This window comes from Pristis pectinata, chromosome 23 (assembly GCF_009764475.1).
Source record: "Pristis pectinata isolate sPriPec2 chromosome 23, sPriPec2.1.pri, whole genome shotgun sequence".
Classification (NCBI taxonomy): domain Eukaryota; kingdom Metazoa; phylum Chordata; class Chondrichthyes; order Rhinopristiformes; family Pristidae; genus Pristis; species Pristis pectinata.
In genome coordinates this window covers 1-63,364 of record NC_067427.1, presented here as the reverse complement: position 1 = coordinate 63,364, position 63,364 = coordinate 1, and the positions used below count along the sequence as shown (strand labels likewise).

The 63,364-nt window shown below is 43.4% G+C and overlaps 1 protein-coding gene across 1 annotated transcript; it reads left to right on the top strand.

Annotated features, from left to right (window-relative positions):
- Positions 1-13,505: 13,505 nt before the first annotated feature.
- On the top strand, positions 13,506-60,155 carry nelfb (negative elongation factor complex member B; the record flags this gene model as incomplete). Its single annotated transcript, XM_052037438.1, has 10 exons — positions 13,506-13,944; positions 14,178-14,341; positions 19,318-19,417; positions 25,760-25,990; positions 35,649-35,834; positions 40,557-40,669; positions 41,277-41,379; positions 50,337-50,432; positions 53,665-53,807; positions 60,049-60,155. Coding segments are annotated over exons 1-10 (1,462 nt in total), but the record flags the coding sequence as incomplete, so codon positions are not given.
- Between the last annotated feature and the right edge of the window lie 3,209 nt (positions 60,156-63,364).

Genomic DNA, 63,364 nt, shown 5'->3' with positions numbered 1-63,364 from the left:
GGGATCGTGAGATCCAAGTCCATAGCTCCCTGAAATTAGATAGGGTGGCAAAGGAGGAGTATGGCACTCTTGCATTCATTGTTCAGGGAAGTTATGTTGCAGCTAAATAAAACTTCAGTTAGGCTGCACTTGGAGTATCATATGCAGTTCTGGTCGCCCCATTGCAGGAAGGATGTGAAAGCTTTGGAGAGGGTGTAGAAGAGGTTTACCAGGATGCTGCCTGGATTAGACAAACTTGGGCTGTTTTACTTGGAGCGTTGGAGGTAAGGGGAGACCTGATAAAAGATTATGAAAGGCGTAGATAGGGCAGACAGAATCTTTCTCCCAGGGTAGAAATGTCAGTGCATTTAAGGTGAGAGGGGGAAAGTTTAAAGAAGATACGCAGGGCAATTTTGTTTTTAATAGAGTAGTAGGTGCCTGCACCGGGCTGCTGGGGGGAGTAGTGGAAACAGATACAATAGTGGTGTTTAAGAGGCTATTAGATAGACACATGAATATGGAGGGATATGGATCATGTGCAGGCAGAAGAGAATTAGTTGATTTTGGCATTGTTTGGCACAGACATTGTGGGCTGAAGAACCTGTTCCTGTCCTGTACCATTCTGAAAAAAAGGATTGTCATGATACCCTCCCTCCTTTAATTGCTACTTCAGACCCTAATCACTGAAACGTGAATATATACCTTCATTGTGTCCTGACTCGATTATTCAAACAGCTTTACCTTTTGTATACCTCAGAACATTAGGAATGCCGAACCTCCAAAAAACCTTAGCCACTGTATTCTCATCTTCTCTCAGTTTCTCTGTCTCTGCCACATCTGTTCTTAAAATGAGGCTTTCCACTCTGGGGCTTCTGAAATATCATCCTTCAGGAAACGTGGCTTCCCTTCTGCCGTAGTTGATGCACGCATTTCCTGTCTGCTTTCACCTCACCTCTCCCCAGATAGGAGAGAGAGAGTTCCCCTGGTCCTTCCCTTAAACCTCACTATCCTCCAGATCTAGCCTTTCAACCGTCACCACTTCTGCCAGCTCCAATGGGATCCCACTACCAGCTATATCTGCCCATCATATCCCCCCTCCTTCTCACTTCTAGTACCCTGCTTCTGGCTTCTGCTGTCTTCCTTTCCAGTCCTGATGAAGGGTTTCAACCCGAAACATTGACTGTTCATTTCGCTCCATAAGATGCTGCCTGTGTTATGTTTGTTCTTCATCACGAGACAAAGTTGGCGTGGGTTTAACATCTGAACATTTATTAAAACAACAACAGGCTGGTTGCTTTTACCGCTCTTTCCAGCCACTTCCTATTTCCCCCATGTGACCCCTTGCATTGCCTGCTGGGAAATGTAGTTCTTTATTATAACTACATAATAATGCATCTTCCCCCTTTAAAGAAAAAAACAAATACAATACTTTGTCCTTATAAACCTGCCAAGAACCCTTGTCCACTCAGCAGCTTTCAATCAGTCTCTGAGGTGGTTTAATGGTCCTTTTTGGTCTGGGACTTGTTTCTGCAGGTGTGTTGCTTTCATTTGCTGCGTTGGTGTTTTCCTGGGAGCTCTGGTCCACATGTTCACTTTCTCCATATGCTGGCTCCTTTGGTGTACTGACAGGGGACGGGTCACAGCCATGGGTTGGAGCTTGTGGTTGTTGATCCACTCAGTTCCTCCTCAGAGGTGTCCCTCGCTCTGTCTGGATCTGGTATGAATGTGGATTTACTTCCTCTTGCACAACTCCTCGCATGGACCATGTGCCAGAATCATGATCTCGGATCCGCATTTGATCCCCAGGCTTCAGGACTGGTCGGCTTCTCGCTGTCTTGTGATTCCGTTTCTGTTTTTCTTTCCCTTCCTCTTTAGCCTGTTTGACCTTGTGTGCTCCTTCAGGTGTCAACAGGTTTTCATGTATTGGAAGGTTAGTGCGTATGCGTCGACCCATCAGCATTTGAGCTGGTGAAAGGCCATTCTGCAGTGGCGCACTTCTGTAAATCATTAGACTTCTGTGGAAATCCTCTCGTCCATCTTGCACTTTCTTCATGAGACCCTTCACCACCTTAACTGAACTCTCTGCTAGGCCATTAGATTTTGGGTGAAGTGGGCTTGAGGTTATATGTCGAAACCCCCCAAACATTGGCAAAGGATTCAAATTCACAGCTCAAATTGTGGACCACTGTCTGATACTACTTCACATGGAACCCCATGCCTCGCGAACACAGCTTTCAGGAACGTGATAACTGCTTTGCTGGACGTTGATTGCAGTGTCACAACCTCTGGGTAATTGGAAAAGTAGTCTGTTACAACAATATGGCTCTTCCCATTACAGTCAAATAAATCCACTCCAACTTTGAAATACAGCCTGTCTGCTACAGGGTGTAGTGTAAGTGGTTCTGCTTGCTGCTTTGGTCTGTAGGTAAGGCATATTTCGCATGAAGCAGTAGTCCGGCTGATGTCTTGGTTCATTCTTGGCCAGTACATCACTTCACGTGCTCTACATTTACATTTTTCCTCCCCAAGATGCCCTTTGTGTATCTTCTGGAGCATCTCCTGGCGTAGTGACACTGGAATCACAAACCTGTTCCCTTTGAAGATCATATCTTTCACTACTGACAGTTCAGCTCTGCATGCCCAGTAATCCAGAATACACATTGGACGGTCATCCTTTGCTGCTGGCCATCCTTTCCATATTGTATTCTTGAGTACTTTCATTGTTTCATCTGCCTCTGCTGCTTTCCTAATCTGCTCTGTTCTATCCGGAGATACTGGAAGAGAGGTGACTATCGTGTCAATGTAGGCCTGTATATCTGCATTAACCTGTTGGTCAGTTTTTTCTGTCTTGTCGACTGCTCGAGACCAGACCATCAGCAGCAAACATGTATTTTCCCGGTGTGTAGATCATCTTTACATCATATTTCTGCAACCTTATTAACATGAACTGTATCCTCATGGGACAGTCATTCAGTGGTTTGGACATAATTGAGACCAATGGTTTATGGTCTGTCTCCACTTCAATAGCTTGCCTATAGATGTACTGATGGAACCTTTCACATGCATATGTAGTGGCGAGAAGCTCTCTCTCTATCTGTGCATAGTTGGCTTCCGCACTTGCCAAGGCCCTTGATGCATAGGCCACAGGTTGCCATTTGCCATCATGCTGCTGCAGTAGTACTGATCCAAGGCCATGCTGGGACGCATCAGCTGATATCCTGATACACCTTTCTGGATCATAAAACTTCAGCACGGGCTCTTCGGTTAGGACCCTTTTCGATGTCTGGAAACACTCTTCTTACTCATGAGACCAAATCCATTCATTTCGTTGCTCAAGGAGTGACCTAAGTGGTGCTGACACTGTTGACAGTCGAGGGATGAACTTAGCCAGGTAAGTCAAAGTCACCATCCCTAATAAACATCTCATCTCCTCTTTGTTTTGGGGCCTCTCCATGTTTTCAATGGCTGACGTCTTCACTTCCTCTTCAGATATGACATCTCCTAAGAAGGTCAGTGTCTTCACACCAAACTCACATTTCTCTTTAATTTCAAATTGACATTCCTTGTCACGTCAAGCACTTGTCTCAGTCAAGTATCGTGTTCCTCCTTGGTGGACCCCCAGACAATGATGTCATCCATCATGGTCTCGACACCAGGTATGCCCTCAAAAATCATGTGGATGGTTTTATGGTAGACTTCTGGTGCGGACAGGATCCCATATGGCAGCCGAAGATAGCAATATCTTCCATGTGGTGTGTTAAAAGTGCACAGTCTTGAACTTGCCTCATCAAGCTTCATCTGCCAAAATCCAGACGATACGTCGAGCTTGCTAAACCATTTGGCACCTGAAAACCGGGACATGATCTCCTCCCGTGTTGGCAATTTAAAATGCTCTCTCTTGCTTTATTGAGATCTCTTGGGTCCAGACGTATCCGCAATGCTCCATTTTTCTTTTGCACAATGACCAGTGAACTCACGCAATCTGCTGGTTCTTCAATTTTCTGTATGACGTTCATTCGTTCCATGCGTGCTAGTTGTTTAAGTTTATCTCTAAGTTGAAACGGAACTTTCCTGCATGCATGGACAACAGGAGCCACTGTCTCATCTATGTGAATTTTGTGTACACCAGATAAGCATCCGAGCCCCTCAAAGACATCCGCATACTCTTCCATGAGTGTTGTTGTGGTCATCTTTGGTATGTGAAGCTACTATGAAAACTCTTTTCACTAGGTTGAGCTTTTCACATGCACTCAGACCTAATATTGGCTGTACTCTCTTTTCTACAATCAGTAGCTGTGATTTTAAGTGCTGCCCCTTGTGCTTAAAGGTTACCATACAGCCCCCTTTTACTGGAACTTTCTCTCCAGTGTAGCCTGTCACTTTTAACTTCACAGGGTAAATCTTACTCCTTACTATAAGAGTCTTAGAATCATCCATAGATAACAGATTCACCTGAGCTCTGGTGTCAAGCTTGAATGGAATTACTGTCTCATTCATAGTTACTGGAACAATCCATTCTGTTTTACCAGCAGCCACAGTCTGTACAGAATCCACAAAGAATTCCTCCATTTCCTCATCAACTGTGTGCACCTTTCTCTTGTTAGCCGCAGCTTTGCAGCACCTTGCAAAGTGATTCTTCTTCCCACAGCTATTGCAGGACTTCCCATAAGCAGGACACATCTTTGGAATGTGTTTTCCTCCACGTCTGCTGCATTTGTTGTTTGAGTCTTCCTCTTTGATTTGCTGTTGCTTTCGGAAACGCCTTGGGAGCTGCTTCTCCGTTTTCACAGAATGTACTGTTGTGTCTGCTCTGTACAAGCTCCTTAGCTTGTGCTCGTGTGGTTTCTGCTGACCTACACATATTCACCACCTTTTCCAGGGTCAAATCTTTTTCACGCAACAGTCTTTCTCTGAGTCCATTATCTAGAATTCCACAAACTATTCTGTCTTTAACTAGTGAATTTCTCAAATCTCCAAATTCACAAGATTTACTCAGTGTGCGAAGCTCAGCTAAGTATTGGTCGAAGCTAACACCTTGTTTCTGGTCACAGGAAAATAATTTATGTCTCTCAAATGTGATGTTTTTACTTGGGATAAAATACTCCTCAAATTTTTCCATCAAGGTGCCCAGCTCAAAAGCTGTCTCATCAATTTAAAAGCTGTTAATAGATGTCCAAAGCATCTTCGCCAATCACGTGCAGAAAAATAGACGCTTTCAATTTTTCATCATTCCTTCCTGCTCCGCTAGCATCTAAATATATGTTGAATCGCTGTTTGAAGCGTTTCCAGTTATCGGCTACATTGCCAGTAAACTGCATAGGCTTGGGAGGACTTGGCTTATCCATAACGGGAACTCTCGGCCTCTCACCTGAATCTCTCTTGGTAAATCTAGTGACTGATGAATTTCAGGAACAACGTGCTCCCTCGCCACGCCGGCCAGCTTTTTCTCTGTCTTTTTACAGCTTTTTTTTGTACTCAGAGTCTCTTTCTCAATTGCACACAGTATTCATTTACTTTCCTTGTTCAGACCTCACACCAACTTCTGACACCATGTTATGTTTGTTCTTCATCTCGAGACAAACTTGGCGTGGGCTTAACATCTGAACACTTATTAAAACAACAAAACAACAGGCTGCAACAGACAGGCTGGCTGCTTTTTCCTGCTCTTTCCAGCTACTTCCTGCTTCCCTCGTGACCCCTTGCTTTGCCTGCTGGGAGCTGTAGTTCTTTATTATAACTGCATAATAACACAATAACACAGCCCGACCCGCTGAGTTCCTCCAGCGCTTTTTGTGTGTGGTGTTCCAGATTCAAGCACCTGCAGAATCTCTTGTGTCTCACTTCTATATACTGGCTATCCTCCCTCTGCACCCCCAAGTCCTGATGTTAACCTGAAATATCAACCATTCCTTTGCCACCACAGATGATGCCTGACCTGAGTTCTTCCAGCAGTTAGTTTGTGCGCTCCAGGTTCCAGCATCTCCTGTCCCTGTGTCTATATTTTTCCCATTATGCACCACCAGAGGGAGCAATGTTGTCCATCGTTTGGAAATTGCATCTTCTTTGAAAGAGTTTGTTTACACAGAGCAGTTTGAACAATATTGCATTCACAACTTAATCTTGCTTTTTTAGCTCGTTTTTCCACACTGCATGAGACCTTTGAGATCTTTTAAATATGGGAAAGGGTGCATGTAACCCCATGTTGTTGAAAAAGAAGTTGCATGTCACTAAGTCATACAGCATGGAAGCAGGCCCTTCAGCCCAATTCATCTATGCCCAGCAAGCTAGTCCCATTTGCCCATGTTTGGCCCATATCCCTCTAAACCCCTCCAATCACGTACTTATTCAAATGTTTTTTGAATGTTGTTATTGTACCTGCCTCAATCACTTTCCCTGGCAGATCAGGGGTGGTCAGCGCAGCTTTGTTCGTGGGGAATCATGTCTTATCAAAAACTCAACCAAGTTTATGAGGTGACCAAGAAAGTCGATGAGGGCAGGGTGGTGGAAGTGGTTTATATGCTCTTCAGTAAGACCTTTGATAAGGTTACACATGTTAGGCTGCTCTGGAAGGTTAGATCGCATGGAATCCAAGGAGGTCTGGCTAATTGGATACACAACTGGCTTGATGGTAGAAAGCAGAGGGTGATGGGAAAAGGTTCTTTCTGGGAATGGAGGTCAGTGACTAGTGGTGTACCTCAGGTGGGCCCATTGTTGTTTGTCATCTGTATCAATGATTTGGAAAAGCATGTCTTTCCCTCTCGCTGTCTTGGTGAAGCATAATCAAAAAAAGACCCCACCCACCCGGGACATTCTCTCTTCTCTCCTCTTCCATCGGGTAGAAGATACAGGAGCCTGAAGGCACGTACCACCAGACTTAAGGACAGCTTCTACCCCACTGTGATAAGACTATTGAACGGTTCCCTTACACAATGAGATGGACTATGACCTCACGATCTACCTTGTTGTGACCTCGCACCTTATTGCACTGCACTTTCTCTGTAGCTGTGACACTTTACTCTGTACTGTTACTGTTTTTACCTGTACTACATCAATGCACTCTGTACTGACTCAATGTAACTGCACTGTGTAATGAATTGACCTGTACGATCGGTTTGCAAGACAAGCTTTTCATTGTACCTCAGTACAAGTGACAATAATAAACCAATACCAATACAAGGCATGGTTAGTAATTTTGCAGATGACACTAAAATAGGTGGTATAGTGGACAGTGAAGAAGGTTATCAAAAATTATAAGGGGATCTTGATCAGCCGGGCAAGTGGGCTGAGGAATGGCAAATGGAATTTAATTTGGATGAGTACGAGGTGCTGCATTTTGGAAAATCAAATCCGGATAGGACATTAATAGTGAACAGCAGGGCCCTGGGGAGTGTTGTAGAACAGAGGGGCCTTGGAGTACAAGTACATGGTTCCCTGAAAGTGGAGTCACGGGTAGACAGGGTGATGAAGAAGGCTTTTGGCATGCTAGCCTTCATAAGCCAGGGTATTGTGGATAAAAGTTGACAGGTTGTACAGCGGTTGTACGGGACACTGCTGAGGCCACATTTCCAGTATTGTTTTCAGTTTTGGTCACCCTGCTCTTGGAAAGATGTTACCAAACTGGAAAGAGTGCATAAAAGATTTACAAGGATGTTGCCAGCACTTGAGTTATAGGGAGAGGTTGGACAGCATTAGGGTTATGGTTAGGAACTTGAGGGGCAATTTTTTTTTCACACAATGGGTGGTATCTCTATGGAATGAGCTGCCAGAGGACGTGGTTGAGGCAGGTACAGCAACAACTTTTAAGAGACTGTTAGACAGGTACACGGAAAAATTCACAAGGTTATGGGCCAAACCCTAGCAAATGGGACGAGATTGCATGGGGCATCTTGGTCAGAATGGACCAGTTGGGCTGAAGGGCCTGTTTCCATGCTGTATAACTCTATGACTAATTCCATATATGCACCACCACTGCATGAAGAAGTTGCCCCTCAGATCCCTTTTAAACCTTTCACCTCTCATCTGTAACCTATACCCTCTAGTTTTTAGTTCCCCTTCCCTGGGAAGAAGAGTATCTACATTTCCCTATCACTGAGCAGACGCCAGTGCGCGGGCGCGGGAAGCAGCGGCGGCAGGAAGAGAGCAGAGAGTCACCTGACCCGGTGAGTTTTTTTTCTCTGTCTCCTTGTTTTGGGGTCTTTAACCATAAAAGAGAGGAGGGTCTAGCAGAGCGGCTATCATTGGAGCGGGCTGGAGTCAGAGTGGGAAATTAGCAGCTTTGACTCAAGAGGCTTCAATGAGAAGAGGCCGAGGCAAAAGAACTGGTAAGAAGGGTAGGTTTGTCCTTTTATTATTGCTGCTTTGGTCTTAGATTCCCTTAGTGCAGTGTAGCTAGGATGGCAGATACGGCAGTGGGATGCTCCTCCTGTGGGATGTGGAATTCAAGGAACTTGATGGTCTCCCTGAAGACTGCACCTACGGGAAGTGCAGCCAACCTCAGCTCCTGAAAAACCAGATTAAGGAGCTGGAGCTGGAGTTGGATGAACTAAGGATCATCTGGGAGGCTGAGTGAATCATAGACAGGACTTTTCAGCAGGTGGTTACACCCAGAGGGCAGGATTCAGGTAGTGGATGGGTGAGCACCGAAAGAGGTAGAGGGAAAAAGAAGTCAGTGCAGGGTCCCCATGTGGCCATTCCTCTCAGCAACAAGTATACCCCTTTGGATACTGCTGAGGGGGATGACCTATCTGGGAAAGGCAGCAGGCAGCAGCAGTCAGGCCAGTAGCACTGTGGTTGGCTCTGAGGCTCAGAAGGGAAGGGTGAAGTCAGGCAGAGCGATAATCATAGGGGACTCGATAGTTAGGGGGACAGACAGGAGATACTGCAGCCACCGAAGAGACACCAGGATGGTGTGTTGCCTCCCGGGTGCTAGGGTCCTGGATGTCTCTGAGATGTTGCAGAATATCCTCAGAGGTCATGGTGCATATTGGTACCAATGACATAGGTAGGAGAGGGGTAGAGGTCCTGCACAATGAGTATAGGGAGTTATGAAGGAGGCTGAAGAGCAGGACCACCAAGATAGTAATCTCTGGATCACTCCCGGTGCCACGAGCTGGTGAAGAAAAGAACAGGATGATAGCACAGACAAATGAGTGGCTGGAGAGATGGGGCAGGGTTTCAAGTTCTTGGATCATTGGAACCTTTCCTGGGGAAGGGGTGACCTGTACAAGAGGGACGGGTTGCACCTGAACTGGAGGGGAACCAATATCCTGGCAGGGAGGTTTGCTAATGCTACTGGGGAAGGTTTAAACTAGCTTTGCAGGAGGATGGGAACCAGAACAATGGGTCAGAAAGTGAGGCAACAGGCAGGGGGGCTCATGTCAGGGAATGTAATATTAGGCAGATTCCTAATAACAGATGTGATCGGACGAATGGTTTGGTGTTTGTACTTTAATGCTTGGAGTATTATGGGCAAGAGTGATGAACTTAGAGCATAGATCAGTACATGGAACTATGATATTGTAGCCATTATAGAGACTTGGTAGAGAGAAGGACAGGAATGGGTGATCGATGTACCAGGGTTTCGAAGTTTTAGGAAGAATAGAGAGGGGGGTAAAAGAGGTGGAGGAGTTGCGATACTAAGTAGAGATAATATATCAGCTGCACTCCAGGGAGACATAACAGAGGCTCGGATACAGAGTCTACATGGGTAGAACTTAGGAATAGGAAGGGTGCAATCACTCTCTTGGGGGTGCACTATAGACCTCCCAATAGTCACCGGGACATTGAGGAACGGATATGCAAACAGATTAGGGAAATGTGTAAAAATTACAGAGTTGTGGTCATGGGAGACTTCAACTTCCATAATATAAATTGGGACCTTTTTAGTGCAAGAGGGTTAGATGGGGCAGAATTTGTCAGGTGTATCCAGAAAGGGTTCTTAAATCAATATGTTGACAGTCCAACAAGGGGAGAGGCTATTCTGGACCTGGTGTTGGGGAATGACCCTGGCCAGGTGACTCACCTATCAGTGGGTGAGCAATTGGGGAACAGTGACCACAGCTCAATAACTTTCAGGACAGCTGTAGATAAGGACAGGTATGGGGCTAGCGGGAGGGTTTTAAATTGGAGCTGGGCTAATTATGAAGGCATAAGGCAGGAACTAGGCAGAGTAAACTGGGAACACCTTTTTGCTGGCAAGTCCCGAACATGTGGAAAATTTTTAAGGATCAAATACATGGGGTACAGGATAAATATGTCCCGATTAGAAGGAAGGACATGAATGGAAAAATAAAGGAACCTGGAACCTTGGATGTCCAGAAAAGTGATGAACTTAGTCAAGAAGAAAAAGGACAAGTATATAAAGTCTCGGAAGTTAGGATCAGATAGAGCACGTGAGGGCTATAAAGAAGCTAGAAATGAACTCCAGAAAAGAATTAGGAAAGCCAGGAAGGGACCATGAAATGTCCTTAGCAAGTAGGATTAACGAGAATCCAAAGGCATTCTCTACTCACGTAAGGAAGGGATAACAAGGGTAAAGAAGGGAATCTATGTTTGGATGTGGGTGAGGTTCTGAATGAGTATTTCTCTTCAGTATTTACCCAGGAAAGGGACATGCAAGACGCAGAAATTGGAACTGAGGGCTTAAACATGTTAGGGCATTTCGAGGTCAAGGAGGAGGTAGTGTTAGGTCTCCTAAACGATATTAAGGTGGATAAGTCCCCAGGGCATGATGAGATATATCTCAGGTTACTGAGGGAGGCGAGAGAGGAAATTGCTGGGGCCTTAACCAGAATCTTTGTGTCCTCTTTGACCACGGGTGAGGTCCCAGAGGACTGGTGAGTGGCTAATGTTGTTCCTCTATTTAAGAAAGAAACAAGGGAAAATCCAGGGAACTATTGACCAGTAAGTCTCATGTCAGTTGTAGGGAAATTGCTGGAGAAAATTCTTAGAGATAGGATAATACAAGCATCTGAAATCCAATGGCCATAAGGGAAACCGAGCATGGCTTTGTGTGGGGCAAAGTCGTGTTTTATTAACCTGGGTGAGTTTTTTGACAAGGTGACAAGAGAGATTGATGAAGGTAGAGCTGTCAATGCCATCTGTATGGACTTCAGTAAGGCATTTGACAAGGTCCCACATAATAGGTTAATCAAGAATGTTCGGATGCATGGGGTCAGTGGAGAATTGGCTGTGTGGATCCAGAACTGGCTTGCCCATAGAAGACAGAGGGTGGTGGTTGAAGGGACTTATTTGGGCTGGAGGCCTATGAGTAGCGGTGTTCCGTAGGGATCTGTGCTGGGACCTTTGCTGTTTGTGATGTACATAGATGACCTGCATGAGTATGTTGATGGATGTTAGTGAGTTTGCAGACGATACCAAGATTGGTGGAGTTGTGAATAGTGTAGAAGACTGGCGACGGATACAGCGTGATATAGATCAGCTGCAGATGTGGGCAGAGAAATGGCAGATGGAGTTTAACCAGGATAATGTGAGGTGTTGCACCTTGGTGGGACTAATGTCAAGAGGCAGTACACTCTCTTAAGGGAAGGACCCTTAACAGTGTTAAAGAGCAGAGAGGCCTCGGGGTGCAAGTCCATGACTCGTTGAAAGTGGCAACGCAGGTAGACAGGGTGGTTAAGAAGGCTTATAGAATGCTTGCATTTAGTAATTGGGGTATTGAGTATAGGAGTGAAGAAGTTATGATGCATCTCTATAGAGCTCTGGTTAGGCCGCATTTAGAGTACCGCGTGCAATTCTGGTCACCTCACTATAGACAAGATTATTTATTAGTCACATGTACACTGAAACACACAGTGAAATGCATCTTTTGCGTAGAGAGTTCTCGGGGCAGCATGCAAGTGTCGCCAGTCTTCCAGCGCCAGCATAGCATGCCCACAGCTCCTAACCTGTACATCTCTGGAATGTGGGAGGAAACTGGAGCACCCGGAGGAAACCCACGCAGACATGGGGAGAACGTACAAACTCCTTACAGATAGCAGCAGGAATTGAACCTGGGTCGCTAGTGCTGTAATAGCATTACGCTAACCGCTACACTACCGTGCTGCCCTAAAGAAAAATCTGTGTGCAATATTGGACGTGGTTTCTCCCTGTCAGCTCTCAGCGGCTTGGGATTTCACAGTCCGAATGGAGTTCTCCGGGAATTTCCCCTCACTGTTCAAAATTCACTGTCATCAACGTAGAGATGCCGGAGATTGAACCCAGGACCTCATACATGCGAAGCATGCGCTTTCTCACTGAGCTACATCCCCGATGTGGGATGTCGAGGCTTTAGAGAAGGTACAGAGGAGGTTTACTAGTATGCTGTCTGGATTAGAGGACATATGCCATCAGGAGAGGCTGGACAAACTTGGGCTTTTCTCTGGAGCGGCGGATACTGAGGGGTGATCTGCTGGAGGTGTATAAAATTATGACGGGCAAAGATAGGGTGGACAAGCAATGTCTTTTTCCCATTATTGAGCTATCCAATACCAGAGGCCATGCATTTAAGGTGAGAAGGGTAGGTTCAGAACAGACATGAGGGTTAAGTTTTTTATGTAGAGAGTGGTGGATGCCTGGAACGCGTTGCCTGATAGGGTGGTGGAGGCAAATTGGGGGCTTTTAAGAGAGGATTGGATGACCACGAATGAGAGGGAAATAGAGGGATATGGGCATTCTGTAGATAGGAGGGATTAGCGATGTCGGCACAACACTGTGGGCTGAAGGGCCTGTTCTGTATTGTGCTGTTCTACGTTCTATACCCCTCATGATTTTAAATACCTCTACAAGGTCACCCCTCAATCTCCTACACTCCGAGGAATAAAGTCCAAGTCTGCCCAACCTCCTCCTTGGGTCCTGGCAACATTCTCGTAAATCTTCTCTGCATTCAGTTTAATGATGTCTTTCCTATAACAGGGCAATCAAAATTGTACACAAAACTCCCAAGTGCAGTCTCACCAGTGTCTTGTACAACTGCAACGTAACATCCCAGATCCTGTGCTTAATAACTCACTGCTGAAGACCAGCGTGTCAAATGCCTTCTTCACCACCCCGTCCACCTGTGATGCTGCTGACAGTAAACCATTGAATTGTACCTTGAGGTCCCTCTGTTCTGTAACTCCCCCATTCACTGTATAAATCTTTCCCTGGTTTGCAACACTTGAAATTATCTAAACGTTGACTATCCCTTTGCCTCCACAGATGCTGCTCAATCACTGAATTTATTTTTTGCAGTCTCAAATGTTATGACAACTGGATTTTGCTCTTTTCTTGAAGTTGGCACAAGTCCAACCCCGGTCACTGGCATGTCCTCCAATTCCTAGATGTGGGAAATTCGACAATGAAATCTCTCTGTGCCAAGAAAAACCTGTTCCTCCAGGTTTCAGCAGTCACTTGCCTCTCGATCCCTCTCTGAGAGGCAGAGATAGGGCAAATATGTAATACTAGAGGGAATCTCTTTAAGGTGAGGGGGAAAGTTTAAAGGAGATGTGGGTGCCTGGAATGTGCCGCCAGGGCTGGTGGCGGAGACGGATATGATCGAGGCGTTAGAGAGGCTCTGAGACAAGCGCTTGGCTGTGCCGAGCAATGGACGGCTGTGGACTGCAGCTGCAAAACACCATGATGCTGGAGCAACTCAGCAGGATCAGTGTAATTCTGAATCACGCTGTTCTACGTGAACTTTTAAGCAGAGACAGAATGAAAGCGTGAGGATGAAGTAAACAACAACACAGATTTAAGGGTGAAAAGCCGATGGTCGCGCCGACCTGCCGGCGGAGTGGAGAGTGGGCGGACCCGGACCCGGAATCAGGGGCGCAGTTCGCAGGCGGAGCGGTGCGCGCCGGACCCGCGGCCCCACTTCCGGGCACCATGTTCTCGGGGCTGCAGGAACTCGGGATCGCGAGCGGCGACGATCTGAAGGAAACTTTAACCAACTGCACGGAGCCGCTGAAGGCCATCGACCAGTTCCAGGTGGGCGCGGCGCGGCGCAGGGTCCCGTTGTTCCGTGAAGCGAAACTCTGATCCTCCCCCTTCCCTCCCCCTCCCTCCCCCCTCCCCCTCCCTCCCCCCTCCCCCTCCCTCCCCTCCCCCTCCCCTCCCCCTCCCCTCCCCCTCCCCTCCTCCTCCCACCTCCCCTCCTCCCTTCCCTTCCCTCCCGCTCTCCGTTTTTGAATATTACTATCCCTTCTTTTTAAAACATTCAGATTGAAAATGGAATCTTACTGCCATCTCTGCAGTCTGCTTTACCTTTCTTGGACCTGCACAGCATTCCCAGGCTGGAATTTCATCAGTCTGTATTTGATGAGCTACGAGAAAAACTGCTGGATAAAGTTGCCACCATAGCATCAGAAGGAAAAGATGGAGACAGGTAGAGTCACATCAATGCTATGATATTTCCCAAAATAATTGTTCTGTGTAGGCTTTATAATTAACGGGCATCACCTTCGATCATAAGGTACAATGTTCACGGGAATTGAATATGTTCTATATGTTAAGCAGAACATCATGTTATGCATTGCCAGAGTGTGTTGCTAGCAAGGCCAGAATTTATTGTCAGTCCTAATTGCCCTTGCCAGATGATGACGATCTGCCAGCTTGAACCACAGCAAGGTGACACAAGAACAACAGTGGAATTGTGAGGTAGGGAGTTCCAGGGTTTTGATCCAACTATGTTCAGACCCAGATTAGTTTAATATCATTTCTATAGTAGGGTGTAATGAAATTCTTTGCTCGTGTGAAGAACAATGGTATATTGTCAAGTAAGGATGGTGTGTCTGACTTAGGGAGAAGCGTTAGGTGTCTGCTGCTTTTGTCCTAGCTGGGAGAATGTTTGTGAACTTGGTAGAAGGTATTGAAGAAGCCTTAATGAACTGCTGGATTGGATTTTGCAGATGGTATTTGTTGTAGCCAAGGTACCCCAGCATTGGAGGGAATGAATGTTTTGGCTTGCAGTTATCCAAGGTGCTTTATTTTGGATGGTGTCAAGATTCCTGAACTTTTCTGTAGCTGTGCCAAATCATGGTATTGGAACTGCACAGGAGACTTTCAGAGAAGAGTATCAGCAGGTAGCTTAGTGGCACCATGAGTGGCTCTGTTGTGGAGCATGGAAAGGAAAATTTTAGACAAGCAGCAATATCATTATGGAAACAGGCCATTCAGCCCACTCCCACGTTAACCAATGGGAACCCATTGGTATTAATATGATCTTCTGTCACTTGGCCCATACCTTTCGGTGCTCATCGAGACACCTCACATGCTGTCAGCAACACTGCTTCCACCAATCTCACTGGCTGTGTGTTCCAGATAATTGACATTCTCTGGGTAAAAAAAGGTCCCCCTCAATTCTATAAATCTCTTACTCCTTCGTCTAAATCAATGTCCTCTAGTTTTATTCACCTCCGTTAAAGGGAAAAATGATTCTACCCTTTCTACATGCCTTATAATTTTATATGCCTCATAGGATGCAAAACTGGGCTGACAAGTGGCAGATGGAGTTCAATCCAGATAAGTGTGAAGTGGTTCATTTTGGAAGGTCAAATATGATGGCAGAATATAGTATTGATGGTAAGTCTCTTGGCAGTCTATAGGATCAGAGGGATCTCGGGGTCCGAGTCCATAGGATGCTCAAAGCAGCTGTACAGTTGACTCTGTGGTTAAGAAGGCATACGGTGTATTGTCCTTCATCTATCGTGGAATTGAATTTAGGAGCCAAGAGGTAATGTTGCAGCTATAAAGGACCCTGGTCAGACCCCATTTGGAGTACTGTGCTCAGTTCTGGTCACCTCACTACAGGAAGGATGTGGAAGGCATAGAAAGAGTGCAGAAGAGATTGACAAGAATGTTGCCTGGATTGGGGAACATGCCTTATGAAAACAGGTTGAGTGAACTCGGCCTTTTCTCCTTGGGGCAACAGAGGATGAGAGGTGACCTGATAGAGGTGTATAAGTTGATGAGAGGCATTGATCGTGTGGATAGTCAGAGGCTTTTTCCCAGGGCTGAAATGATTGCCACAAGAGGACACAGGTTTAAGGTGCTGGGGAGTAGGTACAGAGGAGATGTCAGGGGTAAGGTTTTTACTCAGAGTGGTGAGTGCATGGAATGGGCTACTGGCAACGGTGGTGGAGGCAGATACAATAGGGTCTTCTAAGAGACTGTCGGATAGGTACTTGGACCTTAGAAAAATAGAGGACTATAGGTAAGCCTAATAATTTCTAAGATAGGGACATGTTCGGCACAACTTTGTGGGCCGAAGGGCCTGTATTGTGCTGTAGGTTTTCTATGTTTTAATCATTTTCCTCATTAATCCTCTGCTCCAGAGAACACAGACCTAGCCTCTTGAGTATAGAAGTTAGCATGCAATGTTGCAATTGTACAAGACATTGGTGAGGCCGTATTTGGAATATTATGTTTAGTTTTGGTCACTGTGCTATAGGAAAGATGCCATTAACCTGGAAAGAGTGCAGAGGAGATTTACAAGCATGTCACTAGAACTCTGGGGACTGAGGAATGGGGAGAGAGGTTGAGTGGGTTGGGACTTTTTTCATTGGAGCGTAGGAGACTGGGGTGATCTTACAAAGGTGTATAAAATCATGAGAGGCATAGATATGATGAATGCACACAGTCTTTTTCCCCAGGGTTGGGGAATCAAGAACGTAAGTTCAGGGGGTGAGGGCATAGCTTTAGGGTGCAGGAAGAGATTTAATAAGCAACCTGAGGGGCAACAATTTCACCCAGAGGCAATGGCAAATAGGACTAGCTTAGGTGGGAATCTCGGTTGGCATGGGCCAGTTGGGCTGGACTGTGTAATTCCTGTCCTCAGCTCAAACGGTCCATCCCAGGCAACATCCTGGTTAATCTCCTCTGCACCCTCTCCAGCACTATCACATCATACTAGTACAGACGAGTGAGTCTTACTTCAGTAGTGGGCAAATTACTGGAGAAGATTCTTAGAGACAGGATTTATGGGCATTTAGAGAAGCATAGGCTGATTAGGGACAGTCAGCATGGCTTTGTGAGGAGCAGATCGTGCCTCACGAGCCTGATTGAATTCTTTGAGGATGTAACAAAGCACATTGATGAAGGTAGAGCAGTGGATGTGGTGTACCTAGATTTTAGTAAGGTGTTTGATAAGGTTCTTAATGGAAGGCTTATTCAGAAATCAGGAGGCATGGGATCCAGGGAAACTTGGCTGAGTGGATTCAGAATTGGCTTGCCCATAGAAGACAGAGGGTGATGGTAGATGGAGCATATTCTGCCTGGAGGTCAGTGACCAGTGGTGTTGCGCAGGGATTTGTTCTGGGACCTCTGCTGCTTGTGATTTTTATAAATGACTTGGATGAAGATGTGGAAGGGTGGGTTAGTAAGTTTGCTGATGATACAAAGGTTGGTGGTGTTGTTAGCGTGGAAGGTTGCTGTAGATTACAACAGGATATTGATAGAATGCAGAGCTGGGCTGAGAAGTGGCAGATGGAGTTCAACCCGGATAAGTGCGAAGTGATACACTTCGGGCGATTGAACTTGAAGGCAGAATATAATGTTAATGGCAGGACTCTTAACAGTGTGGAGGAACAGAGGGATCTTGGGGTCCTCATCCATAGATCCCTCAAGGTTGCCGCACAGATCAATAGGGTTGTTAAGGCGGCGTATGGAGTGTTGGCTTTCATTAGTCGGGGTAGTGAGTTCAAGAACCGTGAGGTGATGTTGCAGCTCCATAGAACTCTGGTTAGACCACACTTGGAGTATTGTGTTCACTTCTGGTCACCTCATTATAGGAAGGATGTGGAAGCTTTGGAGAGGGTGCAGAGGAGATCTACCAGAATGTTGCCTGGATTGGAGAGCATGTCTTATGAGGATAGGCTGAGTGAGCTAGGGCTTTTCTCTTTGGAGAGAAGGAGGATGAGAAGTGACTTGGTAGAGGTGTACAAGATGATAAGAGGCATATATTCGAGTGGACAGTCAGACACTTTTTCCCAGGGTGACAATGGCTAACACGAGGGGACGTAATTTTAAGGTGATTGGAGGAAGGTATGAGGGGGATGTCAGGGGTACGTTTTTTTTAGACAGAGTGGTGGGTGCATGGAACGCACTGCCTGCAGAGGTTGTGAGGGCAGATACATTAGGGATATTTAAAAGACTCTTAGATAGACACGTGAATGATAGAGAAGTAGGGGGCTTTGTGGAAGGGAAGGGTTAGATAGATCTTAGAGCAGGATAAAATGTCGGCACAACATTCTGGGCTGAAGGGCCTGTACTGTGCTGTAGTGTTCTATGTTCTATCTTTCCGATAGGGTCGTGACCAGAAGTGCGCACAGTACTCCAGGTGAGATCTGACCAATGTTTTATCAAGTTGGAGCATAACCTCCCTACCTTTGTATTCAGTGCCCTGACTAATGAAGGCTGGCATCCCATCTGTCTCCTTCACCACATTATCTACCACATTGCCAGCTTCACGGATCTTTGGACTTGCGTGCCTAGGTCCCTTTGTTCCTGGATACTTCCTAGGACCTTGTCATTTATTTTGTATGTCCCAGCCTCGTTAGTACTTCCAAAATGCATCACCTCACATTTATCTAAATTCTGAATGTCTGATATTTATTGTGGGCGTGGAGTTCTAATGGTGAACAATATAAAACATTTTTGAGGTAGGCCTTCAGTGGTTTTTAATTGGTTAAAATTGAAGACTTCACACCTAATTAAATAATTACTTATGAATGTGTAAAAGTTGGTTCTTAATCAAAGACCCCTCCCACCCGGGACATCCTCTCTTCTCTCCTCTTCCATCGGGTAGAAGATAAAGGAGCCTGAGGGCATGTACCACCAGACTTAAGGACAGCTTCTACCCCACTGTGATAAGACTATTGAACGGTTCCCTCATATGATGAGATGGACTCTGACCTCACGATCTACCGTGTTGTGACCTCGCGCCTTATTGCACTGCACTTTCTCTGTAGCTGTGACACTTTACTCTGTACTGTTATTGTTTTTACCTGTACTACATCAATGCACTCTGTACTGACTCAGTGTAACTGCACTCTGTAATGAATTGACCTGTACGATCGGTTTGCAAGACAAGTTTTTCACTGTACCTCGGTACAAGTGACAATAATAAACCAATACCAATCCAGGGAGTAGCTCATCAAGCTTTTTCCATTTATTATATTAGTTATATTACCTACATTCTGTGCTGAGATTCTTTCGGAATTATTTAACTATAAATCTATAATGACACTTAATTCTGCTGATGATAAATGCAGCTCAGTTGAGTTGAAAAGTACTGGGAATGGTATGTCATTCTGGAACTTTGCAATGGTGAAACTAGAACATTTCTTATTATTTTGTCCTCAGGTACAACAAGCTAGAAGATCTGCTGGGGAAATGTTTTCCATTGGTTAAAGTACCTTCGATACAACCTGTTGTAATGTGTGTGATGAAGCACTTGCCTAAGGTCAGGAGCATTGTTTCAAAAAAAAGTGACAAGTTGTTATTGGTCTCAGATTTGAGCTTAAGAGTCTTCAAAGTCATAGTCATACAGCACAGAAAGAGGTCCTGCAGCTCGCTATATCCTGACCATCGGCTATTTATATTAATCCCATTTACCAGCACTTGGTCTGCAGCCTTCGATGTGTTGGCGATTCAAGTGCTCACTTAGGATTTGTCCTTATTAAATGTTGTGAGTGTACCTGCCTCTGCCACCCACCCAGACAGTACATTCCAACTGCCCTCTCAGTGGAAAAAGTTCTTTCTCAGATCCCCTCTAAACCATCTACCCCTTATCCTAAATCTGTACCTTTTAGTTATAGATACCTCTGCTGTAGGAAAAGCTTCCTATCATCTACTCTGTTAAAGTCCCTCACTGTTTTGTGAACCTTTATCAGGTCTCCCTTCAGACTCCTCTGCTCCAAGCCATCCAGTCTCTCCTCTTAATTGAAACACTCCAGCCCCAGCAACATCGGAGTGAATCTCTCCTACACCTTCTCCAGTGCAATCATATTCTTCCCACAGTGTGGAGACCAGAACTGTAAACTGTACTCCAGATATGGCCCAACCAGCATTTATAAAGTTGTGCCATAATCTCCCTGCTCTTGTATTTTAAACCCAATATGAAGGCAAGTATCCCATATGTTTTCTTCTCCACTTCATCGAGAACAGGAGAAAAAAGGAACAGGAATAAGCCACTTAGCCCCTCAAGCCTGCCCGAAATCAGGACTGATCTGTGATAGCCCCAACTCCTCTTCTGCGCCAATTCACCAAAGCCCTTGATTTCCTAATCTTTCAAAAACTTAACTGTCTCCATTTTTAATACTTCTAACGATCCATCTTCCACAACCCTCTGAGAGAGAGAATTCCAGAGATTCACTGCTCTTTCCATTTTAAATAACTGGCCCCTTATCTTGTAATTATGTCCCCTAATTCAAGATTCTCCAACACCTGTGTTGCCACCTTCAAGGATCTTGGACTTGTACACCAAGGTCCCTCTGTTCCTCAATACTCTCTCAGGCCTTGGCTTTCATTGTGTCTGTCCTCCCAAAATACAACACTTTGTAAATACCAGAATTGATTTGCAACTCCCTTTGCTCTGTATTTATTACTAACTAGCCTGTGACTATCCTCCACACTATCAGCAACATAACTGCAAACTTCCTAATCATACCTCCAAGCATTCATGTCCACATTTTTAATTGATCCCTGTGGGACAGGCTTACAATCACAAAAACAAGTCTCCACCATAACACTGTGTTTAATATTACTGAGCCAATTTTGAATCCAGTTTGTCACATTGTCCTAGATCCCATGGGCTCTAATCTTTTGGACCAGTCTCCCATGTGGCAGTTTGTTAAAGGCCTTAGTGAATTTCAATTAAACCACCTCGCCTGCATCAACCTGGCTGCCCTCGTCAATACGTTTTGTTACCTCTTCAAAAATTTCAACTAAATTGGTCAGACAAAACCATGCTGACTATGTTTGATTAATGCTTAACTTTTTGAGTATAGAATAATCCTGACCCTCAGAATTTTTTCCAATAACTTCCCCACCACTGATGAAGGGTCTTTGATCTGCAACCTTAACTCTGTTACCCTTCCCACAAATGTGTGTCAATATCTGCTGAGTGTTTCCAACGTTTTCTGCTTCAGTTTTAGATTTCCAGTATCTGCAGTTTTTTTGATATTTCCCTGCCATTGATGTTAGATTCACAGGCCAGAAATGACCCAGCTTATCCCTGCTTCCCGAGGTCTGTCTGCGCATCAGCTCTCCCGAGGTCCCTGGCATTTACTCTTTATATCCTTCCAGAATTTGGCCTCCCAAAGTGCATTACCTCATATATGTATGGATTAAGTTTCATCTGCCACCACTCTGCCCAACTTTCCAGCTGATGTATGTTGTGTTGTATCCTTAGAATAGAGCCCTTATGGGCCATATTCTTGCCCTGGTTACCATAATGTCCTTAAAACAATGCTTTGATATTTTCATTAATCTTGTCTGCCAGTAACATTTCAAGCCTTTCCTTACCCTACTAATTTCATTTAAGTCCCCCACCCACACTACACCTACACTTTCTATACTCCTGAGTCTTTTCACTTCACCATATGTGCCAAATGCTTCCTTTTGTCTTCTTCCAGCTTTCACCCTTGAGGGAACATGTTGGCCCTGAACTCTCTTAATTTCACTTTTGAATGACTCCCCTATGTTCAATGTACAGCTATCTGCAAATGGCTGATCTCAATCTAATTTTCCTGGGTCCCCTTTCATAATATTGAGGTCAGCATCCTTCCCCACCACCCATCACCCAAATTCAGGACCTTAATTTCCAGACCATCTTTATTCCTTTCCTTAATCCCCTTGAAGCCTAGAGCTATGGTTGCTATCTCTTTAATGCCCTCCCACTGACCATTCCAACACTTGCCCAGCAATATTTTTGAAGATTAGGTCCAGTTCTGCCTCTTCTCTAATATGACTAGCTACACACTTGCTCAAATATCTCTTTTGTCCACACATCCAATTCAGGCAACATCATGGTGAACCTCTTCTGCACCTTCTCCAAAGCCTACAGCGTGGCAACCAAAACTGCACAAATGTGACCTAACCAATGTTTTATACAGCTGTATCATGACTTCCCAATCTTTAAACTCAATGCCGTGACTGATGAAGGCAAGCATATCATATGCCTTCTTTACCATGCTTTGAACTTATGATGCCACTTTCAGGGATCTGTGGACTTGCTGCCTGAGATCCCTCTGTACATCAATGTTCCTATGAGTCCTGCCACATACTGTATACTTTCCACTTGCATTTGACCTCCTTAAATACATCACCTCACACTTCAGATTAAATGCCATCTGCTACTTCTCTGACAAATTTCCATCTGATCTACATCCATCTGTATCCTTTGACAACTTTACTCACTATCCACAATTCCACCCAATTTTATGTCATCTGCAAACTTGCTAATGTAACTGCTTACATTTTTCATCCAAATCATTAATTTTTTTACACACACACACACACACACACACACACACACACACACACACACACACACACACACACACACACACACACACACACACACACACACACACACACACACACACATATATACACAGTATTGATCTTTGTGGAACACAACTGGCCACGCACACCTCCAGTCAGAACAACACACCTCTACCTCTTCCTTCTGCCTTCTATGACCAAGTCAATTTACCTACTTGCTATGGATCCCATGTGACTTAATCTTCTGGACCAGCCTACCGTGAAGGACCTATTTCAAATGCTTTATTAAACTCTGTGTAAACAACAACCACAGCTCTACCTTCATCAATCATCTTCATCACTTCCTCCTCAGAAAATGCAATAAAATTTGTGAGACAGGATCTCCCTGGCACAAAGCCATGATGTCCATCCCTAATAAGTCCATGCTTTTCCAAATGCAGATAAATCCTGACCCTAAAATTCTTCAATAATTTCCCTCCCATTGATGTAAGGTTCACTGCCGTATAATTTCCCGGTTTCTCCCCTTTGCCCTTAGACAAAGGAACAACATTGGCTATTGTGCAGTTTTCCGGTACTTCACCCATGGCTAAAAAGATCTGTGTCAAGGTCCCAGCAATGTCCTCCCTTGCTTCCCTCTGGGATAGACCCCGTCAGGCCCCAGGGACTTAGCTACCTTAATATTTTTTAAGACACCCAACACCACCAGCTCCTTGATATTGACATGTCCTTCAATATCGACATGCCGTAGAATATCAACATACCCTTCCCTAATCTCAGTGTCATCCATGTCCTTCTCCTTGGTGAATACTGATGCCAATTACTCATTAAGCACCCACTTCTGGCTCCATGTAAAAAAAATCCCCTCCTTTGTCCTTGATTGGACCTACTCTTTATGTATCTATAAAATAACTTGGGATTCTCCTTAATCCTGCTTGCCATTTTATGGCCCCTTTTAGCCCTCCTAATTTCTTGCTTAAGTTCTTTCTTCCTTTATTTTCAAGAGCCTTGTCTGATTTCAGCTTCCTAAATCTTATACGTGCTTCCTTTTCCCTTTTGACTAAATTTACATCATCTTGTTGTAACGTGCTGGTTCTGAACTCCAATCATCTGGGCTTCAAAAAGTTCCCACATGTCAGATGTGGATTTACCCTCAAGTAACTGCTTGCAATCTAGTTTCACCAGTTCCTGCCTAATGCTCTTGTAATTAGCCTTCCCTCATTTAGCACTTCTATCCGAGGACCAGCTTTATCCATAACTATCTTAAAACTTATGGAATTATGATCACTGTTCCCAAAATGCTCCCCTTCTGAAACTTCATTCACCTGGCCAGGCTTACCCCCAAATATAAGGTCTAGTAGAACAGCCCCATCCCTGGTTGGACTATCTACATATTGTTTCAAGTAACCCATCTGGATGCACCTAACAAATTGTGCTCCATCTAAGCCCCTGACACTAAGGGAGCCCCAATTAATATTGTGTAAATTAAAATCACCAACTCCAATAACCCGATTTTTAACGACCTTCCATGGTCTACCTGCATATCTGTTTCTCGTACTCTTGCTGGCTACTGGGAGGCCCAGAGTATAACCCCATCATTAGTGATTGCACCTTTCTTATTACTGAGTTCTACCCATATGGCCTCGCTGGAAGACCCCTCCAAGATGTATTCTCTAAGTGCAGCAATGATATTCTCCATAATCAGCAAAGTAAGTCCCCCTTCTTTTCTATGTCCCTCTCTGTCATGTCTAAAACCTCTTTACCTGGATCATTGAGCTGCTGGTCTTGCCCTTTTCTCAACCAAATTTCTGTAATGGCTACAATATTGTAGTTCCATGTATTAATCCAGGGTCTAAGATCATTTGTCCTGCCCTTTATACTCCTCACACTGAAATAGGTGCAGTTTAGTTTTGCCTCCTATGTGCCTCATCGTTCCCCTGTCTGCTTTGCCAGCTGGACTGACTTAATTTTCCGTCAATAGGTGACTGCACCTTCCTGCCAAATGTACCTGTATGTCCCATGAAAAATTAATGTAAACCCATCCCAACAGCAAACCTCCCTGCAAGAAGGTTAGACCTGTTCCAGTTCAGGTGCAATCATTCCAGCTTGTACAGATCCCATCTGTACAAAAGGGGATCTGGGGGGCAGGTTTTTCACTCAGGATGGTGTGTATGTGGAACAAGATCTCAGAGGAGTTGTTAGAGGCAGGTACAATTACAACATTTAAAAGACATATTGTGAAAGTCGATCCACGATGTAATAAAGCAAAAACAAACAGAACCAAGGAGCGTACAACAAGCGTTTTATTTTTCTTTTGCTCGTGGGAAAGAGTAAACAGTGCAACCTGAGCTCTGTACTGATCCTCACTCAAAGGTTCAAATGCCAGGGTCATCTTTGTCTTCTCAGACAAAGAAGCTAACGTGCTAAGTTTCACATACCAAGCTATCTAAACTATTTACTTTTTCTTAATTATAATGATTAACTATTTGCTTCATTATCTGTTATTTTTCTTTAAGCACTTTGTAACTCAGCAGCAGTTCATCATGCTACAATCTGAAGTCAGGTTCCAAGGGTAACTTATCGCAAACAGCTCACAAAGACGGATACTCCTTAACTAACTACTACTTTGATTTACACAAGGCACCTGGACATCATACTATAGTCATGCCATGGTTAGGCCACAGCAGCTGAACAACATTAACCTTTATATTCTCAGTTACTTTTACAATATGGACTGGTCCACAGATTGGAAAGGTTTAGAGGGCTATGAGCCAAATGCAGGCAAATGGGATTAGTAGATAGGCCTCTTGGTTGGCATGGATGTTGGGCTGAGGGGCCTGTTTCCGTGCTCTATAACTGTGTGAATCTCTAAATCTCATCTTCACCAGAAACTGTTAAGTGATCCAGAAATCTGAATTCCTCTCTCCTGCACTATGCTTTTGGTCACAGATTCATCTGACCTTTCCTTCTATTCCTATACACACTAGGATGTGGCTCTGGAAGTAATTCAGAGATTACAACCTTTCAATGTCCTGCTCTTTAATCTGTGACTTTGCTCCCTTACTTTACGTTTCAGGACCTCATTCCTCTTTTTAACCTCTATTGTTGGTACCAAGGTGATCACAACCACTGGTTTTGTTCCATAATTTTGTCAAGTTATTAAAATATTCAGATTAATGTTTGAAATAATTTGTGGAGGGAAGAATGTTGGACATTCATGCTGGATTCCCAGAATTACTCCCTCTATTTAATGTTTGCCTTGCCTTATTATAACAGTCCTGCCTCGCATTCTTTGATATAGGTGCCAGAAGAAAAGCTGAAACTGGTGATGGCAGATAAGGAACTCTACAAAATTTGTGCCACAGAGGTTAAACGTCAGATCTGGCAGGATAACCAGGCGTTGTTTGGAGATGAAGTCTCCCCATTGTTGAAACAGTACATCATTGAGAAAGAAAATGCTCTCTTCAGCAGCGAACTGTCGGTCTTGCATAACTTTTTCTCGGCATCCCCCAAAACAAGACGCCAGGGAGAGGTACAGATTAGAATAATTTATTATCAAAAGCACACAGTTGTTAATCACTACTTCCATAGAAGTTCACAATTTCTTATGGTACCTGTGATGCTGCTGCAAGCAAGTTTTTCGTTGCACTCTACCTCACCATATCTGTGCACGTAACAAGAAACTTGACTTGAAGATCTTGGCATACAGAAGGAAGGCATTTCAGTGGTTCAGATAATTTTGGCTTTTAATAGGCACTGCCAAGGTTTGCATAGAACAGTACAGCACAGTAGAGGCCCTTCGGCCCATGCTGTTGTGCTGAACTATGTGAAATCCTCCTCCATGGTCAATCTAACGCTTCCCTCCTGCACAGCCCATAATCCTCCATTTTTCTTACATCCATGTGCCTATCTAAGAGACTTTTAAATGTCCGTATTGTATCAGCTTCTGCCACCAAACCCGGCAGTGCATTCCTGTCACCCGCCACTTTCTGTACAAAGAACATACCTCTGACATCCCTCCTGAACATTCCTCCTCTGACCTTAACTGGATGTCTTCTGGTATTGGCTATTACTGTCCTGGGGAAAAGGTGCTGGCTGTCCACTCTATCCATGCCCCTCATAATCTTATATACTTCTATCAAGTCGCCTCTCGTCCTGCGTCGCTCCAAAGAGAAAAGACCTAGCTTGCTCAGCCTTTCCTCATAAGACATGTTCTCTAAATGAGGCAGCATCCTGGTAAATCTCCTCTGCACCCTCTCTAAATATTTCGCATCCTTCCTATAATGAGGTGACCAGAACTGAACCATCCATTTACTGTCCTTATTGACTCTCAGTTAGTGTCCTCATCAGTGCTATCAAGCAGTGCTCACTCACCGATACCCAGCTTACCCAATGCTCATTTCTGCCTTGACCACATGCTGTGGACCAAATGTGGACAAAAGAATTGAATTCCAGAGATGAAAGGAAAGTGATTCCCCTTGACCTCAATTGAGAGTCAACAGGGATAGTAATTGGATGGATCAGATTTTTTCCCCACTTGTTATGGGCAGGACAAACTTGGCTGAAGGTAGTTGCAAATATTCTTGTTCACTTTTGTATAACAAAAAAAAATGTGATTTGGAAGATGATACCATATTTCAGGCGTAGGAACATTTATGGCTTAGCAGACCCTTCAGAAAATTACTGTGAATTTATAGATGGGTTAAATTGAAATCACAGTTAGAAGTTACTTGGAGCATGCATCATTCTGCTCTTCATATTATACAAAGGTTAGAAAGGCACAGGAAAGGGTACAAAAAGATTTAGAAGAATAATATAAAAACTTGGTAGTTATATCCATCAGGAAAGAATGAAGACCCTAGTCTCTTCATTTGAAATCTGAATGCTTTAGTGAACGTTTTCATGTGTCGTCAAGGTGTTGGTGGACCCTTATGTTAATTGGTCTTTTAAAATTATGAAGATTTTGATACTGTAGAATGTTTCCATTTGTGGAGAAAAATAAAATTAAAGGATATTTATTTTATCATTTCCCAATGGGAAGTTCTTTTCCTAGAATGTGTTGAAAATGTGGAACTCTCTATCGTAAGGAATGGTGGAAGTGAATAGCATGGATAACAGATGGGGTCATTTCAAATAACAGAGGAACTTGTAAAAATTCCAATTGCAAGGGATAAAGTATTAGAGAAGCTCACGGGGCTAAAGGCAGATAAATCACTGGTTCCCAATAGCCTCCACCCAAAGTCTTAATGTAAGTGGCTACAGAGATAGTAATAAGATATCTTTATTAGTCATGTGTACATCGAAACACACAGTGAAATGCATCTTTTGCGTAGATTGTTCTGGGGGCAGCCCGCAAGTGTCGCCACGCTTCCGGTGCCAACATAGCACGCCCACAACTTACTAACCCATATGTCTTTGGAATGTGGGAGGAAAGCGGAGCACCCATAGGAAACCCACACAGACACGGGGAGAACGTACAGACTCCTTACAGACAGTAGCTGGAAATTGAACCAGGGTCGCTGGCGCTGTAATAGCGTTACGCTAACCGCTACACTACCGTACCCAGTATTTGAAATGTTTCAAAACTCTCAAATTCTGGTGGGTACCAGAAGATTGGAAAGTGGCCAATTGTTTTAAAAAGAGGAAGACGAAAGATGGGGAACTTTTGGCCAGTTAGTTTAATACCAATTGTTGGCAAGATGCTAGAGTCAATAATGAAAAAAGAAATAACTAATCATTTAGGAAAGCTGAATATTATCAGACCTAGTCAATGTGGTTTTATGAAATGTAAATCATGCTTGACAGATTTGCTCAAATTCTTTGAGGATGTGACATGGAGAGTTGATAGGGGGAAGCCAGTAGATGTAGAAGGTAGAGTATAGAACAGTACAGCACAGGAGCAGGCCTTTCGACCCATGATGTTGTGCCAAAATAATTAAACTAATAATTAAAAGCCCAACTAAACTAATCTCTCCTGCCTACACAATGTCCATATCCCTCCATCCTCTGTATATTCATGTGACTATCTAAGAGCCTCTTAAACACCTCTATAGTATTTGCCTGCACTACCAACCCTGGCAGTGCATTCCAGGCACCCACCACTCTGTGTATATAAAAAAAACTTGCCCTACACATCCCTTTTATGCTTACCTCCTCTCACCTTAAATGCATGTCCTTACAGCATTAGAGGTGTATTGTGTATTTAGGTTTCCAAAAAGCAAATGAGGTGCCACATAAGCAGTTAATGTATAAATTAAAGGCTCAAGGTATTGGAGGAAGTATGTTAGCATGGATAGAAAACTGGCTGTCACGGAGAAAACAAAAAATAAATGTTTCCTTCTCAGGCTGGAGGGATGTAACTAGTGGAGTACCGCAGGGATTGGTTCTTGGCCCTCAAATGTTTACCATCTACATGAATGATCTGGGGTAGGGAGCAAAATGTAAGGTTTCCAGATTTGCCAATTTTATGAAAAAAGGTGGAAGGGCATGTTATTGAGAACATTGTGAGCGTGCAATTGGATATAGATAGATTGGGCAAAAACTCAAGAGTGTTGGAATACCATGCACCTTTTTGGTCCCTTTGCCTTTTTTAAAAAAAGAATATGTTGACATTTGGAGCAGTCCAAAGGAGATTCACCAGTCTAATTCCTGGGATGAGAGGTTGTTCGATCAAGAGAGGCTAGATAATTTGGGTCTGTAGCCCTTGGAGTTTAGAAGAATGAGGGGTGACCTTATTCAAGCACATAGGATCCTAAAGTGGCTTGACCGGGTCAATGTTGATGTTTTCACTAATGGGGGAGTCATGAACAAGGGAACGCAGCTACAAAATAAGAGGCTGGTCATTTAAAACTGAGGGTAGTGAAGGGCAAGTCACTAGATGTATTTAAGGTGCAGACAGATAAATATTTGAAAGATCGGGGAATTGAGGGTTTGGGGAACTGGCACAGAAGAATTGAGGCCAGCGTAGATCAGCCACGGTCATCTTGAATGGTGGGGCAGGCTTCAGAGGCATATTGACCTACTCCCGTTCCTATTTTCTTGTGTTCTTCTGGATGCATGAAGTGGAATGCTTGATAAGTGAACGAGGGAAATGGGAACAGCAAATTATACTGAAAGAATGGGGTGAAGGAGAAAGGGAGCAGGGTTCTGTGGTGTATATATCCTGACGGGTTCAACAAAATTACCTTTGTTCTCTATATTTTATGTAGTTAATTGTGTTTAGCAACAGAAAATATTTTTAAAATTAAAGTTGGCCTGAATGGACATCATGAAATATGCTGTACTCTTATCAACGTGTATGGTTTTCCTTTTGTCAATAGCAGCCAATCTTTACATTAATTTTTCAATTAAGTGTTGGAATGTGATAAGTAAGGAATATTATAATGGGAACCGTTAAGGGAGAGATGAAGGTCAGGTGGAACCAGGGGGGAGCGGTACAAAATGGGTGATGGAGGACTGGGTGGGGGTGGGGGGGTGGTGCAGGAATTGAAAAGGAACAAGAATGGGGAGACCAGGGGTGCATTGGAAAGAGAGAGAGGAGAACACAGGAGGTAAGGGTTATCTGAAGTTGGAAAATTCAGTTGTAGACTGCCCAGGCAGAATACAAGGTGTTTTTCTTTTAGTTTGCATTGGATCTCACCCATGCAGTGGAGAAAGCTGAGAACAGATAGGATGGTATTGGAATGGGGAGTTGAAATGGCATGTAATTGGAGCTCAGGATGGTGGTTGTGGACAGAGCGCTGGTGCTCTGCGAACTGGTCGTCTAGCCTATCATTGGTATCACCAATGCAGAGGACGCATCGGGAGCAACAAATTCAGTAGATGAGGTTGAAGGAGGTGAACGTGAATCTTTGCCTCACCTGGAAAGGCTGTTTAGGTCCCTGGATTGTAGTGAGGGCAGAGGTACCGTAGAACCATGGAAAACTACGGCACAGGACACAGGCCATTCGGCCCTTCTAGTCTGTGCCGAAACATTATTCTGCTAGTCCCATTTACCTGCCCCCAGCCCGTACCCCTCCAGACCTCTCTCATCCATGTATCTATCCAATTTACTCTTAAAAGTTAAGAGCGAGCCCGCATTTACCACATCAGATGGCAGCCCATTCCACACTCCCACCACTCTTTGAGTGAAGAAGTTCCCTCTAATGTTCCCCCTAAACCTTTCCCCTTTCACCCTAAAGCCATGTCCTCTCGTACTTATCTCTCCTAATCTAGGTGGAAAGAGCCTACTTGCATTAACTCTGTCTATGCCCCTCATCATTTTATAAACCTCTATCATATCTCCCCTCATTCTTCTCCGCTCCAAGGAATAAAGTCCTAACATGCTCAATCTTTCCCTGTAACTCAACTCCTGAAGACCCGGCAACATTCTTGTAAATCTCCTCTGCACTCTTTCACTCTTACTGATATCCTTCCTGTAGTTCGGTGACCAGAACCACACACAATATTCTAAATTTGGTCTCGCCAATGACTTATACAACCTCACCAAAACATTCCAACTCCTATACTCAATACTTTGATTTATAAATGCCAGGATGCCAAAAGCCTTTTTTACAACCCTGTCTACCTGTGACTCTACTTTCAGGGAATTATGTATCTCAACTCCCAGATCCCTTTGTTCCTCCGCACTCCTCAGTGCCCTACCATTTACTGTGTATGTCCTCCCTTGATTTGTCCTTCCAAGATGCAACACCTCGCACTTGTCTGCATTAAATTCCATCTGCCATTTTCTGGACCATTTTTCCATTTGGTCCAGATCCCTCTGCAAGCTTTGAAAGCCTTCCTCGTTGTCCACTTCACCTCCAATCTTAGTGTCGTCCGCAAATTTACTAATCCAATTTACCACATTATCTTCTAGATCATTGATATATACAACAAGTAACAATGGCCCCAACACAGATCCCTGAGGCACACCACTAGTCACAGGCCTCCAATCTGAGAAACAACCATCCACAACCACCCTCTGTCTTCTCCCACTCAGCCAATTTTGAATCCCGTTTACAACCTTTCCATGGATACCCATTGACTGAACCTTCTGAACTAATCTCCCATGTGGGACCTTGTCAAAGGCCTTACTAAAGTCCATGTAGACAACATCCACAGCCTTACCTTCATCTACTTCCTTAGTGACCTCCTCAAAAAAACTCCACAAGATTCGTTAAACACGATCTACCACGCACAAAGCCATGCTGACTATCCTTAATCAACCCTTGGCTGTCCAAATACTTATATGTCCTATCTCTCAGAACACCTTCCAATAATTTACCCACTACTGATGTCAGGCTCACTGGCCTGTAATTACCTGGTTTACTCTTTGAGCCTTTCTTAAACAATGGAACAACATGAGCTATCCTCCAGTCCTCTGGCACCGCACCCGTGGCTAAGGACATTCTAAATACATCTGCCAGGGCCCCTGCAATTTCTACACTAGTCTCTGTCAAGGTCCGAGGAAATATCTTGTCAGGCCCTGGGGATTTATCTACCTTTATTCACTGTAAAGCATCAAGTACCTCTTCCTTTTTAATCTCTATATGTTCCATGACACTAGTGCTTGTTTCCCTTCCTTCCATATCCACACTGCCAGTTCCCTGAGTAAATACTGATGCAAAAAAACTGTTTAAGACCTCCCCCATCTCCTGAGGCTCCACACATATACGACCACTCTGATCTTCTAGGGGACCAGTTCTGTCTCTTACTATCCTTTTGCTCTTAATATACCTGTAGAAACCCTTTGGGTTTACCTTCACGTTATCTGCCAAAGCAGCCTCATGTCTTTCTGCCTTCCTGATTTCCTTTTTTAGTATTTTCTTACATTTCCTATACCCTTCAAGTACCTCATCTGTTCCTGGTTGCCTATACTTGCTATACACCTCTCTCTTTTTCTTAACCAGCTCACCAATATCCCTTGAAAACCAGGGTTCCCTGTGCTTGTTACCCTTGCCTTTAATCCTGATAGGAACATACAAACTCTGCACTCTCAAAATTTCATCTTTGAAGGCTTTCCATTTACTGAGCACATCCTTGCCAGAAAATAACATCCCAATCCACCCTACCTAGATCCTTTCTCATTTCCACAAAATTGGCCTTTCCCCAATTTAGAACCTCCACACGAGGACCAGACCTATCCTTATCCATAATTATCCCGAAACTAATTGCATTACGGTCACTGGACCCAAAATGCTCACCTACACATACTTCTGTCACCTCACCTGCCTGGTTCCCTAATAGGAGATCAAGTATTGCATTCTCTCTCGTTGGTACCTCTATATATTGATTTAGAAAACTTTCCTGAACACATTTGACAAATTCCAAGCCATTCAACCCTTTTGCAGTGTGGGAGTCCCAGTCAATATGTGGAAAGTTAAAATCCCCTACTATCACAACTTTCTGTTTCTTACATCGATCTGCTATCTCCCTACAGATTTGTTCCTCCAATTCTCTCTGACTATTGGGTGGTTTATAATACAACCCTATTAGTGTGGCCACACCTTTCCTGTTCCTCAGCTCCAGCCATATGGCCTCTGTAGACGAGCCCTCCGGGTTGTCCTGTCTATGCACAGCCGTGATCTGTTCCCTGACCAGTAATGCCACTCCTCCCCCTTTCATCCCTCCCCCTCTATCACATCTGAAACAACGGAAGTCCGGAACATTAAGCTGCCAGTCCTGCCCCTCCTGCAACCATGCCTCACTAATAGCAATAACATCGTAATCCCACATGCCTATCCACGCCCTAAGCTCATCCGCCTTACCTACAATACTCCTTGCATTGAAATAGATGCACCTGAGAACATTACTATCATGTACAAACCTTTGATTTCTGTCCATACCTGCAGACCTTGCACGATCATTTTCCTCCTCACTTTCTTCTCTAACACTCTGGTTCCCCTCCCCCTGCAAATCTAGTTTAAACCCACCAGAGCAGCACTAGCAAACCTACCCACAAGTATGTTAGTCCCCTTCCAGTTCAGGTGTAAACCGTCCCTTCGGAACAGATCCCACCTTCCCTGGAACAAAGCCCAATTATCCAGAAACCTGAAGCCCTCCCTCCTGCACCAACTCCTTTGCCACGTATTTAGCTGCATGATCCTCCTATTTCTAGCCTCACTAGCACGTGGCACTGGTAGCAATCCTGAGATTGCAACCTTGGAGGTCCTGTCCTTTAACTTTGCACCTAATTCCCTAAACTCTCTTTGCAGGACCTCCTCCTTCTTCCTATCCACATCATTGGTCTCAACATGGACCACGACATCTGGCTGCTCACCCCCCCCCCCCCCCCCCCCCCCTCCTGAGAATATCAAGAACTCTATCTGAGATATCATGGACCCCGGCACCAGGGAGGCAACAGACCATCTGGGATTCTCGATCTCTCCCACAGAATCTCCTATCTGTCCCCCTAACTATTGAATCCCCTATCACTACTGCTCTCCTCTTTACCCTCCCTCCTATCTGAGATGAGGGTCCCGCCTCGGTGCCAGAGACTCAACCACTACAACTTGTCCCTGGTAGGTCGTCCCCACCAGCAGTATCCAGAACGGTATACTTATTGTTGATGGGAGCGGCCACAGGGGTGCTCTGCTCCTTCTGTCTAATCCCCTTCCCTTTCCTAACAGTCACCCAGCTACCTGCCTCCTGACCTTTAGGTGTAACTGTCTCCCTGAAATTCCTACCTGTGTCTGCCTCTACCTCCCGAATGATCCGAACTTCATCCAGCTCCAGCTCCAGTTCCCTAACATGGTTTGCCAGGAGCTGCAGTTGGATGCACCTTTTACAGGTGTAGTCATCAGGGACAAGCGTGCTGTCCCTAACTTCCCACATACTGCATTCGGAGCACACAACTGCCCGAGCTGCTGCCTTCATTACCCAATCCGACTTTAATTAACTTAAAGGAACTTACCGACCTTACCTCTCAGGGTGCTAGCTCTTCCTCAGCCTCTGCTAACCGAAGCCTCTTGAGCCAAAGCCTCAAGGCTCCACTCCTACCCTGAGCCACTCACACACTGGCCGCTCCTCTTAGTTGCCGCTCCTCTTAGTTGCCGCTCCTCTTAGTTGCCGCTCCTCTTAGTTGCCGCTCCTCTTAGTTGCCGCTCCTCTTAGTTGCCGCTCCTGATATTCTACTTAAATATTTATCACAGATAACAGGTAACCTTACCTTTGCCTACCTACCAGCTACTCACCTGCCTTACCCCTTTACACCGAAGCCCCTAGAGCCAAAGCCCAGAACACTCTGCTCCCGCTCCAACGCTGCCTGCTCTATAGGCAGTTGGCTTTTTAAACTGCCCGCGCCGTGCCTGCGCAGTCCAGCCCCCACTCGACCACTAAAAACTTTTAAAACACACAAAAAAAAATACTAACCCTAGTAAATTATAACCCTATTAAAAACTAAGCCTTATACTTCAAACTTAATAAAAAGAAAAACTTATCTGCTCCGAAGTGAAGCCCACGAAGCCTCCGTTTTTTTTCTTTTTTTCCCTCCCCCTTTTTAAACTGGTGTAGGAAGAAGTGTTGCACCTCCTGCAGTTGCAGGGGAAAATGCCAGGGGTTAGGGAGGGGTGGGTGGGAGGGATGATCAGACCGGGGAATTACGGAGGCTGCTTTTTGACTGGAAATCTGTAACAAGTAATGTATGCAGGAATCGGTGCTGGGACCTCTTTTGTTTGTAATATATTTAAATAACTTAGATGAAAATGTAGATGGGTGGGTTTGGTAAGTGCAAATGACACAAGATTAGTTGAATTGTGGACAGTGTAGAGGACTGTCAAAGGATAGAGCAGGGTGGAGGAATGGCCGATGGAGTTTAATCAGAGCAGGTGAGGTGTTACACTTTGGGCGGTCCTATGTAAGGCTAAAGTAAATGTTAGTGGCAGGACCCTTCAGCATTGAAGTACAGAGGGATAGAACATAGAACAGTACACACAGGAACAGGCTCTTCAACGCTCGATATTGAGCCGAACTGATTCAACTAGTAATTAAGCGCCTAAGTAAACTAATCCCTTCTCCCTGCACAATGTCCATATCCCTCCATTCTGTGCACATTCATCTGCCCATCTGAGAGCCTTTGTCAGCATGGACGAATTGGGCCAAAGGGCCCATTTCCATGCTGTACAGTCCTGTGACTCTGCAACTATGAATATTTCAAGAATACCTGTTGTGTTTGTAATATTTTCATGCTTTTGTTTCCTTTGTTTGTCTAGGTGGTTCAGAAATTAACCAATATGATTGGGAAAAACGTGAAGTTGTATGACATGGTGCTCCAGTTCCTACGAACTCTGTTCCTGCGAACAAGGAATGTCCATTATTGTACTCTGCGGGCAGAACTCTTGATGTCTTTGCATGATCTCGATATCAGTGAAATATGCTCTGTGGATCCTTGCCACAAGGTGGATTAATGTTTTGGCATGTGCTCTGCTTGAATTACTTAAAAACTATATCTATCCTCCCTATTGCTTTTAAAGTGTCAACTAGTGATGAAAGGAATAGGCACCTGCCACCTTGGGAATAACTTTTTGATTGTGTCTCAATCAATTATTTTAGTGCTTTTAGAGTTCTGAATGTATTCTTTCTTTCTCTCTCTCTCTGTCACTCTCTCTGCTTTCTTAATATTACTTTTAATTTCACTCCTCCACTTTCTATACTCTTTAAGACTTACTGTAGTATTAAGCTCTGTGTCTGACCTAAGCTTCCCCTCATTGCTTTCCTTACACTCAATGCACCTTGTAATCCAGATGCTCAAGATTAGGCATTCCCATCTTTCTCTTTGTGGGAGTGCATTTACCCTGAACCTTTTGAAGTATAAATGCCTCCAGTTGATCTGACTGATTTATTTTAAGTAGGTGTTTCCAGTCTGCTTTTGCAAAGTCACATCTCACTTCAGTCAAATTAGTCTCCCCTCCCCATCCCTCACTTGATTGCTGCTGTTCATATTTTGGCATGAACATTGAATTCTCCCACTTTAAGTAAACCAACCCCCCCCCCCCCCACCCTACTTTCCTCTTCTCTTCTTCTCTTTCCTAACCTATCTATCTTTGTTCTCCTCACCATTTTGTTTTCTCTCTCCTTTTCCTCTCCTCCCCTCCCCCCATGCCGCCTGCCATACCTTTGACTCATCCCCCAGTGGATCTGTTCTCCCCTCCTCCCCCACATCTGCCTATCACTATCTCCTACCTGCATCTACCTATCACCAACTTGTGCCCACCCTGCCTCTCCTCTTTTGTCCACCTATCACTGCTCTGTTTTTCCCTACTATATATTGGGCTTCCCCTTTTCCTATCTTCAGTCCTGAGGAAGAGTCCTGACCCAAAACATTGACTGTTTTTCTCCACAGATGTTGCCTGACCTGCTGAGTTCCTCCAGCAGCATGTTTTTTTTTCATCTAGATTACAGCATCTGCAATCCTTTGTTTCTCTGATCATATCTTATCCTCGTCCTTTTCCATAGTTGTGCTACACCTAACTGAATTATGATTACTGCCACAAAAATATTCCCTCTGATATTACTTTCACAAACCCATTTTTTATTTCTGAAAAATAATATATCCCAGGCCAGTGGGAATTCCATTTGAAGCCTTGGGACCTAACGTTCACTTGATATTAGATTGAAAATGCTCGTTTTACTCTAGAATTGAGGATTGAAGAGGGCAGGGGGTAGGCATTATGCATAGTCTTTGATTAGGTCCCAGATAGCAGATTGGTGTGGATCACATGGGATCTAGGTGAGCTAGCCAATTAGATACAAAATTGGCTCAGTGTAAGGAGTTCAAGGTGGTAGTTGAGGGTTATTTTTCGTGACTGGAGGCTTGTGACCAATGGTGTGCCACAGGGATCAGTGCTGGGTCCCCTGTTGTAAATCAATTACAGAAACAATTTGGATAAGAATATAAGTGGCATGATTAGTATGTTTGCAGATGACACCAAAATTGGTGGTATAGTTGACAGTGAAGAAGGTTGTCTAAGGTTACAACAAGATCTAGATCAACTGGGTAAGTGGGCAAGGGAATGGCAGATGGAATTTAACTCAGACCATTGTGAAGTGTTGCATTTTGGGAAATTAAACCAGGGCAGCAAATACAGAGTAAATGTCAGAGCCCCGGGGAGTGTTGTAGAACAGAGACACCTCTGGGTACAAGTACATAGTTCCCTGAAAGTGGTGACACAGGCATACAGGCTGATGAAGAAGGCATATGGCACGCTTACCTTCATTGGTCAGGGCATTGGGTACAAGAGTTGGGATGTAATGCTACAGCTGTATAGGTGATTGTTGAGACCACAGCTGGGATATTGTGTGCAGTTCTGGTTGCCATACTATAGGAAGGATGTAATTGAGCTAGAGAGAATGAGAAAAGTTCACAATGATGTTGCTGGGACTGGATGGCTTGAATTATCAGGAGAGACTGAATAGGCTGGGATTGTCTTTCCTGGAGTGGATGAGGCTGAGGGATGACATTATAGAGATTTATAAAATCCCAAGGGGTATAAATAAGGCCGGTGGCCCAGGGTAGGGGAGTCTAAAACTAGAGGGCATAGGTTTAAGGAGAGCGGAAAAAGATTTAAAAATCAGCATGGTTTTCTTAAGGGGAAATCTTGCCTGACAAGTCTGTTGGAATTCTTTGAGGAAGTAATAGGTAGGATAGACAAAGGAGTTCAGTGTATGTTGTTTACTTGGATTTTCAGAAGGTCTTTGACAAGGTGCCGCACCGGAGGCTGCTAAGCAAGATAGGAGCCCATGGCAAGAGTAGGAATAAAGGGGGCCTTTTCTGGTTGGCTGCTGGTGACTAGTGGTGTTCCGCAGGGGTCAGTGATGGGCCCACTAGTTTTCACACTATATGTTAATGTTCTAGATGACAGGATTGGTGGCTTTGTGGCCAAGTTTGTGAATGACACGGATAGGCGGAGGGGCAGGTAATGTAGAGGAAGCAGGGAATCTGCAGAGGAATCGGATAGGTTGGGAGAATGGGAAAAGAAGTGGCAGATGGAATGCGGCGTAGCGAAGTGTATGGTCATGCACTCTGGTAGAAGGAATAAAGGCATAGACTATTTTCTAAACCAGGGGCGAATTCAGAAATCGGAGGTGCAAAGGGACTTGGGAGTTCTGTTGCAGGATTCCCTAAAGGTTAACTTGCAGGTTGAGTCGGTAGTAAGGAAGGCAATTGCAATGTTAGCATTCATTTCAAGAGGACTAGAATATAAAAGCAAGGATGTAATGCTGAGGCTTTATAAAGCATTGGTCAGACCACATTTGGAGTATTGTGAGCGGTTTTGGGCCCCATATCTAAGGAAGCATGTGCTGGCATTGGGGAGGGTCTAGAGGAGGTTTACAAGAAAGGTCCGGGGGAATGAAAGGGTTAACGTACGAGGACCATTTGATGGCTCTGGACCTGTACTCGCTGGAGTTTAGAAGGATGAGGGGAGATCTCATTGAAACCGACCAAATATTGAAAGGTCTGGATAGAGTGGACGTGGAGAGGATGTTTCCAGTAGTGGGAGAGTCTAGGACCAGAGGGCACAGCCTCAGAATAGAAGGACATCCCTTTAGAACAGAGATGAAAAGGTATTTCTTTAGCCAGAGGATAGTGAATATGTGGAATTCATTGCCACAGAGGGCTGTGGAGGCCAAGTCATTGGGTATATATAAAGAGGAGGTTGACAGGTTCTTGATTAGTAAGGGCATCAAAGTTTACCGGGAGAAGGCAGAATGGGGTCCATTCTGCCAAATGGCATAATTCTGCTCCTATGTCTTATGGTCTTATTTAAAAGGGTCCCGAGGGGCGTGAGTACATGGAACAAGCCACCAGAGCAAGTGGTAGAGGCAGGTACAATTACAATGTTCAAAAGACATTTAGACAGGTGTGTGGACAAGGAAAGGTTTAGAGGGATATGGGCCAAATGCAAGTAAATAGAACTAGCTCAGGTAGTCACCTTAGTCAGTTGGGCTGAAGGACCTGTTTCTGTGCTGTATAACTCAATGATTTGTATTCATTGATGTCTGGGTACAAAATGACAGATTAACAGATTTTATCATATGAAACCTGGTATATTTACATTCCTGAATTAGTGACTTCACAATGCTCAAACTGAAGGCAGACCAGAGCTGGTGCAGCAAAGCGGAAAGGAAACTGACAAACTGGCATGATTATTTGTGTTCATGTGTTCTCTTGCCACCTCCAGGTAAGGCTTCCAAATTCAAGATGCCAATAGTTCTCATAATTGTTTTAGAAATCCATCGGTGCACTAGATAGGGGATATATCTTCCACACTTGGATTGACTATTTGAATACAGGATATCTTCTACAGTTTTGCCTCTCAAAAATTGTGCTAGTTCATACCAGAGTGTTCTAAGGAAAACTGAGAGAATAAAAGAAAGCATGAAAGTTCTATTACTCCAATGTATTGTAGAAATGAGTTTGCATTTGTTTTATCAATAGAAACATAGAAAACCTACAGCACAATACAGGCCCTTCGGCCCACAAAGCTGTGCTGAACATGTCCCTACCTTAGAGACCCATAGCCCTCTACTTTTCTCAGCTCCATGTACCTATCCAAAAGTCTCTTAAAAGACCCTATCATATCCGCCTCCACCACAGTTGCCGGCAGCCCATTCCACGCACTCACCACTCTCTGAGTAAAAAACTTACCCCCGACGTCTCCCCTCTGCCTGCTCCCCAGCACCTTAAACCTATGTCCTCGTGTGGCAACCATTTCAGCCCTGGGAAAAAGCCTCTGACTATCTACCCGATCAATGCCTCTCATCATATACCTCTATCAGGTCCCCCCCCCCCCATCCTCCGTAGCTCCAAGGAGAAAAGGCCGAGTTCCCTCAACCTGCTTTCATAAGGCATGCTCCGCGATCCAGGCAGCATCCTTGTAAATCTCCTCTGTACCCTTTCTATGGCTTCCATATCCTTCCTGTAGTCAGGTGACCAGAACTGAGCACAGTTTTCCAAGTGGGGTCTGACCAGGGTCCTATATAGCTGCAATGGATTAACAAACTTTCATGCTAAATCTGATTTTGTTCATTGTTAATATCTTTCAAAATATTTTCTGCAACTTGTAATTTAACAATCTCAAAGCCAGAAATTAAAAAAAAATTGATTTATTTCTTTGCAGTTTACCTGGTGCCTTGATGCTTGTATTAGAGAGAGATTTGTTGATGCAAAGAGAGCTCGAGAATTACAGGGATTTTTAGATGGAGTAAAGAAGGGACAGGAACAGGTATTAGGGTGAGTAAATTTTCATTGAACAATCATTCTTGAAATAGAAGCACAGAAAATTTATGACACCATGGAAGGCCAATTCGGCCTATCACATATCAGTCTTGAAAAAATTGGTCTTCCCACAGTTTAGAACCTGTACTCCTGTTTCATACATGTTCTTTTCTGTAACTATGCTACATCTGACTGAAATATGATCACTGCCACAAAAAATGTTCTACTGATGCACCTTCCACTTGCCCAGCTTCCTTCCGAAAAATAAAAAACAAAATTGTTATGCTCCCTCCCGTTGACCTGCTGGGCTAGCTGCACGCAGGCTAAAACGTTCTCTTGAATGAAATTTAGGAATACTGGGCTCTCTAAATCTTTTAGACTGAGTGTTTCCAGACAGCATGAGAGTAATTGAATTCTTTTAATGATCTGCCCTTCAGAATATTTGTATAATTGCCTCTTTTTCTGCTCTTTGGTCTCCAGATAGCACTATTTGATGACCCTTATCACCATTTCCTACCAACATTTTGTTTCTTTAACCAATATTGCCTCCTGCTCCTTTTGTTCATTGTGTGCATGCAACCAATTTTATTTGTAATTTTTAGTTAACACTGTCTTTTTTTAGTGACCTCTCAATGATCCTTTGCGACCCCTTTGCAATAAATACTTTGGCTCTGAGTACTGTGAAAAACCTACAGGAGTTGGTCAGCCAGGATGCATTACCCAGAGTGAGTAGTTTTTGGCTTTTTTCTGAAGGCTGTTACCATGTCTTAGCAATGTTAACTTTAACTTGAAGCTCATAAATTTAACGCATATTTGTATTCAGTTTCTTGCATAGATTTGGAGAAGGACATCCAACTTTTGACACATTTTGATGTTTAAAATATGATGGAAACTCCAGAGGTTGGCTTCTGCCAATTACAAAGTGTAACTGGTCATTAAATAGTGTTCAAGATATGTCTGCTGTAACTTTTATATTAATTATCAGATGGCAGTAATTATTTAAAAATACTAAATAGAGTAGATTTAAATAGAGAATATTTGAAGTTGTCACACAGGTAGATAGGGTAGTTAAGAAAGCTTATGGGGTGTTAGCTTTCATAAGTCACGGGTTCAAGTTTAAGAGCTGCAAAGTAATGATGCAGCTTTACAAGACTCTGGTTAGACCACACTTGGAGTACTGTGTCCAGTTCTGGTCGCCTCATTATAGGAAGGATGTGGAGGCGTTGGAAAGGGCACAGAGGAGATTTACCAGGATGCTGCCTGGATTAGAGAGTATGGATTATGACGAGAGACTAAGGGAGCTAGGGCTTTACTCTTTGGAGAGAAGGAGGATGAGGGGAGACATGATAGAGGTATACAAAATATTAAGAGGAAAAAGTAGAGTGGACAGCCAGCGCCTCTTTCCCAGGGCACCAATGCTCAATACAAGAGGGCATGGCTTTAAGGTAATGGGTGGGAAGTTCAAGGGTTACGTCAGAGGGAGGTTTTTCACCCAGAGAGTGGTTGGTGCATGGAATGCGCTGCCGGAGGTGGTGGTGGAGGCTGATATGTTGGGCAAGTTCAAGAGATTGTTAGATAAGCAAATGGAGGAATTTAAGATAGAGGAATATATGGGAGGAAGGGGTTAGATGGTCTTAGGAGTGGTTTGACGGTCGTCACAACATGGTGGGCCGAAGGGCCTGTATTGTGCTGTATTGTTTTATGGTTCTGTGGTTCTAATATATTTAAATCATGATTTTCTTCTCTCTGATCTTTCTTATCAGCAAAAGATATTTTGCTTGTGTCAGGTGCTGTTTTTTTCTTTACACAGAAAATGCACTTTGTTTAAAATATCTTTTAATATCTTTCCATTCCTTTCTATCCACATCTGTTAATTTTGTTTAAATAGTAAGATGATGTCCAAGAGGAATAAAAAGCTTTAAGGATGGGTCAGATGAATATGTGGCTGAAGGGATAGTGCAGGGATGTGGGCTTTAGGGTTGTGGATTATTTTGACCATTTCTGGGAAAGGTGGGATTGTACAAGTAGGATGGATCCACGTAAACTGGAACAGGACCAACATTATTGCATGGAGATTTGGTAGTGCTCTTGGGGAAGGGTTAAACTGAGTTGGCAGGGGAATGGGCTCAGTGTAGATGTTCAGATCCAGAGGTACAGTCACCTTGAGAGGTAAATGTTAGTTACGGCAATAGTCAGAGGAGACATTTGAATACAGGAGGGGAATAAAAAGCTGAATTGCAACTAGTTTAATGCAAGGGGTATAACTAGTAAGGTAGATGAATTCAAAGCTTTAATTAATGCATGGGGCTATGATGTCGTTGCCATCACCAAGACATGGTTGAAAGAAGGGCAGGACTGGTAACTTAATGTCCTAGGATATAGAATTTTCAGACAAGACGGTGGGAGGGGGGGAAGTGGTGGTGGGTGTAAGAGATGAGATGGCATTGCACTGTCAGTCAAGGAATGCATTATTTCAGTATTGAGGGAGGATATCTGAGAAGACTTCAAAGAAGGCCATATAGGTAAAAAAAATCAGGAACCAAAAAGAGTGTCGTCTCTTTGCTGAGGTGTATTTTGAACCTCCTAATAGTCAACAGGAGATAGAGGAACAGATAGCAGGGAGATGGAATAAAAATAAGGTTATTGTGTGAGGGAATTTTGATTTCCTAAATATTAACAGGGATTGCCTTAGCATAAAAGGCTGAGAGGGAGCTAAATTTCTGAGGAGTGAATTTAGGGAGTTAGGCAGAAGATTAAAATGCTGGACCTCATAGGCTCTAATCTCTGCATTACTCCTGGTTCCATGTGCTAGTGAGGGTAGGAACAGGAGGATAGGGCAGATGAATGCATGGCTGAGTCAAGTTCTTGGATCATTGAGATCTCATTGGGATCATTGGGTCCGGTGGCACGATAGTGTAGTGGTTAGCGTAACACTGTTACAGTGCCAGCAACCCGGGTTCAATTCCCGACATTGTCTGTAAGGAGTTTGTACGTTCTCCCTGTGTGTCTGTGTGGGTTTCTTCCAGGTGCTCTGGTTTCCTCCTACATTCCAAAGACGTACAGGTTTGGAGTTGTGGGCGTGCTATGTTGGCGCCAGAAGAGTGGCAACACTTGCGGGCTGCCCGCAGCACATTCTCAGTAACACAAAAACATGCATTTCGCTGTATTTCGATGTACATGTGACTAATAAATAAATATCTCTTCTGGGGCAGAGGTGACCTGTACAAGAGGAGACGGGTAACACCTGAACTGGAGGGGGACCAATATTCTGGCGGGGAGATTTGTTAAAGCTACTCGGGAGGGTTTAAAATAGCCTGGCAAGGAGTGAGACCCAAAGTAGTAGTGTGGCAGATGAGAAAGTTGAGGAAAGTACACAAGCTAAAGCCAGCAAGTCCAATAAGCAGGGCAGGCAGGAGCAGGACACGGAGGGAGGAAGGTCTGATAGACGAAGCTGCATTTATTTTAATGCAAGAAGCCTAACAGGTAAGGTAGATGAACTCAGAGCACGGATAGGTACATGGGTCTGGGATGTTATAGCCATTCCAGAAACGTGGTCTAGGAATGTGCAGGACTGGCAGCTCAATGTTCCAGAGTACAGATGCTATAGGTGTGATAAAACTGGAGCTAAGAGAGGGCGGGAGTTGAGTTTTTGATTAGGGAGAACATTAGGGTAGTATTTGAAGAGGATATTCCTGGGGGATCATCCAGTAAGTCTATGTGGGTAGAATTTAGAAATCACAAGGGGATGATCACTTTGGAATTGTACTATAGGTCCTCCATAGTTAGTGGGAACTAGAGAAGCAAATATATAGGGAGAGCACAGATAGCTGTAGAAGTAATGAGGTTGTAATAGTTGGTGATTTAGTCTTCCTTAATATTGACTGGGACTGCCATAGTGCTAAAGGTTTGGTTGGAGCAGAATTTGTTATGTGTCCAGGAATGTTTTCTCAAACCATATGTATATGGCCCTAGTAGAGGGGGGGCAACATTCGACCTCCTTTTGGGAAATAGGGCAGGGCAAATAATAGAAGTGTCAGTAGAATGGGGGGCACTTTGGGACCAGTGACCACAATTCTATTAGTTTTAAATAGTTATGCAAAGAGATAGGACTGGTCCACAAGTTAAAGTCCTAAACTGGGCAAGGCTAATTTTGTTGGCATTAGACAGAAACTTGCAAAAGTTGATTGGGACAGGCTGTTAGTGGGTAAAGGGATGTCTAGCAAGTGGGAGATTTTTAAAAGTGAAATAGGGAGAGTTCAGGGCCAACATGTTCCTGTTGGAGTGAAGGGCACGGCTGACAGGATTAGGGAACCCTTGCTGATGAAGGATGTTGAGGCTCTGGACAGCAAAAAGGAGGCATGTGTCAGGTAAAGGCAGCTGGGATCAAGTAAATACTTTGATGAGGGGTATAGGGGATGCAGGAGCGCACTTAAGGAAATCAGGAGGGTAAAAAGAAGACGTGAGATATCTTTGGCAGATAAGGTAAAGGAGAATCGTAAGAGATTCTATCAGTATATTAAGGGCAAAAGGGTAACGAGGGAGAGAATGGGTCCTTTTAAGGAACAGTGTGGTCGTCTGTGTGTGGAGCCACGGGAGATACGCAAGGGCTTAAATGAATGCTGCTTGTGTGTATGTACTGTAGAGAAGGTCATTGAAGCTAGGGAAATCATAAAAGAGAACTGTGATGTCCTGAAACATGGTCACATTACAAAAGAAGAGGTGCTGATGGTGTTGAGGCGTATGAAGATGGATAAATCCCTGGGGTGTGACCAAGTACAGTGGCATGCAAAAGTTTGGGCACCCCTGGTCAAAATTTCTGTTACTGTGAATAGTTAAGTGAGTAGAAGATGAACTGATCTCCAAAAGTCATAAAGTTAAAGATGAAACATTCAACATTTTAAGCAAGATTAGCCTATTATTTTTGTTTTGTACAATTTTAGAGTGAAAAAAGAAAAGGAGCACCATACAAAAGTTTGGGCACCCCAAGAGATCTGAGCTCTCAGATAACTTTTACCAAGGTCTCAGACCTTCATTAGTTTGTTAGGGCTATGGCTTGTTCACAGTCATCGTTAGGAAAGGCCAGGTGATGCAAATTTCAAAGCTTTATAAATACCCTGACTCCTCAAACCTTGTCCCAACAATCAGCAGCCATGGGCTCCTCTAAGCAGCTGCCTAGCATTCTGAAAATTAAAATAAACGATGCCCACAAAGCAGGAGAAGGCTAAAAGAAGATAAAGCATTTTCAGGTACCCATTTCCTCAGTTTGTAATGTAATTAAGAAATGGCAATTAACAGAAACAGTGGAGGTCAAGTTGAGGTCTGGAAGACCAAGAAAACTTTCCGAGAGAACTGCTTGTAGGATTGCTAAAAAGGCAAATCAAAACCCCCGTTTGACTGCAAAAGACCTTCAGGAAAATTTAGCAGACTCTGGAGTGGTGGTGTACTGTTCTACTGTGCAGCAACACCTGCACAAATACGATCTTCATGGAAGAGTCATCAGAAGAAAACCTTGCCTGCATCCTTGCCACAAAATTCAGCGTCAGAAGTTTGCAAAGGAACATCTAAACAAGCCTGATGCATTTTGGAAACAAGTCCTGTGGACTGATGAAGTTAAAATAGAACTTTTTGGCTGCAATGAACAAAGGGATGTTTGGAGAAAGAAGGGTGCAGAATTTCATGAAAAGAGCACCTCTCCAACTGTTAAGCACAGGGGTGGATCGATCATGCTTTGGGCTTGTGTTGCTGCCATTGGCACGGGGAACATTTCACTGGTAGAGGGGAAAAATGGATTCAATTAAATAGCAGCAAATTCTGGAAGCAAATATCTGTAAAAAAAAAACTGAAGATGAAAAGAGGATGGCTTCTACAACAGGATAATGATCCTTAACACGTCTCAAAATCCACAATGGACTACCTCAAGAGGCACAAGCTGAAGGTTTTGCCATGGCTCTCACAGTCCCCCGACCTAAACATCATCAAAAATCTGTGGATAGACCTCAAAAGAGCAGTGCATGCAAGACGGTCCAAGAATCTCACAGAACTAGAAGCCTTTTGCAAGGAAGAATGGGCGAAAATCCCCCAAACAAGAACTGGAAGACTCTTAGCTGGCTACAGAAAGCGTTTACAAGCTGTGATACTTGCCAAAGCGGGTGTCACTAGGTACTCATTCACTTTTGCTTCGGGTCCTTTTCCTTTTTTGTTATTTTGAAACTGTAAAAGATGGAAATAACAAAGTAATCTTGCTTAAAATATTAAAGAAATGTGTCATCTTTAACTTTATGCCTTTTGGAAATCAGGTCATGTTTTACTCGCTTAGCTATTCACAGCAACAGAAATTTTGACCGGGGTGCCCAAACCTTTGCATGCCACTGTGTTTCCTAGGACATTGTGGGAAGCAAGGGAAGAAATTACAGGGGCCCTGGAAGTCTTCCCTAGCCATGGGTGAGGTACTAGAAGACTTGAAGAGTGGCTAACGTTGTGCCTTTATTTAAGAAGGGCTACAAGGACAAACCTGGGAACTACAGGACAGTGAGCTTAACATCAGTGGTGGGAAAGTTACGAGAGGGGATTCTGAGAGACAGCATCTATCAACATTTGGAAAGGCAAGGATTGAATAGTGATAGTTAACATGGCTTTGTGTGTGGGAAATTGTGTCTTATGAATTTGATTGAGTTTTGTGAAGAGGTGATTGAAAGAATTGACCAGAGCAGGGCAGTAGATGTTGTCTACGTGAACATTAGCAAGGCCATTGACAAGGTGGTAGGCTGGTTCAGAAGGTTAGATCACATGGGAGCTAGCCAATTGGATACAAAGTTGGTTCGGTGGAAGGAGACAGAGGTGGTAGAAGTGGAGGGAGCTGTTTCCAGCTGGAGGCCTGAGACTAGTGGTGAGCTCGCAGGGATCCGTGCTTGGTTCTCTGTTTTTTGAGATAAATGTTAACGATTTGGATGAAAATGTAGGTGGCGTGATTAGTAAGTTTGCGGATGACACCAGAATTGGTAGTGTGCTGGACAGTGAAGGTTGTCTTGACCAATTGTGAAAACAGGCCAAGGGAATGGTGAATGGATTTTGGGAAGTTAAACCAGAGCAGGACTTGCACAGTGAATGACAGAGCCCTGGGGAGTGTTGTAGAATGGAGAGACTGAGGGGTATAAGTGCATAGTTCCCTGAAATTGGCAACGCAGGTAGACAAAGTGGTGAAGAAGGTGTATGGCACACTTGCTTCATCGGTCAGTGTATTGAGTGCAAGAGTTGGGATGTAATGTTACAGTTGTATAAGACATCAGTGAGACCGCACCCGGAATGTTGTGCGGAGTTCTGTTCGCCATACTGGAGGATGAATGTGATTAAGCTGAAGAGGGTGCAGAAGGGATTTACAAGGATGTTACCGGGACCAGAGATCTTTATTCATGAGGAGAGACTGGATAGGCTGAGACTGTTTTCTCCGGAGCAAAGGAGGCTGAGGGGTGACCTTATGGAGGTTTATAAAATCATGAAGGGTGTAGGTAAGTTGGATGGTCACAGTCCCCTTCCCAGGGCAGGGGAATCTAAAACTAGAGGGCATAGATTTAAGGTGAGAGGGGAAAGATTTAAAGGGGACCTGAGGGGTAAGTTTCACTACTTCTGGCAGAAAGGGTGGTGGGTTATATGGAACGAGCTGCCAGAAGTAGTAAAAAGAGATGGATACAGTTACAATGTTTAAGAGACATTCTGAGGGACAGGATTATGGAACATTTGGAAAATCTGGGAGTAATCAGAGATAGCTAATATGGCTTTGTCAAGGGCAGATCTTGTCAGACCAATCTGATTGAATTTTTTGAGGAGGTAAAAAGAAATGTATTGTCAAGGGCAGTGTAGTAGATGTGGTTTAATTGGAATTCATTAAGGCTTTTGACAAGGTCCCACGTGGGAGACAAGTCCAAAGGTTAGGGCCAGTGGGATCCAGAGCCAGTTTATAAATTGGATCCAAAATTAGTTTAGCTATCGGAGAAAAAGGATGATGGTAGAGATTGGTATTTTTTGTGATTGGACACCTGTGACTAGTGGAATGAGCTGCCAAAAGAAGAGGCAGGCACCGTGGTGTAGCGGTTAGCGTAATGCTATTACTGCACCTGCGACCCGGGTTCAATTCTGGCTGCTGTCTGTAAGGAGTTTGTGATTTCCTCTGGATGCTCTGGTTTCCTCTCTCATTTCAAAGACATACGGGTTAGGAAGTTGTGGGCATGCTATGTTGGTGCTGGAAGCGTGGCGACACTTGCGGGCTGCCCCCAGAACACTCTATGCAAAATAAGGTATCTTCTTGTATATAATAAAGATCATCATCTTCTAGTAGAGGTGGGTACAATTGCAACATTTAAAAGACATTCAGACAGATACGTGGATAGGAAAGGTTTAGAGGGCTGTGGGCCAAATGCGCGCTGGATTCCTTGCTGTTTATAATGTACGTGAATGATTTGGATATAGGAAGTGTGGTCAGTAAGTTTGCAGATGATATGAAGATTGGTGGAAGGTAGTCTTAGGTTAGAGGATGATTTCGATGTGTTGGTGAAATGAGCTGAAAAATGGCAAATGGGGTTTAATGCTGATTAACGTGAGGAACAGAGGGACCTTGGTGTATGAGTCTGAAGGCCTTTGAAGGTTGTAGCGCAAATAAATAACAAGATTAAGGGCCTAAATTAGTTGGGACATTGAATACAAGAGCAGGGAGGTTATGCTCCAAATTTATAAACATTGGTCAGATCTCAGCTGGAGCACTGTGTGTTTTTCTGGTTACCATACTGTAGTAAAAATGTGATGGCACCTGGAATGGAGCTCCTCAGTTAAGTGTAGGACTGGATAAGGTGGGCCTGTTTCACACAGGAGGTTGTTAAGAGGGGGCATGATTGAGGTATGTAAAATTGAGGGGTTTCGGTAGGGTGGACTGCAGGAAACTTTTTCCCGTATCGCAGGTAGATAAAACTAGAGGTCATTTATTAAGGATAAGAGGTTCAGAGAATATCTGAGGGGGACCTTTTCTACCCAGAGTTCCTAGAATACACTGCCTGTATTTCTCTGAGTGGTGGAAGCAGACACACTAATGGCATTTAAGAAACATTTAGAGAAGTACTCAAATCGCCCAGGCATAGAAGGCTGTGGGCCAAGTGCTGGAAAATGGGATTAATACTGACCCACTGGTCGTTGTGCACTTGATGGACCAAATGAGCTGTTTTGATGAGTCACAGTGTGAAAAGCTCATAATTCCAACTCTATAATTTTAGAGGCATTTTTATCTAGGATTAAAGACATTATGAAAGTGTAATTTTGAGCCCATTACTTAGCTGCTAGAGCATTTATTCAAATTTTAATTGTCCCTGAAGATTTTGTTGTAGTCTCGTGGGTATTAACTCTGGATTTTCTTTTCTTCACCATCTCTCTAACTCTCTTCCAACCTCCCCTTTGAAACTTAATTGAACGAGCTATATCACTGCTTCTGGTATCTTTTATGTCAATTTTTTGTCACTTTGTAATGTGAAGCCTCGAGATGGTTTGCTGTGTTAAAGTTGCTGTAAAAATGTAGGCTTTTGTGTAATAATATGCATATACAAACAGAAGCCTGCACTCTGTGTTCTGAAGCATTATGTGATTTTTGGTCGAATATTAACAAAAAAGAACCAAAAAGATTGTTAATTATGGAACTTATTAGGACAGTCCAGACCTCCTCCTCTTGCTGCGTATGCTCTCGCTGGGACAAGGTGCCTGGGACATGATTGACAGTCAGGTGTTCAAGGAACCAAAGATGGTAAGTTAGGAAATTTAATCCATTGATTATTGCCAATATTCTACAGAGATAGGTTATTGAAATTATTTGAGTAGCTGAAATGAATTTTTTGCGTGTTAAGTCCTGTTTCTTCTTTATTTTACGTCATCTATCAAACTGTGCACAGTGCTTTGGATTTTCTTGAATACTTAATATCTGTTGGTCCCTATAAAATTTTAATGTTGAAGCTCTGAATGATCTCTGGCACAGCCTTGGGACTTAGCACATTATAAAATAAATATTTATTTAGATTAACAGATTTTTCCCCTTTGATTATATTTGCCCGTTAAAGCAAAGTTGAAAATATGAAAAGATGTGTGCATTATAACTTGTTTTATAAACCCTTCAGTTGTAAAACCAATAATGAGTTATTAGTTAAAATCATGACTATGGTCTTGGTAATATCTCAAAGACCGTTGAAATTGAAATGTTTAACTCAACCGCCCTTTTAGTAGGCTGAAGCTGCACAGGAGCGACTTTTTAATTCATATGGCCAGGCCAATTTTTTGTCCAATCTATCAAGTCACCGCGGATCTCATGTGCCTTAATCTTTTGGATCAGCCTACCGTGAGGGGCCTTGTCAAAAGTTTTATTAAATTCCATGTATAAAACATCCATTGCCCTACCCTCATCAATCATTTTCATCACCTCCTCAAAAACCTCAGTCAGGTTTGCATGACATGATCTCCCTCACACAAAACCATGCCGACTATCCCTAATAAGTCCACGCTTTTGCAGATGTGCATCGATCTATCCCTAAGAAAAACATAAGAAACAGGAGCAGGAGTAGGCTATCTGGCCCCTTGAGCCTGCTGCGCCATTCAGTAAGATCATGGCTGATCTGGTTGTGGAGTCAGGTCCACCTACCTGCCTTTTCCCTATAACCCTCAATTCCCCTACTACACTAAAATCTATGCAGACACAGTAGTGTAGCGCTATTACAGCACCAGCGACCTGGGTTCAATTCCGGCCGCTGTCTGTAAGGAGTTTGTATGTTCTCCCTGTGTCTGCGAGGTATTCCTCCAGATGCTCCGGTTTCCACTCTCATTCCAAAGACATACTGGCTAGGAAGATGTGGGCATACTACGTTGGTGCCAGAAGCGTGGCGACACTTGCAGACTGCCTCCAGAACACTCTACACAAAAGATGCATTTCACTGTATGTTTCAATGTACATGTGACTAATAAAGATATCTAACTGTGTCTTAAATATATTTAATGAGGTAGCCTCTACTGCTTCCCTGGGCAGAGAATTCCACAGATTCACTACTCTCTGGCAAAGGCAGTTTCTCCTCATCTCTATCCTAAATCTATTCCCTCCAATCTTGAGGTTATGTCCCTTCATTCTAGTCTCACCTACCAGTGGAAACAACCTTCCTGGCTCTATCTATCCCTTTCATAATTTTATATGTTTCCATTAGATCCACTCTTATTCTTCTGAATTGCAGTGAGTATAGTCCCAGGCAACTCTCTCTCTCCTCATAGGCTAATGCCCTCATCTCCAGAATCGACCTGGTGAACCTCCTCTGCACCACCTCCAAAGCCAGTATATCTTTTCTCAAAATAAGGAGACCAGAACTGCACACAGTACTCCAGGTGTGGCCTCACCAGTACCCTGTACAGTTGCAGCATAACCTTCCTGCTCTTAGATTCAATCCCTCTAGCAATGAAAGCCATCATTCCATTTGTCTTCTTGATAACCTGTTGCACCTGCAAACCAACCTTTTGCGATTCATGCACAAGCATTCCCAAGTCCCTCTGCACAACAGCATGCTGCAACCTTTCACCATTTAAATAATAATCTGATCTGCTATTTTTCCTTCCAAAGTAGATGACCTTGCATTTACCAACATTGTACTCCATCTGCCAGACCCTTGCCCACTCATAACCTATCTATATCTCTCTGCAGACTATCTGCATCCTCTGCACAATTTGCTTTTCTACTCAGTTTAAGTGTCATCAACAAACTTAGATACGCTACACTCGGTCCCCTCTTCCAAATCGTTAATGTATAACATGAACAGTTGTGGGCCCAGCACCAATCCCTGCGGCACCCCACTCACCACTGATTGCCAACCATTTATCCCAACTCTCTGGCTTCCATTGGTTAACCGATCCTCTATCCATGCTAATACCTTACCCCCAACTGGATGTATGCTCATGGATAAGTCTTTTATGCGGCATCTTATCAAACGCCCCAGTAGTTACCCTGCCACTGACATAAGGCTCACTGGCCTATAATTTCCTGGATTATCCCTATTGCCTTATTTAAACAAAAGGACATCATTCTCTACTGGCTATTCTCTATTCCTCTAGGACCTTGCCTGTGGCTGAGGATACAAAGATTTTTGACAAGGCCCCAGCAATTTCCTCTCCTGGGGACTTATCCATATTAATGATCTTCATGATATCCACCACCACCACCTCCTTTGACATCAGCATGCCCTACAATATCCATAGACCCCTCCCTGAACCCGCCATCCTCCATGTCTTTCTCCCTTATCAATACTGATGCAAAGTACTCGTTTAGTACCTCGGCCACTTCCTTTGGCTTCAGGCATTAACTCCCCTCTTTGTCCTTGAGTGCACCTACCTTCTTCCTAGTTACCCTCTCGTCCTTAATGTATAAAATGCTTTGGGATTTTGCTTAATCCGTTTTGACTAGGGTACTACTTGTCCCCTTTTAGCCCTCCTGATCTTTTTAAGTTCTTTAGATTTAAAAGGCTGACCATGTTGTATTGTGTTCAAAACATTTTTGAATGTTAGTGGATAAATGCCTGACACAGTTCTGACACAAATTTCATCACACATCAGCCTTTACTTGGTTATTGCCCTTTCATCCCCACATTGTTTGTCCTTCTCAGCTTTACAGTTGGATTTTACAGCACCTTAACTGTTTAGTTTGGCCAGCTAACATGGATACCGTGGGAGCTTTCTCATCCCCGATTTTGCAGGCTGACAGTATGAGACTTTGTGACACACCATTATATGCATTTAAATGTTCATTCACCACACAGATTTTTTTAAACCTTCATGTTGCAATAAAGTGCTAAATTACTTCACTTCTGTCTCAAATATAGATTGAGAAAGTAAGGCTTAAGAAACAGAGTCAGTGTTGATGTCCTCAGCAATCCATGTATAATATTCATTGCTTATAATTTTTTTTTATTAATAACAGTTTCTAAACACAAATTGTACCTGTGTTCTTTATATAGGAGATAGAACTCATCACCAAATTCTTACCAAACCTAATGGCATTTGTGGTAGATGATCACAGTTTCAATGTGGATCAAAAACTGCCAACTGAGGAGAAAGCTTCAAACTTGTACCCCACGAGTCTTCCGGAATCCTTTATTAAGTATGTCTTTGTTACTATCAACTTAATTTTCTGAAGTGCAGAAATAAATTTATTACCTTTGTGATAGCATTGGAAGTTTTGCATTATATTTACATATAAATTAGGAGTACCAAAAATTGTAACCATGATTCCGCATTCCCGTATACCTATAGAAACTTCTCAGCTCCTTGCTTATCAGGAATATTTACTCTACATTAAAAATATTTAAGACTCCGCTTCCACAACATGTGAGCAAGAGAGTTCCAAAGATTCATGAACCCCTGGGAGAACAAACTCCAGCTTATCTGTCTGAAATTGTTTTCAAAAATTAGTTGCAGATTCTACCACAAAAGAAAACATTCTTTCCACATCCAGCCTCTCAAGATCCCTTGGTATCTTGTACATTTCAATCAAATTGCTTCTCACTCTTCTGAAATCCAGTGGATATAAGCCTAACCTCGCCAACTTGTTCTCGTAAGTCATCCCACCATTCCAGGTATTAATCTAGTAAACCTTCTTTGAATTGCTTCCAATGCATTAGTATCCTCGTGTAAAAAAGGAGACGAATACTGTATGTAGTATCCCAGATGTGGTCTCAACAATGTCCTATAAAACGGAAAGATAATCTCCCTACTTTTGTATTTCATTCTCTAGCAATAAACAACAGCATTCTGTTAGCTTTGCTATTTTGCCAATCATGCACCAGAGTGCACAAATCCATTTGCATCTCAGAGCTCTGTAAACCCTCACCATCGAGAATACATTTTTTTCTGCTAAAATTTTACATTTTCCCACAATTTACTCCATTTGCCAGATCTTTGCTATTCACAGTAACGTTTGTGAATCCCTTCGCAGGCTCCTCTTCATGTCTTTCTTTCCTATCAATCTTTGTGTCATCAGTAAATGCAGAAACTGTACCTTCAGTGTTTTCATCCAAATCAATTGTAAAAAGGTTAAGGTCCCAGTGCTGAATCCTATGGCAGACTGTTTGTTACATGTCGTTAAAACTGGTAATTTGGGCAGCAAAGTACAGAGGAATCAGAATGGCTTCTTGATTTCAAATTACGGAATGAACGAAAGGTAAATTAGATTTTCGAGTAACAACTTGACAGTTTTTGGATTGGGGGGAGAAAAAAACTGACAGAAGTCCCATAACAGTAAAGAGGGAGAAAATCTTTTAACATGAATTTGAGAAAAACAAATTCATAATTCCAAACACTTAAAATTGTTTTATCAAACAATGGCCTTGTTTTTGCCTTCACCATTTGCCTAAATTTTTTTGTAGGTTTAACAACAGAGAGTTGTTTTAATCTGCTGTGTACCTTGCACAGGATCTGTTCAGTGTTGGAAGTTTGTATTCTTTTTGAGATGTGGACACTTCTGGCAATATCAGCATTTATTGCACATCCCCATTTGCCCTTGGGAAGCTGGTGGTGAGCCACTGCCTTGAACTGCTGCAGTTCTCTTGGTAAAGGTACTCCAGTATGCTGTTAGATAAGATGTTGCAGGGTTTAGACAGAGTGACCGTGAAGGTATGCTGATATATTTCCAAGTCAGGTGAAGTGTGATTTGGTGAGCATTCCTATGCACCTCCTGTTTTAGTCCTTGGTGACAGAAGCTGAGCATTTCAATGATGCTGTTGAAATAATTGAAATGATTAGCTTTAGTAAACCTAATAGTTGGTGTATACTGCCGACATGGTGCGCTGATGGTGGTGGGAGTAAATGTCGATGGTCGTGGATGGGGTACCAGTCAGACAGGCTGCTTTATCCTGGATGACATCAAGCATCTTGAGTGTAATTGGAGCTGCACTTATCAGGCAAGTGATGAGTATTTCAAACTGCTCCTGAGTTGCGTAATGTGGAAAGAATTTGAGCGTCAGGAGGTAAGTCAGTATCTGTAGAATATCCATCCGTTGACCTGCTGTTGTAGCAACAATATTTTTGCATCAGATCCATTTGAGCCACAGGATGTTAGTAGTGGGGAACCTGGCAATGATAATGCCATCGAATGCTGGGTGTAGATGATTAGACTCTCTCGTTGGAGATTGATGTTAACAATCAGTTGTATAACGTGAATATTACTTACCTTTTATTGGTTCATACCTGAATGTTGTCTAGGTCTTACTGCATAACCTGCTTCGTTTTCAGTGGGGTTGTAAATGGGATTGAACATCATGTTGATGCTAATCATCCTGCTGAGTTCCTCCAGCATTTTTTGTGTGTTGAACATCATGTAATCCTTGATTAGCACCTTATGATAAAAGGAAACTGTCGTTTGGGTCTAAGATTATTCTAAGGAACAACTCCAGCGATGTACTGGGGCTATAATAATTGACTTCCAAACCATCTTTTGTGTGAACTTTAACTCCACCATTGCAGTACTTAACTATTGGCTTCAGTTTTATTAGGGCTCCTTGATGCTCTTCTCAGTCAAATTCTGTCTTGACATTAAGGGGCATCACTAGAATTCATCTCTGGTCCATATTTATAGCAAAACTGTGGTAAGATCTGGAGCCAACCTAAGGAGTACTGAGGAAATCCAAACTGAGCATTGGAAGACAGGTTATTAGTGAGTAAATCCCATGATATTACTTTCAACAACACCTTCTATCACTTTACTGATGGTTTACAGTAAACTGGTAATTACCTGGAATGAATTTATTTTTATTTTGTGAACAGGACATCTCTGCACCTTTCCACATTCACCAATATGCCAGTGTTGTAACTACCCTGGAACAGCTTGCCTAGAGTAGTGGCTAGTTCAAGAGTGCAGGTCTTCAGCTGGTACGGTCCCATCGCTTCCTCTATGTTCAGTGCTCTGAGCTGTTCCTTGATATCATCCATAGTGGATTGGTTTGGCTAAAGACTGGATATTTTAAAAGTGGAGCTCTCAGGAGGAAGCTGAGATAGATTATCTATTCAGCATCTTTAACTTAATATGGCTCCAAATGCTCAGGCTTTATCAATGACTCCCATATGCTGGGCCCTGCCATTGTTGAGGATGGGGATGGTCTTGGAAACTTTTCCTTTCATTATCTGTTTAATTGACTGCACCATTTACAACCAGATGTGGCAGGACTGCAGATATATTGGTTGTTGGATTGCTTGCCTTTGTTGTAAGCCATTTTTGCTGTTTACCACACATGTGGTAGGAACCTCATTTATGCCTCCGCTCCCAGTGTGTTTTCTGCACTTCTTACTGAGCCAGGTGTGATCCACTGGCTTGATTGTTATTGTAGAGTTTGCAGTGACCCATTAGGTTTTATATTGTGGTGGAGTATATTTCTACTGGGTCTGATGGTCCCCATCGCCTCATGGATGCCTTATTCTGAGATTATCCATTAAGTACAATGGCAGTGACACACAACTTTGATAGAGTGTGCCCTTAGTGGGAAGGTGGGACTTTGTCTCCAGAAACACTTACTGATTGTCACTCCTACGAACGCATCTGTGACAGGTACAGAGGACAGTGTCAAGTGGGTTTATCCTTAGATGGTTCATTCACTACCTGCTGCAAACACAAGATGGCAGCCCTGTCCTTTGGGACTTGGACATCTCAGTCCCTCTAGGTGTTGCCAAAAAATTCTTGGTGTTGGATTTTGAAGTCCTCCACGCAAAGTACATTTTGTGCTCTTGGAAACCTGGAAGAAACTCTAAATGTTACACAACCCAGTGGAGCATTGGTTCACCAGCTGAGGATGAGGTTTCATGTTTGACCAGATGCCATGTGACTTCATGGGGTCTGGAGTTGATCCTGAAGAGTCAGAGTGATACAGCACGGAAACAGACTCTTCGGTCCAACTCGTCCATGCTAACCAAGATGCCTATCTAAGCTAATACCATTTGCCCGCGTTTGGCCCATTTTGCTGTTAACCTTTCCTATCCATGTCCCTGTCCAAATATCTTTTAAATATTGTTATTGCACCTCCCTCAACCACTTCCTACTATGAAAGGTTCATAGAGACTACATCTGCTGCCCTGCCTTCATCAACCTTCTCGGTTATTCCTTCAAAATGCTCAGTCAAATTTGTGAGATGTGATCTCCCACGCACAAAGCCATGCTGACCATCCCTAATCAACCCGTCTTTCCAAATGTTTGTATATCTTATCCCCCAGAATCTCCTCTTGTAACTTACCTACCACAAATGTTAGGCCTACTGGTCTGTAGTTCCCAGGTTTTTCTTTGCAGCCATTCTTACATAAAGGCACGACATTGGCCACCCTCGGTCTTATGGCACTTCACCGTCTGTGGCTAACAGTGATGCATATATCTCAGCCAGAGCTCCTGCAATTTCTTCTCTAGCTTCCTACAGTATTTTTGGATATACCTGATCAGCCCCAGAGATTTATCCACCTTTATACATTTGAAGACATCCAGCACTTCCTCTGTAATGCGGACTACCCCAAGACATCCCCATTAACTATCTCAAGTACCCAAGACTTCATGTCTTTCTGTGCTTAAAAACAGGAAAAATATTCATATCAATTGGCTCCACACAAAGACGTCCACTTTGGTCTTTGAGGGGCATTGTACTCACCCAAGGTACTCATTTTTCAATTAACATACTCAGAAAATCTCGTTAATCTTCTCTGCCAAAGCTATCTCCTACCCCCTTTTTGCCCATCTGCTTTCCTTTTTTAAATGTATTCCTCTGGGGATTCACTTGATCCTAGCTGCCTGTACCTGACCCATGCCTGCTTTTTCTTGACTAGTGCCTTAATATCCCTCATCATCCAGAGTTCCTTTCTCATGCCAATATTGCCCTTCACTCTAACAGGAACATGCAGATATTTAATTTTCTTATCTCACTTTTAAAAGCCTCCCACTTGCTGGAGGTCCCATTGCTCGCAAACAGCCTACTCCAATCAACTTTTGTAACTTCCTATCTAATGCCATCAAAATTTGCACCCCCCCCCCCCCCAAGTTTAGAACTTTAAGTTGTGGACCAGATCTGTCCATTTCAATAACTAATTTAAAGCTAATAGAACTGTGACCAAACTGGTCCCCCACTGACACTCGGTCACATGTCCTGCTCTATTTCCCAAGAGTAGATTGAGCTTTGCCCTCTCTATATTTTGCCTGAGGAAACTTTCCTGAACACACTTAACAAATTCCACTGCATCTAAGCCCTTAAACTGTGGCAGTCCCAGTCTATATTAGGAAAGTTAAAATCCCCTTCTATGACAACCCAATTACTCTCCATGTAACATATGTTGAACAGTGATTAACATTTATCATGCTGTTCAAGTGTACCAGTCCAAATTCTTTCAACCATTGTTATCATTCTTAGCAGCAAGTACAGCAAGTTTGTGCCATCAGTGATTTTGTTGCTAAGCCTGTTGACAAGGAGTGCAATAACATGTCAGATGGATTTCTTCATTTACTTTTTCACATGTGGACATCTGTACCTAGAAACTCAATAGCATAGTGGGTTCTTTTCCATTGTGTTAATTCATTCTTCTGAAAGTGAAACCTAATATTAATCACTTCTGGCTCATTTTGTATCCCTCAGGAAATTTAAATTGGCACTTAAGGATGAGAGCCATTCTTGTTCCCTTTCCTGACATGATTTGTATGTGAGGGGTGCCAAGCTGACTTCATTCCCCACCCAGCAGTCTTTCATTGTTAACTAGATTCTACTGCAGTACGGTTAGACCTGGACACCTGCCAGGAAAGGTAACTAGCTACTTCATTCTTCGAGCCTCGCTGACCTCCAGACCAGCACTTGTCCCTGTGATTACCCAGAACTCTATCTACCTTCCCTGTCTTCTCCTCCATTGATTCTGGCTGTCCCTGACCTTTTCTTTCCTTTGTGTTCACGCACTCAAAATTGCTTGTTGTCAGTTCAGTGCATACTTGCACTCCATTGGTATTGATCTTGATATTTTCATTTTCTTCTCCTCTCCCTTCCCAAAAGACTGCGTTTTGATTACCCCACTTTGGTGCATTGGAATTTCAGGGCCCAAAAGTTGCTGTCTGATTTTCTCCATTACAGTCGTAGAAATTTACACCACAGAAGGTGGCCATTCAGCCCATTACGGCAATACTGGAAAAAGGTGAGAACTGACCTTGCAGATGTTAGAAACAGTGTTTAGCTATAATATATTGTCAGCACAATTAATAAATTTTTAAAAGAATTTCTCTTTCTAGAAGACAAAATTTGAGACACTTTTATGAAAATATTGCGGCACATGCATGCAGCATTCTAATCAAAATAACTGGCTATCAAACAAAGCTCTCAGGTTTCTTCCATTGTTAGGTTCATTCTGGAGAATCGTGTAGCTTGTGAAATCGCATTATACTATGTACTGCACATCACGAAACAGAGGAATAAGAATGCCATTCTCCGGTTACTGCCTTCATTGGGTGAGTATCTGCATTGACAAAGGGCAATTATTTTGGGATAACTCCTGATATTTTACCAGCTCTGCAATAAAATTTAATAGATAAACAAATGGTTGTCAGGGATCCCATGCTTGTGTGCTGTAATATCTCAGAGGCACAGGCTGTGTATTATCTTGTTAGACTTCTGCTTGGGCTGAAGGGCCGGTTTCCATGCTGTACTGCTCTATGTTCTAACATTTAATACAGAGAAGGATGTGGTAGCACTAGAAAGAGTACAGAAGAGATTCACCAGGATGTTGCCTGATTGTGATATTGGATAAGCTATGTTCGTCATAGAGTCGTACATAGGAAAGCAGGCCCTTCAGTCTAAATGATCCATGCCAACCAAGATGCCCATCCAAGCTAGTCCCATGTGCCCATGTTTGACCCATATCCTCCTCAACCTTTCCTATCCATGTACCTGTTCAAATGTCTTTTTAAAAAATGTTAGTGTACCTATCTCAACACTTCCTCTGGCAGCTCATTCCATATACATGCCACCCTCTTTTTTTTAAAAATTACCCCTCTCAAGGCCCTTTAAATCTTGCTCCTCGCACCTTAAACTAGGCCCTCTAGTTCTTGATTCCCCAACCCAGGGAAAAAGACTGTTTTCACCCGATGCCCCTCATGATTCTATACATCTCTATAGGACCACCTCTCAGTCTCCTACGCTACAAGGAAAAAAGTCTTACCCTGTTCAGTCTCCCCTATAACTCAGTCCGTCAAGTCCTGGCAACATCTTCGTACATATTTTCTGAACTCTCAAGTTTAATAACATCTTTCCTACGGCAGGGTGACCAAAACTGAACACAATACTCCAAGTGCGGCCTCATCGAGCCAATTGTATATCCCACTAGCCAGTTCTCCCTGGATTCCATGCAATCTAACCCTCCGGAGCAGCCTATCATGTGGAACCTTATCAAAGGCCTTATTGAGTCCATGTAGATCATGTCTACCAGCCTGCCCTCATCAACCTTCTTGGTTACTTCATCAAAAAACTCCCATCATGTTCATAAGACATGATCTCCCACGCTTAAAGCCGTGCAGACTACCCCTAATCCACCCCTGTCTTGCCAGATGCATGTGTATCTTACCCTCAGAATCCTTTCCAGTAACTTACCCATCACAGATATTCGGCTTACTTGTCTATAGGTTTTTCTTTGCAGCCCTTGTTAAATAAAGGTATAACATTAGCCACCCTCCAGTCTTCCGGTACCTCACCTGTGACTAAGGGAAATAGAAGAGTCTCAGCCCCGCAGTTTCTTCTCTAGCCTCCCATTGTGCTCATGGATATACATGATCAGGCACCGGAGATTTGTCTACCTTCATCCATTTTAAGATGTTTGTTCTCACTGGAACATGGGAGGCTGAAGGGTTACCTTGTATAGATTTATAAGATTGAGGGGCATAGATAAGGTCGATAGTCAGAGTCTTTTTCTGAGGGTGGGGAAGTCTAAAACTAGAGGATATAGGTTTAAGGTGAGTGGGGAGAAATTTAAAGGAGATCTGAGGGATGAGTTTTTCCCCCACACCGAGGATGGTGGTTAAATGGAATGAGCTGCCAGAAGAGATGGTAGAGGCAAATACAATCACATTGTTTAAAAGGCATTTGGACAGGTGCTTGGATAGGAAAGGAATAGAGGGATATGGACTAATGCAGGCAATGGGATTAGCTTAGACAGACATCAGTCAGCATGGACAACTCAATGACTCCATGAAATGTGAAATTACCTAATTGGTAGGAAGAATGGGAAAAAGTACATAACCACAGTGATCTATAAGTAAGCATGCATATTTCATTGACAGTGGCAGGGCAGGTTGAGAAACAATGAAAAAAGTAGTGGAAACTTTATGAATGGAGACACAGTATAAAAACAAGGAAATTGTGATAAATCTCTTTTTTAAAAAAAACTGATTTTGCCACAATTGGAGTATTATGTTCAATTCTGGGGTCTATGATCTAGTAAAGACACAAAAGCTTAGGAGAGTTCAGAAGAAATTTACAACAACAATCGACAACTTCATTTTCATGGATAGACTGGAGAGGCTAGGAATGTGTTCATTTCAAAGAGAAGTGGAGGTTGCAAAGGGATCTGATTAGAGGTGGTAAAAATTTTGAATGGTGGAGTGGCAAGAGAGAAACTTTACCAGTTTGCAGAGAGACCAAGAACTAGGTGATGAACAAAAGGTGATTAGCTAAGGAAACAAGATAAGTATGAGGATTTTTTTTTACACAACAAATACTGTGGGTGTATAACGCATTAGGTTTAGGAGTAGTAGTGGAGGCATATTTAATGAGAGCATTTGAAGACCTAGGTATATACCTGAAAGGCTCAACAGGCATAATTGCCTCCTTCCACACTTATGTGCTAGGTTTAGCAATAAAACTGGTCTTTATTAAAATAAAAGCTGGAATTCATTTCAGAAGGATGTTACCAGGACTGGAGGGCTTGAGTTATAAGGATAGGCTGGGGCTTTTTACCCTGGTATACAGGAGGCTGAGGGATGACCTTACAGAGGTTTTTAAAATCATGAGGGGCATAGATAAAGTGGATGGTCAGTCTTTTTTTTCCAGGGTACGGGAGTCTAAAGCTAGAGGACATAGATTTAAGATGAGAGAGGATGGACTTAAAGGGGCCCAAGGGGCAACTTTTTCCACACAAAAGATGGTGGGTATATGGAATGAGCTGTCATGGGAAGTTTTAGAGCCCAGTACAATTACAGTATTTAAAAGACATTTAGACATGGATAGAAAAGATTTAGAGGGATATTGGCCTAACGCAGGCAAATGGGACTACCTTGAATAGACATCTCGGTTGGCATGGATGAGTTGGGCTGAAGGGCCTGTTTCCATACTGTATAACACAATTGTTTAATGGTGTTTAAAATTAAAACAATCTGTACCACCCTGCTAAGTGTTTTTAAAGATCCCATAATGTGATTTTCTAATGCAAAACTGCCAAAAAAGTGTTGGTAGGTAGTGTAGCACCATATTGTGTCAGTTCCAGTGTGCACTAATCTACTAACTTATTGCAAGATATCCCAACTATTATAATGTGGGAAGCATGTCAATTTTCATACAGCAAGCCCTTACAGACAGCAATGTGATAATAAAATAATTAGCACCTTTTTTTGGTGATGTGTGAGAGGAAATATTGAACCGGACTCTGGGAATAACTCCCCTGCTCTTT